Source organism: Benincasa hispida, chromosome 7, assembly GCF_027475165.1.
Source record: "Benincasa hispida cultivar pf3 chromosome 7, pf3_genome.v1.1, whole genome shotgun sequence".
Lineage (NCBI taxonomy): Eukaryota > Viridiplantae > Streptophyta > Magnoliopsida > Cucurbitales > Cucurbitaceae > Benincasa > Benincasa hispida.
In genome coordinates this window covers 55463600-55535688 of record NC_143484.1, presented here as the reverse complement: position 1 = coordinate 55535688, position 72089 = coordinate 55463600, and the positions used below count along the sequence as shown (strand labels likewise).

At 31.9% G+C, this 72089-nt stretch overlaps 1 protein-coding gene and 1 long non-coding RNA gene across 2 annotated transcripts; one reads left to right on the top strand and one right to left on the bottom strand.

Moving 5' to 3' along the window:
- The first annotated feature begins 34351 nt into the window (after nucleotides 1-34351).
- Nucleotides 34352-35717, top strand: LOC120082039 (uncharacterized). Its single transcript, XM_039037254.2, has 4 exons — nucleotides 34352-34669; nucleotides 35216-35263; nucleotides 35360-35422; nucleotides 35519-35717. Exons 1-4 carry the CDS (start codon nucleotides 34388-34390, stop codon nucleotides 35588-35590), a joined length of 465 nt encoding a protein of 154 aa, XP_038893182.1. The 5' UTR covers nucleotides 34352-34387; the 3' UTR covers nucleotides 35591-35717.
- Nucleotides 35718-55406: 19689 nt separating this feature from the next.
- Nucleotides 55407-67718, bottom strand: LOC120082175 (uncharacterized). The gene is made up of 6 exons (XR_016530456.1): nucleotides 67301-67718; nucleotides 61350-61427; nucleotides 60999-61078; nucleotides 55968-56282; nucleotides 55831-55878; nucleotides 55407-55733 (listed from the first exon to the last, which is right to left on the bottom strand). It is a non-coding gene; the product is annotated as an uncharacterized LOC120082175 (long non-coding RNA).
- Nucleotides 67719-72089: the final 4371 nt, after the last annotated feature.

Sequence of the window (72089 nt, the reverse complement as noted above, 5' to 3'; positions counted from 1 at the left end):
TCACTCACATGCTTTCTGAACTTCTTTTTTAATAAGGGTTAATGATATGAACTAGATGTCATCATATTACCTCGAGGAGGAATCACACGTTCAAGGGCCAATAAATTACCGTGTTAGTTTCAAATTCTCACATACAAATAAAGATTAATTGGTTAAGGTGATTCAAGAAACACAACTTATCAGAAGCTTTATATTGGTTTCATATGATGCTACGGGATGAAATTGGTTGATTTTTATTAAAGTTCATTGTTGTAATTTTATTTGCGATCATACTTTATTTTGGTATTTTCGTTTTGTACTCATATACGACTTATTTGAGTTTTTTAGTTTTATTATGTTTTTAACTTTTTGAGTTAGGGGTAAAATGAACTTTTAGTTTCTTTAAGCAGGATAATCCTTAAAACACTGTGTGATCTCTTTTTGAGTTTTTGGTTTTTTTGAAAGAAATTATCTAGTAGATGGCAAAAGCTTCTTCACCATGCATTTTGTAATTCTTGAGCCAGATTTTCAAGTTTTAAGATCGTTAAAGTTTCATATCAATTCACCTCGTAGATATTGGTAGTTACGATAAACTCTTTTAAATTTTTTATTACTAAACTTTCTTTTTTTAGTAAAATTTGAAATTGAGAGATTCAAATCACAAAACTCGTGATTACTAACAGACTCATATATGTCATTGAGTTATGTCTGTTTTAACATTAAAACTATGTTTTCATAGTTTCAAGATTCCCTCTCGTTCAAATACAGTGTCCTTTATATACCCATCCTAAATTATAGTATAACTGTTGACTAATATTTATTACAAAGAAGCAAAAATCATCCTAAATTCTACCATAACTATTGACTAATATTTATTACAAAGATCCAAAAATAATATATTTAGAAATATTTTTCTAAAACACTATTATATATATATATATATATTAGTGGCTACTGTATGTCTTTGTCTTTTTAATCATTAATGTATATGAATAATCATCAAATAATGAAAATGAAATAACATATTTATTATTATTTGTATTTGTATTTGTATTTGTGTTTGTTTGCTTCCGTTTTACGCGGTAACCGACCGACCTTGAGCGGTCGAGGTATGGTTGAAGTTGATATTTCATTATTATTTATTTATAATATCATTTCCAGTGTTTTCCGGATCCAATAAAAATCCTGCCTTCGTTTTACTCAACCTCCCACGAGTTGGGTTTTTTTTTTTTCTTTCTTTCTTTTTCTTTTTTCCCTACTTTCTAATTCGAAAAGAAAAATATTATTCTCTAAAAGAAAATATAAAAAACCATTATGATATAATTTTATAAGAGACCAACCCAAGCCTAAAAATAGGGTTTGCCATACTTTTTAAAATCTTTGAGGGGTTTTCAGATAAAAGGAATGGATTATTATAGTTGGATTATAATATTTTGTGTAGGTATAGATTATTTTAATTTAGATTATAATAATATGTGTTTGAAGTATAAACTATTTTAGTTTGAGAAGAAAATAATAAATATATAGTAAAGAATAAAACAATGATGAATATAAAATAGTAAAAAATTGTAGTAAATAGTAAATATGTTAACGAATAAAGGTTTTGAAATAATGTTGATTGTAACCAATTGAGATTGAAAGATAATGTTAACTATAGCAAGAGGTGATTATTATAATTTTATGATAGTTGTTCCTCCAAACACCCTTAAGAATTTTGTTATCGGCTAACATTATCCGATTCTGCCAAATTTAGTAAATTAACCTTATTTTTTTTTCTCTTCCTTCATCTACTGTTTTTTTCCTTCTTATTCCTTCCTCTTTCTTGTCGGTCTTCTCTCCCTTGTCTCCTCCACGAGTTTTTTCTTCGTGATTTTTTACCTTCTTTCTTGTGGTGATCTCGACGGTATTTATTATAGAACAAGATCAACAAAAGAGACCGATTTGCATGAAAGAAGAAAGAGAGAATGAGAGGTCCAATCTACATGTCAAAATTTTTATTTTGATAATTTCATTCGAATAGAATGTTAGTAAGTGAAAAAAATCTCAATTTCAAGAATAAAGTAAATTTCATTTTTATTTCTCAACTTTTGGTCATCCATCGGATCCCTTCTTATCTCCATATATATCAATTGAATTATCATTTTAATCAGATATTTTGTGGCTCATCTCTCCTCATAATTCAATTGTTATATTTCCACTTCCATCCCTTCAATGACTTTCCATAAATGGAAAAAATATTGGCTTTTCATTGAGGGGATTTTCTAAAATAGAAAAATAAGATAAATTATTTACACAAAATAGAAAATTTTAATTTTCTTTTATAGAGGTTGATAGAAGTTTATCAGTATCTATCAATGATAAAAACTGAAAGAAATCTATCATTGATACTATTAGTGATAGAAACTGATACAAGTCTATCACTAATAGACGTTGATAGAAATCTATCAGTGGTAGAAACTGAAGTCTATCATTATAGAGGCTAATAAAGGTCTATTACTGTGTATCAGTGATAGAAATTGATAGAATTCTATAATTGATACAATAGTGATAAAAATTGATACAAATCTATCATAGATAGATATAGATAGAAGTCTATTAGTGTTTCTTTTTTAATTTCTGTAAATAATTTGATATTTTTTTTATTTTTGAAAATTTCTCTTTCATGAATGCGATTCTTCTTTTTTCGAGTCATTACTTTTTCAGTCTCAAAATTTTGATATAATTCTTCAAATTATATTTGAAGTAAAAATTGTAGATTTTATATCATCCACTAAAATTCCTTTTCATTTAACTAGTTTGTTTCACACGTTTTCTCGTAAGATTTCAGATAAATATTAATGTCCATGTTATTATCCATAACTTTAAAACTCGATATGAATTTTTTTAATATCATACGTAATTGTAGACTTTTTATATCTTGGTGATGAATGTAAAAATATAGCCTAATCAATCAATAAATTTATATAAGTTATTCATTACTATTAATTTTAATTAATTATTAAATATAAATATATTATTTAGACTTAATAAATTTCAATCTCTTCACAATTTTGTTCTCTTTAACTATTTAATATATATTACTATTATGAATTATCAATTATTTAATTACATTTAATAATTGATTTAAATAATTTAATTATGTTTAATATAAAAATTCACTTGCATTTATTTCAATTGATTAAATAATTAATATATATAAATTAATTAAATAATATTAAGTTTAAGTAATGACTAGTCTCTTGCATTTAATTAAGTGATGTACAAAATTAGTAAATTGAACTCAAATATTTGATTTTTAGATGTTAATTATCTTGCATATCCAAACACATGCATCAATTATCCTAAATATTTAAATTCCAAATATTCAATATTTTACACCATAAAATAATATTTGCGATTCAAATGGACTCTTAGAAGTAATTTTAGGAGTTCATGAGTAGTGTGTTAGGAAAATTTTCCATTATCATTGTAAGAATAGATATAAAAAACAATTTAAGAAACTTGAACATACAAAAATTTACCAAAATAATAATAATAAAGAAACAGAGAAAAACTACAACTCACACCATAAAGAAATTAAAATCAACTATTTGAAAAATTACCTACAATTACAAATAATTCTCTCTGCCCCAATCAAGCATACTCTTTCAAAACTTTTAAACCACTCACATTATTTTCTCCATTCTAAAAAAAAGAACATACCCAAAGCTAAAAGTGTTAAATATGATTATTTGAAAGGAGAGTCTTCCGGTATTTTTATTATGTTTGTAGTCCATCACTTTCTTGAACATTTTCGATGAGTGACAACTACGATTTTTCTAATATAAAAAACCTATATAATGTATTTAGTTATTCTTTTATTCATATAATAATTTAGGAACTTATTAAACCTCGTGAATACGATGTTGAAAACTCAAAAACTTATTTACTTGATAATGGTATGAGTGTTTTTTCCTTTAAGTTCAACAAAAATAGATGCGGTTTATTTATTTATTTATCTTGAGTTCAACAATGTTTGAGGTGAGAGATTCGAATATCTAATATTTTATTTAATGATATATGTTTCAGTCAATTAAATTACCAAAAGTATGTAAGTAGGTGTGGGCTGTTGGGGCTAGATTTATAAATCTAATTTTTGTGAAGACCAGCGCATTAATTGGTGAATTGCCCCTTTAGAGGTACCAAATAAAAAGTTAGAAGATTGACAATGAGGTGCGAAGGAAAATTAATGGGCCAAATTGCTCATTTAGAGAAACAAATAATAAACAAATCAGCTGATATTTTTTAAAATAAAAAAAATTATTAACAAGACATCTCCATTAATGTTTTTCTTATTCAGCCAATGTCACTCCAAAGATTAGTTGGGCTTTGTGTACCTAATTCAGTAAATTTCTGCACCATGGGCAAGAATCACTAGCTAGAAGATTATCTGTCATCTATTTTCTAATTTTATCACTTTTTTTTCACAAATTTTTAATTAATTTAATACCACATATACCTAATATGGTCAAATGATGGTATCTCTTCCACATTTCCATTAAGAACAATGATCCCACCAGAAGATTACTTATGGATTATATATTATGTATAAAATCCATCGTGAGAGAATCCAAAATTCTTTAAAGTTATTGTGAATTATATATATTAAAAAATGTGCTAGAATATTTTTCAAAGAAGGATATAGTTCATGAATTATTAGGAAAAAAAAAGTGTGCTATTTGTACAGGTGCTTACTTTTTGTCTTTTAAAAATAAGGAGATTTTATCTAAATTTGGGATTGATTTTGATTTTGAAATAGTTAAATCATCTTTGTCGTATTCAAACTATTGTGCAAACATGTATAATCAATTTCAATGTTATTTTGAGTGGAGGTCGCCTTAAATTGTGATATACAGTTAGTATTCTAATGCAATAAGTAACCATTTAAAAGGATAGTTTTGATTTATTTAAGATTATTGTTCTTTTAGATGGAATTATTATAAATGAGGAAGCAAAAATTTTATCTTTCATGGATTGAAATAAATTTGATGATTCTCCGAAACTTATTTAAGGTTAATAATATTTCAACAATGAAGTCTAAACTTTTATTGATGACATTTGAACTTTTTCATCGATGACACATTGTTTTAGACTTCTTTTTTTCTCCATAAAACTGTATTTTGCTCATATTTCATCATGTAATACACGATAAATAAAGATTTGATAGAGTATCTAATTTGAAGACCATCCTCCATAAATCAATGATGGTACGAGGGGTGACATACATGACTTTAAATTAAGTATATGCACCACTTAACTTTAGCTTAAAGACAACCATGCTTTAGCCCTCCCTCACATCCCATTTCCAATTATTTAACATATGTAAACAACAAAACTAGAAAAATGTAACACAAACAAAAGTATTTATTAATTTATAATGATGTAATCATGATTTAATTGCTTACCAAATTTTATGTGTAAGATTTCCAAATTAAAAAAAAAAAAAAATGAATGGTTAAATTTACAATTTCAATTTCTAAAATATGAGTTTTGTCAACTTAATTCATAAATTTTCAAAATAAAAACTTTAGCCACCGTTTAGTAATTATTTCGTTTCCACTTTTTGGTTTTTGATTTTTGAAGATTAAGTCTATTTCCTTCCCCTTTCTTATAATAATTTATATCTTTCTTAAGTATTTGAATTCTTAACTAAATTCCAAAAACAAAAATAAGATTTTAAAAGTTACTTTTTTTAGTTTTCAAATTTCGGCTTGATTTTTTAAAGTATTTGTGAAAAGAAGATAATAAAGAAAAAAATTTGAAGTTGGAAGTAGTGTCAGACTTAATTTTTAAAAACAAAAAATAAAAAACCAAATGATTATTAAACATGGATTTAGTTATTGAGGTTTGTTTTTTGTTTTTAAAAAATTATGAATTTACTAGACATTGAAAATTTAGGTTTTGTTGGTCATAAAATTTAAGTTAATATCTAATAAATCAATTACCTTTATAATAATTTTAAATTTGTCAAGTATTATTAGATACAAAATTGAAAGGTAAGAGATTTGCTAGACAATTTTAATAGCTTAAGGAAAAAATAGATATAAATTTCAAATAAAAGATAGTAAACTTATATGATTTAAAAAAAAAATACTTCCAATTTTGTGTGGCTAAAAGACATCTAGCTGCCAAATAATTATAAATAATATAGTTATAACATGCCCACGTAAGTATTAAGCGGATAAATTTAACAATGAAGACACGATAGGCACGGTCAAGAGCTTGATGACTTATTAATAACTTTTTTAAGTATATTGACTAGCTAAATATCATCTAGAAAGTATAAGTGTTGTCACTTGTAATTTTATTAAATAATAATTATTTTTTATAATATAATATTAGAATGAGATGTTTTTAAATATAGGAAAATGAATCAAAATATTTATCAATATAACAAAATTTCAATGTCTATCTACGATAAACTGCAATAGACTATCTGTATTTATCTGTATCATGATGATATAGATAATAGTCTATCATAGTCTACTGCAAATAGATTGTAATATTTTACTATTATTTGTAAATATTTTTAATAATATCTTGTGAGGTAAAGATTTAAACTTATTTTTTTTTATATAATAAAAGAAGATTTGAACCCTCAAAATCAGGTGAAAAAATATATGCTAATTACTGTTCAACATAGTTGACCACCTAATTTTTTTTGTTTACCTTAATTATTTTACTCATGTTAGCAACCATTTAATAATTTCTTTTTAGAAGAAGAAAAAAACTTCATTTAGCCTCTTGGGCATAGGAATAGACAATGTCTTTATTTACAAGGGACATTACCCAATCGGAAAAAATATTATACCAAATACCAGAAATTCTATAGCATCTAACTCTCCTAATAGCTTCATGAGCAACTAAATTCAAGTTTTTGCTTACTTGTAGAAGAGAAATTGAATTAAAATTCTTAGCCAAAAATAAAATTTCTTCAATCAAATATTGAACTTAATTTAGGGATTTTGATCTACCAATAATCAAATTAATAACCTCAAGGCAATTTGATTCCAGAATTAATTTTGAAAACCTTAAACTGTCTTACAATTTTTAAGCCTTCAATAATAGCCATTAATTCTATCATTGGAGGATCTAAACAAAAATTCAAACAATTAAGAGCTAAAGCTCTTAAGCTACCATTTGAATCTCCGAAGATCATACTTAGACCTAAAATAGAAATTTTCTCCTTAGAGAATGGTAGGAGGTGTGGGTTCTGTCTTAGGATTTTGGAAGAGGGAAGGAGAAGAGATGGAGAAGAAGAGATGGAGAGGAAGAGATGGAAGAAAAGAACTTTTCTTCTCATTTTGTTTCTCTCATTACGTATTTGGTTGAGAGAAATTAGGAGAGGGAATTGTAACTACCTCCCTTTAATTAATTAATATTAATTTAATAATAATTATACATATAATAACATCCTTATGATATATATATATATATATATATATATATATATATATATAAATATAAACTATATGTTATTAGTTACATATTGTATCAAATACAATATAACCTATAGATGAATTTTCTCTTAACCATACATGACATTTAATATAAACCACATTTATAGTAAACTCACTTATATGAATCTCATTCATATAATTGATATTTGGATCATAATCCAAATATTTGATTCATCTCATATTACCTTATATTATAATATATCAAATACATTATATTAATTATAACACATATATAATTAATTTAATTAATTATATCATATATAATTAATTCTCTCCATTAATTTGAACATATTAAATTAATCCAAAAATAATTCTCAATTAAATTTTTGTTGAGCTATAGAGAGGACCGTATGACCTGCAGATTGAAACTCCAATGGTACTTGGATAATAAATTAAACTCTTTAATTAAATTACCCAACATTCATTAACTGTCGGTCATTCCACTAAAGACGAACGACTATACTCTTTGCACTACAGATAAATTTTTGTGTTCATTGGATATAACCAATCAACAGTGCGATGACACTTCACAAATTATTTGTAAATACAATTAGACCAAAATTACCGTTTTGCCATGTAGTTACATTTAACTCTTTAAATACCACTGATCCCTCTAATGAACAATAAGTCATAGTTCAACTATGACCAAGTCCTTCTCAGGCCAGGAAAGGGTGTAGTCACTATGTTCAAGCCCCGGAATCTGCCCTTAAGAGAGAAATTTATCTACTTGCCCCTGCATTGGGGAAGTAGTGAATTCCGTCTCGTGTAGCTGTGTTCCCAACTCCCCAGTCAGACGAATTCCAAAATGGTAGGCTTATTGAATTGACAATCTGGCCACTCTCATCCATACAAATCAAAGAACTGCCTTCATGAGTAGGATTTCACAACTCACTCAGGATTTAGATCATGTCACCTATGGTCATCCTAGTGAAATGTAAGTCTCTATTATTAATAGTGTTATATAAAGAGACTAATAATTTTGTGGTCCAGTCTTATACAAACTCTTTGTATAGGATACTCGCTCACATGTCTCTACCTGAATGATTAGAATCAGATCATTTGTAGCACTTTACAACACTTGTAACACCTACAAAGCGGGTCATATCCGTAGTGTCACCAAGATAAGGTACCCAACCTTATCCATCTATTACAGACTATTTAGGTTATTATTTAAACAAAATCCACTTGTATGTCTCTACATACTTATTTAGATTACATAAAATAACCTAGGATCTTAGTTCATTGAATTGAGTATATGCTTATAAAATAACACTTATTTTATTAACAACAATATATTTATACAAAATTTACAAACTACGAGATTACAAGGAGATTTTGGCCACCAATCCCAATACGAGTAACCTTGACGGAACCCTCTAGAAGGTATAATTTGACCCCTTGCTTCTCCATTGATTACCACAAAAAAAATTAGTATAGAAACACAATCAATAATTAAGGAACGCCATCTAGAATCAAATCATAATTTAATCATGTGAAGCTTAATGACTATCAAACCATTCTTACCATTTTTACATATTTTAAGAAAATGAAGGTACTCATGACCAATGATAAAATTGTCAAAGATAGCTCGACCAGGAATAAAAGCTACCTGAGATGAAGAAATTAATTGATCCAAAAGTACTCTAAGCCTATTGGTAATTGATTTAGTAATTATTTTGTAAGTTACATTACATAAAGGGGGTTTTCAAAAATAGAAAAATAAAAGAACTATTTACGTAAGATAGAAAAAATTAATCTTCTTTGATAGAGGCTGATAAAGACTGATAGAAGTCTATCAATATCTATCAGTGTCTATCAGTATTTATTTTTACTATTTCTGTAAGTACTTTAACATTTTTCTATCTGTATAAACTAATGAGTTTGTAATCACCAACAAAGAGAGGATTAGAAATCTTAGGGATAAGAATAATATGAGTAGAATTAATGGATTTAATTCCTTTTCTATCATTCAAAACATCAAGACATTTTTTAATAATACATTTACCAATAATACTCTAATATTTTTTTTAAAAAAATATAACTGAAAATCCATCCAGACTAGGCGCTTTAGTGGGGAACATCTGTTGTGTTGTGGAGTATGCATTAGTTTATTGTATTGTATTTGATACTGTACATCTCATTTTTGGTATTTGATACTTTATACTCCACTTATTCATTGTATTGTATTTGATACGGTACATCTGACTCGTTTTAGGACAAGTGGGAGAACGTTGGAGTTAATGTCCTAAATCAAGTGTACTTGTAGTTTCTAAAGACAAATTATATATCTAATAAAATAAGTAGTATTTTATTAATGTTTAGACAACATTAATTCAATCCAATAAACTAAGATCAAATGTTATTTTATGAAACATAAACATGTATGTAGAGACATACAGGTGGATTATATTTAAATAATAACCTAAATGGTCTGTAGTAGATGGATAAGGTTGGGTACCTTATCCTGGTGATACTACGAATACGACCTATTTTGTAAATGTTATAATTGTTGTAAATTGCTGCAAATGATCTGTTTCTGATCACTCATGTGAAGACATGCGAGCGGGGGTATTCTATATAAAAAATTTATATAAGATTGGACCGCAAAATGAATAGTCTCACTATATAACACCATTACTAGTTGAGACTTATATTTCACTAGGATGACCATAGGCGACTTGGCCTTAATCCTGAGTAAGTTGTGAACTCCTGTCTATGAGGAAAGTTCTTTGATTTGTATGGGTAAGAGTGACCTTGTTAACTGACTTAACAAACTTACAATTTTGGAGACTTTTCCAAGTAGGGAGCTAGGAACATAATTACACAAGATGGAATTCACTCGCTTCCCAACCTTAGGGAAAGTAGATAAATTGCTCCCTTAATAGCTGATTCTGAATCTTGAACATTGAGGCCTCAACCTCTCACTGGCCCGAGAGGTGTTAGTTTATAGTTGGACTATAAACTATTTGTTCATCAGAGGGATCCGCGGTATTTAAGGAGTTAGATGTAACTATAGGGGGTAAAACGGTATTTTGACCCAATTATAGTTATGGTTAATCTGTGAAGGGTCAACTCACTGTTCATTGGTTGTATCCATGAACACAGAAATAAATCTACAGTGCAAAGAGTGCAGCTATCGGTCTTGAATGGAGTGACCGGCGTAGTTAATGAAAATTGACTAATTTAATATAATATGGTTAAAAATAGATGTGATCTTCATTAAGAGAGAAAAAATATTTGAATAAGATTCAAATATTAAAAAGATGTATACATGTAAATACGTGATAATTATGTTGATTAATTCTATATTAAATATGATTTAATATGGTCGTTAATTGATTAATTAATAGTTAATTAATTATTTTTTGAGAAGTAGAGATAAATAAACATGTGATGTTTATTTATTAATTATATATATATATATATATATATATTAAATTGATTTAATATATATCATTATTTAATTATTAATTATTAAATAAAGGTTATCTAGTTAAATTAAAAAGTAGGAATAGAAAAGACTAGGAGAAGGGGGTCACCCCTCCTCCCTATAAATAGGTCTTCATGGCTCATGTTTGTGATACAGTTGAATTGGAAATTCTAATTCCTAATCTCCTACTACTTTTCTCAAAATCTTTTTTCTTTTTTCTACTACTTCTTCTTCCTCTTCCAAGTCTTAGGGACCACACGTCCAATTCTTGGGATCCTAGAGAATAACAAGGTTTCACTTACGGTGGTATCCCTTGATCATTGAAGAGACGTTCCAGAGAAGAAGCAGAGGGAATTGTGAAGAATTTAGGAGTCTACAAAGGTAAGTTTTAGCTTTTCCCTCTTTTCTTCTCTTAATGCATGCTAATCTTGATTGTTTATCCATTACGTTATTATTTTTATACCGTATTTTGTTTATGTAAAATCGAAAACAAAATTACAAGGTGATCACATGCTTCTGCTTGGGATTCGATCCCTTCATGTTGAACAACATCTTCAGTTTCTTTTGAAGTAAAAGGAGTTAAAAGAGCATCATTCATCTCTTAGGTTACTCTAGAATAAGGACAACATCAATATTTGCTTGGGAAGGCCTTGTTGATGTAAAATTATCTTCAAAATAAGAAAAAAATAGGTCTTTTCAATAACATTTGGATTTTCATTCTAATTGTCATCACTGTCTTTAATGCTAGAAATTTCATTTTTCTTCTTTCTCATCGAAGCTTTCCTATGGAACCACTTTAAATTCTGGTCTCCCTACAAAATCCATTCTTCCCTAGACCTTTACTTCCAATATATATTGTCTTTTTCAAGTAAGTGGTCAACCAAATAGTGAATCTTATCAAAATCTATGTCAGGGCATTTATCATATTCATCTTTCAACTCTTCTTTGCACTTTGTGATTCTGCTTCTTCTAAGATGTAATAAATTCCTACCCTATATGGATAAGGTCTTGAGCATTTTTGCAGATAAAGTTCTAAAGAGTCATTGAGAGGCTTTTTGTCATTCCAGTTACAAAGATGATCTCCTTGCGTTCGTCATGTGAAGTTCAATTTTCACTAACGCCTAAAACCACCATTGGGAGACCGATCGTCGGGAAATAGCGTCTCTCCTGACAATGTAAGAGAAGTGTCGAGAGTTTGAACTAACTCTCGATGCCATATATTAGTCGTCGGTAGATTAGGACAATCTCCCGATGGTAGGCCATAAAACTCCCGACAGGCTATTTACTCAGATCTCCTTCTTCTTCTTCAAACCCTAATAGCCCACTGATAACAGATCCCTTCTTCTTTGGTCATCCATTCACCGATCTTTTTCCCTGTGCTCGCCTCACACCTCATGCCTGTGCGTGTGCCTCACGCCTTACGCCTCATGCCAATCATTGGCCACAATAGATCTGCCCACTCGTCGCTGCTATTGAGCTCGTCGTCGACCAGCTCCGTTGCCCGTTCGACCTGCTCTATAGTCGCCGGTAAATACTTAATTCGCCGTTTTGTTTATTAAATATACGTATTGTGATTGAAAGTTTGCTTTAATTGTTTTTGTGGCATAATCAAAATCAAAATCCAATATTTGTTTTGTTATTATCTTGAATATACATATTAATTTTGTTATTGTTATTATTATTGAAGATACATATTAATTTTGTTATTGTTATTGTTATTGAATGTACATATTATGATTGAAAGTTTTCTTTGATTGTTTTGGGAGTTTGAATATGGTGGGAGGTTGTTGGTAGAGGCAGTGCCAGTGGTTGGAGGGAAAATTATGGTGCATTGTTGAACTTTAAAATTGATATGAAAATGTTATGATGCGTTTTGATCACAATAAGTTTAACTTAGAGTATAGGGTCGTAGGGAATGTGGGCGTATATATCTTTCATGAGAAAGAGGACATGGGTGGAGTGTTTGGAGATTTGAAAAGTCTAAAGAGTAGGAATAATTAATGAATTTAGGGCATATGAAGTGTTTTATTAGACATCACAATGTCATTATTTTGTTGGAAACTTGTGTTGAGATGGTTGAATTGATGCTTAGTTAATTTTGCCTAGAGTATGAGATTTATTATTTGATCCGAATGTTGTGAGGTAGTTGACAAGTAGTATACCTATGAGAAAATGGGTTGCGTTTGATATAAATTATATTCCACGGATGTTATATATACACAAGTCAAATAACCGATTAGAGATTATTTAAAATTTTAAATTCTTCAAAAAAACTTGGAATCGTTTATTAAATTGATCAAAATTCATGCTTAATAAAAGCTTTGTATTTTGTTCTATAATACAGGTTATAGTTTTGGATTAAAGTTGGTCAGAAAAGATTTATTTTTAAGGATGAATAAAGAATGAATGAAAATAAGGAATAAGTTATTAGTGGAGTATAGAGAAAGAGTATCCCAGTTTTTAGATGTGGCGAAGTTTCATGTTAATGATTCCGGACGAAGAAGATGTCCATGCAAGAATTGTATGAATTTAATTTGGGAAAATTAGATATCGTGGAGCGACATCTATCAACATATGGAATATCTCCCTCATACTGTGAATGGGTATATCATGGAGAGCCAGTAAATTTATCTAGAAATTTTGAAAGTCGTACAACATATTCAATACACAATAATGTTGAAGTAAATAGTATAGAGGGTAACGTTGTCGAAGAAAATGAGATATTGAATCTTATAAACAATTTTTAATTTCCAATTGAAAACGAAGATGCAAATGAAGATGGGATTGAGAATGAAATGTTTTCTAATGGTCAAGAAAGAGATACCACGAACTTATTCGAGGATTTAATGACCGAAGCACGTAATGAACTATACCCTGGTTGTTCACAATTTTCATCCTTGAACTTTTTAGTGAAGTGGATGCATATCAAAGTTCTCAATGGCTGAAGTAACAAATCATTTGAGATGTTGTTGGAATTGTTAAAAGCAGCGTTTCCAACTGACACCGCTATACCTACTTCCTTTTATGAAGCTAAGCGAAAATTGCATAATTTAGGCCTAGGTTATGAGTCTATTCATGCATGCAAATATGATTGTATATTGTATCGAAAAGAATTTGCAGATTTGCAACAATGCCCCATTTGTGGTGAGTCTCGGTACAAAGTTAATGATGGTAAGGGTAAAAAAATTACTACATACGGTATTGCGTCATTTTCCATTGATATCGAGATTAAAATGATTGTTTGCAATCAAAAGAATGTGCTTCTGACATGAGATGACATAAAGATAAGCGAGTTGAAATGGAGGATGTATTGTGACATCCAACTGATACAGAGGGGTGGAAACATTTTGATCATGAATTTCTTCATTCGCTTCAGATCCCTAAAATGTTCGTTTGGGATTAGCTTCAAATGGGTTCAATCCATTGAAAATATGAGTACTTTTTATAGTATGTGGCCTGTGGTGATAATCCCTTATAATTTTCCCCCTTGGAAATGCATGAAAGAAACAAATTTCTTCATGTCTTTGCTCATACTTAGTCTAAAATCTCTTGGAAAGAAAATTGATGTTTACTTACAATCATTGATATAAGAGTTGAAAGAGTTGTGGACAATTGGTGTGCGAACTTATGATTCTGTTACTGGTGAGTTTTTTCAACTATATGCCACTTTATTATGGACTATTAATGACTTCCTTGTGTACGGTGACCTATCTGGGTGGAGTACAAAAGGTTATCATGCATGTCCCATATGCAAAGAAGATAATTCATCCTTCGGAATAAGAGGAAAAATATCATTTATGGGACATCAATGTTATCTTCCAGAGAATCATAGTTGGCGCCGAAGTAGGCAACATGATGGAAAAGTTGAACGTAGACCTCCTCTAGTCGTAATAAGTGGAGAACAAATCTTACAACAAATAAATATGTGGAACTTTTCTGTTCTTAACAAACATTCATCGAAGTAAGATTTAGAAAAAAAAAATGTATTCTAAACTGGACTAAGAAACATTTTTTTTTCAATTTCCATATTGGTCCAGACTATTGTTATGACATAAATTGGATGCAATGCATATTGAAAAAAACCTATGTGACAATTTGGTAGGCACATTGTTAAATATTGAAGGAAAGACAAAGGATACAATGAACGCTCGATTAGACTTACAAGATTTGAAGATAAGAAATGACCTATACTTGATACAGGTTGATAACAGATTTGTAAAACCATATGCAGTGTACACATTACCTAATAGTGAACGAATTTTCTTTTGTAAGTATTTGAAATTAGGAAATTTCCTGATGGATTCGTGTCTAACATATCGTGATGTGTGAATGACAAAAATGAAAAAATATCGAGGCTGAAAACACACGATTGTCATGTGGTGCTTCATAGACTACTCACCATTAGTATTTGAGCATACCTACCGAAGAACATATACACTGCTATTGTTGAATTGTATACATTCTTTCACAACTTATGTGCAAAAATAATATGTATAAGTGATTTGAACAGACTACAAGCAGACATCATAATCATACTTTGTAAGTTGGAGAAAATATTCCCGCCTGCCTTCTTCGTTGTAATGGTACACCTTGCTATTGATCTACCATATGAAGCCAAAGTGGTGGATCCGTTTAGTTACAGTTGGATGTATCCTATTGAAAGAATTTTACGAACATTGAAACAATTTGTATGGAATAAAGCACGTCCTGAGGGTTCTATAGTCGAAGCACATGTAATGAACGAATCATGAAACTTTTGCTCGCGATATCTAAGTAGGATTGAAACGAGATTCAATAGAGATGAACGGAATGATGATAACATTCCTAATCATGAGATATTTGGTGAATTTGAATTATTTAGCAGAGGGTACGATCATTAGAGGCGTCAACTTTATAAACACTATTAGCGGAGGAAAAGCGTATCGCACATTGATACATTCTCAACAATTGTAAAGAAATAATAGATTATTGCAAGTACGTTTCAAACTTTATAAATTTCTAAGTTCTAGGATAAATTCTTTGATATAACTTTCAAATGATTAAATTTCTAGGCAACACTCGAGGTTAATTCGTCGTGAAGCTCAAAGTGTCTCTGACTTATATATAAGACATCAACATAAATTTCTCGACTTGTTCAAATCTCAGGTATACATAGTATTGGAAGTTGAGAGATGATTAATTGTTTTGTAGTCATTTTTAATGTAATTAATTATCATGTTCTACAACGACACGAGAGAGAAGATATCTCCGATGATTTCTTTTCACGGGCAATTGGACCTTCGAAGGTGCGTTCTTACAATGGATATATTGTTAATAGGATATGATTTCACATTGTAGAGCATGACAATCGTCGAGCTACACAAAATAATGGAGTCCTAGTGGCAGGAGAGATCAGTGGGAACGAAAGTGTGGATAACAATTTCTATGATGTTGTAGAAAAAGTATTATATTTTCAATATGCGAACAGAAGACGTGCTTTTTTTGTTGTAGACAAAGTATTATATTTTCAATATGCGAACAGAAGACATGCTTTTTTTGTTCAAGTGTAGATAGTTTGACACGGATAACAACAAAAGTAATAGAACACATGTGGACTTAGGGTACAAATCGATCAATACATCGCGCTTTTGGTATGTCGATGAGCCTTTCATCTTTGCTATCCAAGCACACCAAGTCTCTTACATTGATGACATAAAATATGGTAGCAATTGGAAAGTTGTTCAAGTAGTCCAAAATAATCGAACATGGGATGTACCTGAAGTGGATGATGTTTAAAATGAACAACTAGATTTATTAGAAATTGTTAGTGGAGTCTGAGTGGACGAAACCATTGAGAATGTTACTTTATGTAGAGTTGATCCTATAGTTGTGGAAAGACTAATTATTCGACATGGTGATGATGATTTCATAAACGATGATGAAGAACAATTATCTCCCAATAACGGTTCAAGTGTTGATGAATAATTTTATATAGATGACGATGATGGGTAATCATATATCTACTCAATTCTTTTTATCTGTTTACACGTATTTCATATTAATTTTATATTGTTTCTGTCTTTTTTGTGTTTGTATAGATACGATGTCAATCCCTAATAGGCAACAGGAGGCTGATGAAAAATTCCATGAGCAAGAGATATATCTAAGCAACACGGGATCTTCTGTGGGTGACACTTCAGTTAGTATATTTTGAAATATATTCAGTTAACTGAAATACATCCTAAACTATTTTAAATTTTTTATTCCTCAGATACTAGCTCAACATCCACTCGAAGGAAACGCGAGCATTCGCGAAACATTGAGTTGGAAAAATACGTCCAAAAACATGGGAGAATTCCAATCGTGATAAATGAGGGGGAGACGAAGCTGATTTCTCAACATTCGATATGATTTAGTAATCCGATTTTTAGTACGATGTCGTACTTTCACCAAGGTTCCAAACGAGTTTATAGAATTAGCTAAGAGTCAGTTGTTGGTAAGTTATAAGTTTATTCTTTTAGAGTCAATTGTAGACTAATAGTCATGAACATCATATCTACTAATTCTTCATTTATTCTTTTGTAGCCTCATTTTGTGCTTGATTTATCGAGTTAACCACTTAATCATTTTATAGAACATCAAATGCAATCATTCAAAGAATTCATACCAAATTTTCATAGACATTATAAGAAATGTGGCAATCCTAAGCAAGCACGTGCCAACTTGCATAGCTGGCTTAAGAATAGATCAGAAGATTGGTATTTTTTGTGTGACCACTTCGAGAGTGAAGCGTTTTAGTTAGAATAATTTAGGGTGTGTATCATTTACTTCATTTACTATTATAGAATATTGTTTTATTTTTTTTATTTTTGTTCGTATGTAGGAAACGTCGAAGACGAACAGAGAGAATAGAGAGAAATTACCGTTTGACCACGTAGGCAGATCGAAGTCGTTCCTGCAAATTCAATCAGAGCTATAAGCAAAGGAAGGTCGAGAAATAGGACGTGTTGACCTATTTAGGAAAACACACTCTAAAGGTGGCAAGTTCGTGAATCAGGCAGCTGAAAATGCACATGTAACTAATTTTGTTTTACTTTCGTCTTGTTTTTCATTTCTAACTTCAGCCGCTCGTACTTACACATTTAATTAATTTTTCCAGAATCAAATGTTAGAATTACAATCCAATCTCACTCTAGAAGGTTCCTAGCCACTAACAAGGGATGAAATTTGTGAGGTCGTTTTTGGTAGACGACCCGGATATTCAAAAGTCCTAGGTTGGGGCCCTAAACCTAAGTCAAGAAGGAGTAGCAACTCATCGAGTTTGTAATCTACTCAAGGAACGAATAGGGAGGTGAGGGAATTAAAAGCCAATTTCGAATAGTCTCAGTCGAGGATTAAAGAACTTGAAGACATTAAAAAACAAATGAGAGAGGATCATGCAAAACAAATGGAAGAAATGAAAAAAATGATTGAAGACATGATTCGATCACAGAGGGGAGGGCCATCGAATTAGGTATGATTACTTCATTATTTAGTTGTCTAATATGTTGTTTACAGTTATGGTAGCGAAGACATTTAAAAACAAATGAGAGAGGATCATGCAAGACAAATGGAAGAAATGAAAAAAATGATTGAAGACATGATTCGATCACAGAGGAGAGGGCCATCGAATTAGGTATGATTACTTCATTATTTAGTTGTCTAATATGTTGTTTACAGTTATGGTAACGAAGTAGTTATGTCTTACTAGTAACTTTATGATAAAGAATTGTTGGCTATCATACAGTTATGGTAGCCAAACAATTGGATTTTGATGTATTTTTTGTCGTTATTGTGTGTTTGTCTATTAGTGTTGGAAATGTCGTGAGGGGTGGGTAAAGTTAGGTTATACTCGTTTTGTCATTGAACTTGGATTTTTTTGTGTGTTTATAGATGTTTATGGATGTTTATGAATGTTTGAATAGGTTGTGGAGGGTGGGTCGAGTTTGGTTTTGATTGTTTGGAGGGAAAGTATGAGTTTGAGTTCTTTGTGTGTTCGTTCTTGTTTATGAAGTTTGAATGATGTGGGGGTGGGTAGGGAGTTAAACTTGTAGGGTTTCATGTGTTTTTTTTATGTTTATGAGCATCAAGAATATCGTGGAGGTGGGTAGGGTTAGGTTATACTTGTTTTGTCATTGAACTTGAAGCTTTTATGTGTTTATGGATGTTTATGAATGTTTAGACATGGTGTGGGGTGGGTCAAGTTTGGTTTAGATTGTTTTGAGGGGAAAGTTTGTGTTTTTTGTGTGTTTGTTGGTGTTTATTAGTTTGAATATTGTTAGGGTGGGGAGAGTTCGGTTATAATCGTTTTGGAGTTGAACTTGTAGGAATTTGTATGTTTTTTTCTTAATTTTTGTGAGCATTGGGAATATCGTGGGGGTGGGTAGAGTTAGGTTATACTTATTTTGTCAATGAACATGGAGCTTTTGTGTGTTTATAGATGTTTATAAATGTTTGAACATGTTGTGAGGGGTGGGTCGAGTTTGGTTTAGATTGTTTTGGGGGGAAAGTTTGAGTTCTTTGTGTGTTCGTTATTGTTTATAAAGTTTGAATGTTGTGGGGATGGGTAGAGAGTTGAACTTGTAGGTTTTTATGTGTTTTTATTTTATGTTTATGAGTGTCTAGAGTGTCATGGGGGTGGGTAGGGTTAGTTTTGTCATTGAAGTTGGAGTTTTTGTGTGTTTATGGATGTTTATGAATGTTTGAACATGTTGTGGGGGGTGGGTCAAGTTTGGTTTAGATTGTTTTGAGGGAAAAGTTTGAGTTTTTTGTGTGTTCGTTGGTGTTTATGAAGTTTGAATGTTGTGGGGGTGGGTAGAGTTCAGTTATAATCGTTCTGTAGTTGAACTTGTAGGTATTTGTGTGTTTTTTTTTTATGTTTATGAGCGTCGGGAATATCATTGGAGGGTGGGTAGAGTTTGGTTATACTCGTTTTGTCATTGAACTTGGAGTTTTGTGTATTTATAGATGTTTATGGATGTTTATGAATATTTGAACATGTTGTGGGGGGTGGGTTGAGTTTCGTGATATTCGTTTTGAAGTTGAACTTAGAGTTTTTTGTTTCTTTCTAGAAGTTTATGACATTTGAATATTTTTGTTTTGTTGTAGGATACTGTTCAGAGATGAGGTTAGACGATTGTTGAAGATGTTGTGTTCCAGACGTTGTTTTCTTTTCTGTATGTCTGAAGACATATTTCTTGACGTTGTTTTCATATTATTTCTTTCATGTATTTCTGAAGACAAATTTCTTTTATAAACTATCTTGTAACTTTTCTTTTATTTATTATAGTATGGACTTCCTTTTGTTTTATTTATTTATTATGTGAATCTGTTTGAGTTTGTTAACGATGCTTTTGTAGGTTATTCAGATCAAATTTTTTTAAAAAAATCATAAATTACAAATTAAAAAATTTTAAAAGACAATATTCAGCCAGTGAAGGAACTCCCCACGCATAATTGGGTCGTCGGGAGTTCCCCTAACTCTCGACAAATGGTACAGCCTATCAAGTGTTCTGGAATTCCTGACGCACTAGTGGTCCGTCGGGAGTTCCTAGAACTCCCGATGCATAGAAGAGCCCGTCGGGAGTTCCAGACGTATCCTAATCGTCGGGGGTTCGTGTAACTCCCAACGACCTACATTATGCATCGAGAGTTCGTGAACAACTCCCAATGGTCCATTTCTTATGTCAAGAGTTCCACTCCCGATGGATTTTTCCCAACCAAACTCTCGATGATCTCTCCCGACGCATTTTCTACCATTTCTTGACTATTTTGAGCGTCGAGAGAAGTGCAATTTCTTGTAGTGTTTCTTCAAATCTAAAAAATCTTTTTGATTCTTTTGCATCTATTATTTTGAGATATGTTCATATTGCAAATGATTGGTTTATGATTTGATCCATCCCAATCAAGATAAGAAACTTTCAAATTAGGAAACAATCATTGAAAGCATCATTGCACAAAAATCTATCAAGTCTTTCCCAAACTCTAATACCATGTCTTGTACCTGATCACTTAAACTCCCCTAAAAAAAACCCAAGTCTTTAAGAAAAACAATCATCAACATTATTCCTAAAACACTCAAGATAAGTGTGTGCTCTTAATGGACCACCTAACTTCTCATGATCCCAAAGAAATTTGTAGGTCACCAAATAATCCATGGTGAATCATCATTATTGTGCAATCTCCTAATACAGTCCCAGGTAAGATATTTCTTATTTGTTTTTGAGAAACCATATCAACTTGAAAATGTCCAAAGGTTACCATTGCAACTAATTCCAAGCATTAATGTGATTAGAAGAGTAAGAACGAATGTTGACATTAACTTCCCTTTTTCACATGAGAAATAGTCCACCTTTTAGCGCCTTTACTACTAATAGTTAGATAGTAATCAAATTCATTACTAAATTTAATGTGATTTGATATTCTGATTCCATATGTCATTTCAAATAAAAAAGTAGCTGAAGATTATTTGAGCGAATGAGCTCTCGCAATCTCTGAAAGGCTCTAAAATTATCCAAATCCTTAGCATTCCAACATAAGATATTCAAGGGGCATTTGGCTTACCAACATGAGTTGAGTTGAGTTGGTATAATATATCAACTCATTGTTTGGGCTACCAATTTTAAATGTTGGTGGAGTTAAGTTGATATATTTTACCAACTCATCCTAACTCACCCCAACTCTCATTTCTTCCCATGTTTTCAATGGCTCTACCCATCGGCCACTGTCACACTCTGAGAATTAACTCTAGAGTTCCGACAACCATCTTCGATGACAACTTTAGCGACCAACTCCAGGCTTCAACAACTACTTCTGACGACAATTCAGGCGACGAAATCCGGGCTCTGACAACCACCTCCTATGACAGCTCCGACGACTAACTCCGAACCCTGACAGCCTTCGTTCAACCAACTCTGAAAACCAATTCTAGCCTCACAACAACCACCTCCGGTGATCCAACTCCGACGACCACCTTCGTGCTACCAACTCCGACGACCAATTTGCTTCGACAACAAACTTCGATGACCAATTCCGACTACAAACTCTGATGAAAATCACCTTCGATGATCACCTTTGAGCGAGCAACTCTGACGGCCAACTTGGGGTTTTGACAACCACCTTTGACGACAAACTCCAACAATCAACTCTAATACCACCTTCATGCGATTAACTTTGGGCTCCGACAGTCACCTCCAACTATAATCTCTAGCGAAAATCATCTTCGATGATCAACTTTGACGACCACTTTCGCCTGACCAACTTCGGGATTCGAAAACCACCTTCAGGCTCCGACAACCACCTTCGACTACAAAATTCAGCAAAAATCATATTTGATAATCAACTTCGACAACCACTTTCGACTACTATAAAATTGATGAAAATATGTTGTAGGGTTGTTGATTATATAAAAAATATTGTTTTGTCTACATTAAGTGCAATATTTATATGTAAAAATTTGTAAAAAAATATTTTTATTTAATTGAATTCAAATATCAATTGAGTGTTAAGAATAGTTAGAAGAAAAGTATGTATGTAGTTGAAAAGTATGTAACATATAACAAAAAAAAAAACCATAAAATGAAAAAAAATTCCTAGAACATTTTCCAGTAAAAATTAGTGAAAGATAGAGATTTATTTTTTGATGATCCTCCAAATTTAGAGAAAATGAAAGTGATATTGTTGAAAAAATATGGTGACATTCCATTGGCCGTTACGATGATGGAGGATATTTAATTAAAAAAATTCATGACATAGTAAAAATATAGAGCAACAATAGGAAGAAGTAGAAAAATAAGAAGATTTAATGAAATTCATAGAGAAAAATGAGCTAGAATCAAAGTTTTGATTTGGTTTCTCATTTTATATAAACATATTTCTACAAGAAATGTAATTGGTTAATTGCCCAAGAAAGAAAGAAAAGAAAAATTTTAAAAACTAAAAGAAAAAGTTGAAATCCATATTTTATTCAAACAAAGATGAATAGAATTATTGAATAAAAAAATTTTAAAACAAAAATAGTAATCATAAATGCATATTATTGAATAATTTTTTTTAAAAAAAAGTATATAAAATACCCAGATATATGAATTCTATACTCCAATCAGAGACATATAAACTCAGACCAAATAACTCTACATCTTAAATATAAACATAAACTTGACTGATATATGAATTCTACAGATATATGAACTCAATGCATTTTACCTCGACTCTGCGCTCCAAATAGCTCTAATAGTTTTAGGCAAGACAGCCTCTACCCAAGTAAAATTGAGATCTTGGAAATCTGAAAGGCTGCTCTCCCCTAACCTTGAGCAACCATTAAATTATTAATAACGGGTTTTATTTTATTATTTTTCAAAAGAGAGAGATATGAAAAGGAAAAAGTTTTCTATAAAGAGGATGTGACTGTATTACATTGAGTCCACGTGTTCGGATGGTTCCAATAATGATCCTTAAAAGCCATAAAGGTTGCAAATCCTATTTTAGTGAATTTACTTTTCTGACCATTTTGCTTTTTATAATTTTTAAATACCTATTTCAGCTTTTATATATTTTTATTTTTCACCTAATCTCTATATTTTAAAATAGATGGTTCTCAAATATAAAAAAAAATAAGCCAATTTACTTATCTAGATAGACATAGTTACCGTCTAAAATAAATCAACTCATTTACATCGATAGACAATTATTAGTCTCTATCGCTGTCAATGACTAATAAACAACGACATTTTGTTATATTTGAAAATGTTTCAAATAATTTTATCATTTACAATAATTACCTTTTTAAAACGGTATATTTTAATATCTATATATATTTAAAAAATATATTTTATTTGTCTTTAGATTTTGAGTATACTTTCTAATTAGTTCTTAGAATTCAAAATGTTACACTTCTAAGTCTTGAGTTTTGAATTTGGTTTCAATATAGTTTATAAATTTCAACGTGTTGTAATTTTACACTTGAGATTTGAGTTATATTTCAATTAAGTCTCTAGGTTTCAAGATTTACACTTGTGACCTTGATTTTTCATTAAATGCTACTTTTCGTCTTTAATGGTAATGTATACTAATTAATTTAAAATAATTAAAATTAATTGACTCTTAATACTTTTCGTCATTATCAAAACTAAAGGCAAATGATAAAAGACCATTCTAAAATATGATGTGGTAATTACAACTATACTCTCAAACTTTCAGTGGTAGAAATTATAGCAATTGTAAAAGTTTGAGAGTTCAATTTTATCATTCGGAGGTTCAATTTCAACAACTATTATAAGTTCGAGGTTCTAGTTTTAACAATTGTATAAGCTTGACTGTATTTGTAAGTTGTAACTATCACCATACTTTGGGGGTGGTTATTGCACTTTGCTCTAAAATTAAATTTAAAATTTTACTTCATAATTATTTTAAAATACTTAATAGATATTTATGCCAAAGACTGAAAGTTATTATTTATTGAAAAATTAAGATTAAAAGTGTAAATTTTGAAATATAAGAACCAAATTGAAATAAAACTCAAATATCAAGGGTACAAATGCAATATTTTGAAACTTATGGACTAAATCGAAATCAAATTCACCACTTAAGACTAAAATATAACATTTTGAAATTTAGGAACAAATGGAAAGTAGACCAAAACTAATGGACCAAAAGTATATATATATATATATATATATATATATATTTGGTTAATTATGTTGCTATTTGCAAAGTCTTAGTGGGTATGAGATTAGAAGTATAGTTTCAAATTTGAAGAGTTGTATAGTCATGATACTTTAATATAAAAAATTAATAAGACATGAAGTTGGTATGTTTTTAGTCGTAACACCCATGAATTTTTTGGGAAAAAAGAAGTGAAATTACACCATCAACTTCAATTTCTTGGATCAAAAGAATTTCGATCTCAGGAAAACCTAGTTTATGTTAAAATTCCAAACAATTAGATGAGTGTAATATTATGATTGAAAAAGAAACAAAAATAAATTGAAAAAATGTTTTTTAAATATTGACTTGGAATTATAATGGTTAAAATGAATATTTTGAAAAATCTAAGATTTTTTTAGAATGAAAATTTTAAGATTAAGATGGAGAAACGATCAAATTACATACACTAAAATAATATATATTTTGCTAAAAGCGATAATTTTCTTTTGTTTGAAAGCTCATAGAGTAATAATTTGGTGCAGTTTAATCATTAAACTACATCTATTTGACTTATTTTTATGCATTATTTTCAATCATAAAGAAAAAAAAAATATAAAAATGTTTTTTTTAAAAAAAAATTGTCATGTAATAATTACAATTTTAAAGCTTATATGTCACTATCTGGAAGAAAGTAATTGAAGTGAGTGGGAGTTGAGAAATTGAAATGTTAAAAGAGTTTTTCAATGAAAGAATATCTACCTACGCCCAATAACGCCATAAACAGTGCCATATGGGTGTTGACTGTCACCAAGAAAAATTATAGTATCTGATAATTTTTCATACTACTTAAATTTAGTATTTTTATAATAGTAACATGTGAGAATAACATATTATCTACCACATTAATTATCATTTCATATAAAAAAATATTGTTTATATATTTTGTCGAGAAATTTTCCAAACTTCTTTGGTTAATACTATAAATTTTGTCTTTATAAATAGTAGTGAACTTCACATTTATATTAGTGGTACTATTGTAAATTTCAGATAGCACACAAAAAATGATGTATTAATTTTTTTTTCATATTTTAAACGTCTTAATATGAGAAAATTTGTGGTGCTACAATGGTGAAAAATTCATTACTTCCTATAAAAGTATATGTTAAAAAATTATATGAGGTCCACAAAATAAAATAATAATAAATTATAAGTATGTGTTAAATAATGAATTAGATTAGTGGATAGTAAAGTACTTCCATAATTATCAATAAGAGTGTAGCTCAAATGGTATAATATTTACATTATCAAACTCGTGATTTGAGGTTCAATTCTTCAACCTCATACTTTAGTTACAATACCTCTTAAAAAAAATATTACCATAATTTTTTCTCTTGTCACTCTTAAAGCATTCCACGTGTCTTTCATACATTTGATTTTCACACCACCGCCCCATTATTGTTCCCAAAAGATTCCGAATCCTACGTGTCAGAGATTTCCATACATTTCAATCATAATTATCACTTCCTCCCTTTATTACTTTTATAAAAATAAAGGCGATGTATACTACTCCATACTCAAATTATTACAATTATAATAGATTATTAATTAGTCATTTGAGAAGGTATTTGAATGGACTCATTTTTCATATTCATTGCAATTATAATAGATTATTAACTAGTCATTTGGAATCATTTTTCATATTACGATTGATTGATTATGTTTGCTGAAAAGTAAACATGGCCAAATATCAATTAATCGACCTCACAAGTTATCAAATACAAACGTAATTTGTCTTCACTTTTTCCATTACCAACCGTGTTTTTTTTTTTCTTTTTCCTTTTATAGTTAAATGTTGAAGGACGAGAGTAGGTGAAAGAAGAGAAAAGAAAGAATGGCAGCCGATGATGGCGGCATGGCGACTATGAGAGAGAGAAGGCATCGGATGAGAGAGAGAGAAAGAAGGAGTTGGAAGCGTGCGATGGACACTCACAAATAAATAATCAACAAACGATTATTTGAGAGGAAACAAAAATACTTTTAATTGAAAGACTTTCTAAACTTGGTTCACACTTTTGATTGAACTCTCTTTGTGTGTTCTTCTCTACACTTGGATACATCAACAATGTCAATGTCAATCATATTTATAAGATTATCATGGGTAAATTTAAATACATAACTCACACCTTAATTAAATATACATGGAACAATTAAAATCCTACACTTAATTTATGTGAAACTCTACTAAATTAACTCTTACGTTACTTAATTAACTCCCATCTTTTAATTTTTCCAACTCTCATAAATTAATTCATTTATAACCTCTCCTAAATTAATATGCTTAATTAACCCACATCCTTAAATTCATCTGTAACTTATCTAGTTAAATAAAACATGTTTAACTTTCAACATCCTCCTTAAACATGTTTTCTAAAAGCTCCAAGCAAAGTTATTAACTTGTTAAACACATCAACTTTGAGTCGCTTCGTGAAAATATCTGCAATTTGATCTTCAGTCTTTACATATTCAACTTTACAAAAATTATAACATTTATAAGATTAACTAAAGTAATGTCATGCATCATGCAATTCTCATTTCATTACTAACATATACATAACACTTATATATAAAAGTAATGAAATAAATAACATATAACATGTGCATACATTCAAACTATATATTATAACTTTTATAATATAAATGATGCATGGCTATGTTATTTATGTATGCATATATATAGTATAACACTTATATTATATGATGTATGAGCATGCTATAAAATTAAAACATGCAACTATATATTATAACTTTTATAATATATATGATGCATGAATAATGCATAACCTATAGTGAGATTTTACTATATGACATATTGTATGACTTATATTAAAATAAATAAACCATACATTATATGCATAATTTAAATAAAGCAAATATGGATCGGGATTAGACTCCAAAAAAAATTAATTAAATAAATATAACGTTTATATTAATTTAATTAATCCAAAAAACGACCTATTACATTAATAAATAGTACAACCGATTCAAAACAAATGAATCAAGTCCTGAAACAACTCGAACCGGACTATCCAGCAATCAAACCACCCACGAACCGCTCGAACCAAGCGAACCGTGCCCAAACCAGCTCCAAACCGAACTGAGGCACGTGCGAACCGGAGATTTTTCTCTGCGTTGGAGCATTAGCATCGCGACATTACTGAGAAAAATTTTCGTTTGTTGCTCATAGCGTCACGACACTACTATATAGTTGCCTACTGTACAGCTTAAGTTTTCTTCGAATCGATGTCCAATTTGAGCCCCGTTTCGCCAGAAAAACATTGGGAACAACATAAACAACTGAAGATTTAAGAATTACAGACTCTATAACAATTTATCCCAAAAAACAACGGGCCTTTACACAACGAATTGTAAAAAAAAGCTGTAAATCTAAACGATCTAATCCCGAAAACATCCATATTGCAAACCATTCATTCAATCACATTCATCAATATGAAAATAGAATGATATCCACCAAATTCTATAATTAAAATTCTAGAAATTAACAAAATTTGGGATTGAAAACCGACCTCTCTGATACCAATTGAAGGAAAAATCATCGAAGGTTTTCGTAGCAGAAAATAGGGATTGATCCCAATTTTGTATTTCACAGAATTTACAAAGTTACAGAATTAAGAAGAAGAAATTATGCATTAAAATTAAATTTACAACAAGCTATACAAAAGGAAAAAAGGGAGAAGAAAGACTTACCCTTTGAAGAACAAATTCTTCACAAACTCCTTCGAACGGATCACGATTTCTTCTTCCAAAAGGGATATCACCAAAAGAGGAGCCTCTATTCTCCTAGGGTTTGAGAATAAGCAGGAGGTGTGGATTCTGCCTAAGAGTTTTGAAAGAGGAAGGAGATGAAGAGGGGGAGAGGGAATTTTTCAGAGAATTTTTTTCTCTATGTAATCCCCTTCAGAGAGAACTTTTCTCCAGGGTTTCAAGGAGGAAGATGAATGAGCATCAGACATCTCACATCCTCTTACCGCATCACGTACTTAGTTGAGATAAATTAACTCCCTCCCTTTTAATTAATTAATATTAATTTAATGTAATAATTATAAATATAATAACAACCTTATTATAGGTATATAAACAATATATTATGTCATATATAACACATAATCTATAGTTACATATTGTATCAGATAGAATATAACCTATAGATTTATTTTCTCTCAACCATACATGACGTTTAATATAAATCACATTTAAATTAAATTCACTTATATGAATCTCATCCAAATAATTTGAATCATATTCAAATTCCTCTCACATTACCTTATGTCATAATGTATCAAATAAATTCTATTAATTATATCACATATATAATTAATTTAATTAATTATATCATATATAATTAATTTCTTCAATTAATTTAAACACTTCAAATTAATCCAAAATTAATTCTCTATTAAGTTCCTATTAAGCTACAGAAGGGATCTTATGTACCTATAGATTGAAGCTCCAATGGTACCTGGATAATTAATTAAACTCTTTAATTAAATTATCCAACTTCTATTAACTGTCGGTCATTCCACTAAAAATCGAGAGCTGCACTTTTCGCACTACAAATATATTTCTGTGTCTATTAGATATAACCAATCAACAGTGCGATAACTCTTCACAAATTACTCATAAGCACAGCTGGGCCAAAATTACCATTTTATAGTTATATCTAACTCTTTAAGTACCACTGATTCCTCTAATGAACAATAAGTCATAGTCAAACTATGACCAAGTCCCTCTCGGGCTAGGAGAGGGTGTGGCCACTATGATCAAGCTCCAGAATCAGCCCTTAAGAAAGTAATTATCTACTTAACCCGACATCGGGGAAGGAGTGAACTCCGTTTTCTGTGGCTGTATTCCCAGCTCCTTAGTTAGACGAATCCCCAAAATGGTAGGCTTATTGAGTTGACAATTTGGCCTCTCTCAACCATACAAGTCAAAGGACCGCCTTCATGAGCAGGAATTCACAATTCACTCAGGATTCAGGTCATGTCACCTATGGTCATCCTAGTGAAATGTAAGTCTCTATTATTAACGACGTTATATAATGAGACTAATAATTTCATGGTCCGATCTTATACAAACTCTTTGTATAGGATACATCCGCTCACAAGTCTCCACATGAATGATCAGGATCAGATCATTTGTAGTACTTTACAATACTTGTAACATCTACAAAGCGGGCTGTATCCGTAGTGTCATCAGAATAAGGTACTCAGCCTTATCTATTTACTACAAACGGTTTAAGATATTATTTAAACAAGATCCATCTGTATGTCTCTACATACTTGTTTAAATTACATAAAATATCCTAGGATCTTTAGTTTATTGTTTTAAGTGTATGCTTATAAAATAACAATTATTTTTTTAATAACTTGTTTATATAATGTTTATAAACTACGAGAATACAAGAGATTTAGGACACCAATTCCAATAGTTACCACGTCCTCAACCTCGATTGCCTTTTTCTTGGCCATCTTCTTTATCTCTCAACTGCAACTTTGACTGAAAAAGTTACTCAGTTGTTTGTTTGTTCTTCTTGGGAAGCTTCTCTTTATGGGCTTGTAAGGAATTCATAAGTTGATCAATGGACATTGTACTTAAATCCTTTAATTCTTCAATAGCTACAATGATGAAATTGAATTTTTGATCCAATGAGCGAAATATCTTTTCTACCACTTGCTCATCCTCTATTGTCTCACTATATCTTTTCATTTCATTTACTAGCTAGCAATCTTGAAGTATAATATGAAATCGATTCAGATTCCTTCATATGTAGTGATTCATAATCACCTCTTAATTTTTGGAGGCAAACCTTCTTGATTCGATCTACTCCTTTGTATGTATTCTCCAAAATTTTCCATGTCTGATGTACAGTAGTTGCTCTAGAAATCTTCTCAAAATTTGGATCATCGATGACTTGATGAATGATGGTGAGAGCCTTTTGGTCTTTCTTTCTTGTATTTTGCAAAGTTTCTCGTTGAGCTTAATTTTAAGTTGCATCACTTTCTGGTTCTTCATAACCATTATTGACAATGTCCTATACATCTTGTGAACAAAGTAGAGCTTTCATACGAATACACCAACTGCTATAATTTTCTTTTATAAGTTGATGCACTTGGAAGGAAACCAAATTATTATTTGTCATTTGCAAAACAATTATTGTTTTTCAAACTTAAGCTCTGATACCACTTTGTTAGAAGCGTGTGATGGACACTCACAAATAAAAAACCAACAAACGATTATTTGAGAGGAAACAAAAACACTTTTAATTGAAAGACTCTCCAAACTTGGTTCACACTTTTGATTGAACTCTCTTTGTGTGTTCTTCTCTACACACTTGGATACATCAACAATGTCAATGTCAATCCTATTTATAGGATTATCATGGGTAAATTTAAATACCTAACTCACACCCTAATTAAATATACATGGAACAATTAAAATCCTACACTTAATTTATGTGAAACTCTACTAAATTAACTCTTACGTTAACATACTTAATTAACTCTAATCTTTTATTTTTTTTCAATTCTCATACATTAATTCATCTATAACCTCTCATAAGTTAATATGCTTAATTAATCCACATCCTTAAATTCATCTGTAACTTATCTAGTTAAATAAAATATGTTTAACTTTCAACTGAAGAAATACAACCTGAAGCAAACCTAATTAAATATTTTTTCTCACTCTTCTTCCTTTGTCGCCCATTACTCACCATTTTTCTTTGTTTCTTTATCAATTTCTATTAGTGATGGTAGAAAGTATACCTACTATTTGTTCATTCATTCCCATTTTACTTATTTATTTTATATACCTTATATGAATACACTTTTGTATTTTTTGGCGATTAGAATAGAAAAAGAGAAATTGTATCCAAAAAGTATTTAGTGTTTAAAGGATTATTTTCACAGATAGAAAAAATATTAAACTATTTACAGAATTAACAAAAAATATTGATAGGCATTAATAGACTTCTATCAGCATCTATCAATGATAGACTTCAGTCAGTTTCTATCACTGACAGACATTGATAGACTTCTATCAGCCTCTATTAGCCTCTACCAAAAAGATTAAAATTTTACTATTTTGTATAAATAGTGTTGGATATATATAGTGAAAAAAAGTGAAAGTTTAAAGAAGATTTGAAATATAAAATGAATTTAATTGTATAGATTAAATTCATTGTTTAGAAACTTTCAAATTGAATTGAAACTTCAAATTAAAATGATGTTTCATATACAAATTTAATATTTATGAAAGTTAAATTTATAGTTTATTCAATTTGAATGAGTTATGTTCTATTTTTCTCAAGTAATAACTCAATTGAATTAAATTTGACAAATGTTTCAATTTTTGTATTTATAAATTTTATTTTGTAATTTAGAGAGTTACCTAGTTGCTAGCTTAAAAATATCAACTTGGTTCTTCATTTGTAGCATCCAATTCCAAATTGAAGAGTTTTCTCATTTCCTTTTTTATTTTTTTTGTTCATGAGATGAGTTGAGAGCAAGTATCCAAGAGTTTTGCTAGATCCAAATAGTTCGAGGCTGCAGTTCGACCAGAGTTAATCATTGCATCCTGCTGAAACGATCGTTGTAATATGCTTACAGTCTGTGTAGATTGAAAAATTTTCTTCAGGATAACGCTTACCAGAAGCATGCCTCGACTATGTTTTGAGTCTCCAAAGTTTGCTAGTGTATTCAGTTCTATATATTCCATTCCCCCCCAACAATTTGAAAATAATTAGTATATTTGAACTGATGGCTGCAAACTCCACCAATGTCGCTAATTCTACAATCATTCGATCGCCCATTGTCAAGCATCATGCTGAAAAACTAGAGAAATTCAAGGGAGATAATTTCAAGAGATTGCAACAGAAAATGATCTTCTATCTCACCATACTGAGTCTTGCTCATATTTTGAAGAAAGATTGTTAATTATCCCATCAGAAGCTATAACTCCTTAAATAGAAGCTGCAAAGCAAGCATAGATGCATTCGAACTTCTTGTGTCGTAATTATATACTTAGTAGTCTTGAGGACACTTTGTATACTGTCTATTGCAATGCCTACAATATATCAAAACTATTGTGTGAGGCATAAGACAAGAAGTACAAGCTAGAAGATGCTGGTATTAAGAAATTCTTTGTGGGAAAATTCATAGATTATAAGATGATCGATACCAAATTGGTAGTCAATTAGATGGAAGAATGAAAAATTATTATAACTGATTTGCAAAGTGAATGATTGAACATCAGTGAGCCATTCCAAGTTGTTGATGTGATTGAGAAGTTGCCTCTTTCCTAGAAGGACTTCAAATGCTATCTCGAACACAAGTGAAAGGAGTTATCCATGGAAAACCTCGCGGTAAAACTCCGTATAGAAGAGGATAACAAAAAAAGAGATAAAACTCCACTAGAAGTTGAAGTTAAGGTTCACATTGCTGAAGCTTCAAAACATAAACCCAAGAAGCAGAATTTCAAGAAGAAAAATGTGAATCACGAGTCAAGGAATGATGCTAGCAAGCGCATTCAAGGCAATTGCTGGATTTATGGTAAGAATGACCATACTGCTACAATGTGCAAGTACAAGAAGGGACAAAGTTCCAACAATCAAACCATTGTCGTGGAAAATGATGATTTAGTTGCCGTCATTTTTTTTTATGTAAATATGGCTTCAGACACCAAAGATTGGTGGATTGATACTGGCGCTACTAGACATATTTATAAGAACAAGTCATTGTTCATTACATATGAGAAGCTAGATGGCAGCGATAAGTTGTACATGGGAAATGCTTCGAAAGGCAAGGCAAAGGTCCTACTAAAATGGACTTCTGGATAGATACTTACCTTTAATGGCGTATGACATGTGCCAGAGATTCAAAAGAATCTAGTATTCGGAACCCTACTTAAAAAAAAAGGGTTGAAGCTTGTATCTGAGTCAGATAAATTTATTATGACAAAAGAGGTTTGAATGTGGGAAAAACCTATCTAAGTGATGACATGTTCAAACTGAATGTACTGGCACAAATGCCAAAGAATAATAATAATATCAACTCTTCTGCTTATTGCTGAGTTGTGTGACTTTGACACTCTAGATTAGAGCATGTCAATTATCGTTCTTTAAATAGAATGGTAAACTTAGGACTATTGTCGAATTTTAACATTGATAATAGACACAAATGTGAAGTTTGTGTTGAATCAAAGTTTACTAGAAACTCATTTTCATCTGTGGAAAGAAGTAATGAGTTACTTGATTTAATCCACAGTGATGTATATGACATGAAAAGTACTCCCACACGAGGTGGTAAGAGATACTTTGTCACATTCATTGATGATTATAGTTAATATTGCTATGTGTATTTATTACATAGTAAAGATGAAACCTTTAATATTTTTAAAACATATAAAACAGAAGTTGAAAATCAACTTGAGAAGAAAGTAAAGGTGCTCAGATCACTATTACAAAATCTACATTATTCGACACTTGTAATTTTTAATTACTTAACGTTTCTTTGTAAAAAAGTTAAGTAATGACTTTTTAGAAAAGAAAATGTCAAGTAAAAGGGTTAAAAAAGCGAACTATTACTTGACATGTTTTTCATGTCAAGTAATATAAGGTCTTACTTGACACGTTTTTCATATCAAGTAAAATATAACAAATAATTGACTTGTTATTTTAAAGAAGTAAAATGTTAAATGTCCTAGATTTAGTCGATCGACCTTCAACCTCTTGCACGCAACCATGGCGTCCGTTCGACCTTCAATCATTTTCTATCTGTTCGACCTTCAAGTAGTATTCCATCAGCCACCTCTTGCCGGCATGGAATTCCCGTCTTTAGCCAGCCCTCTGGTCCCTCCTTGCCCTTTCCGCCGTTGTTTGTGTACCTTTCTACAAACACTGGTCCTCCGAGTTTCGTTTCACTATTCCATTTCTCTCCTCCATGCTCTTTGTGCTCGCGGCTCTGCTCTTCGAAGCCCTCTCCATTCGATTCGTCACTGCCGTCCTCGGTCTGGACTGACACAGGTAAAGTTAGGATTTGGATTTGTCTCTTTTGTGATTCCTGTGTTGGTTGCTTAAAAATTGAAGTGGATTGCTTGAATATTTAGTTTGATTTGGACTTGGAGAGAGAGGATTGGTTTCTGATTTTTAAGTTGATTTCTAATTATTTTAGATGGTTAAGTTTAGGTACGATTCTGTGAATCTGCTTTAATTAACTCACCGGTTTTGAAAATTCTTTCATTTTCTTTTTGTGTGAATCGGGAGATTAATGATGGATCTGATATTTTTGGCATGTGGTTAAGCTTGAGTTTTCATATTTGAACTTCACGAAGGCCTTGACTGAAAAAATTATTTGTTTTAGAAGTTTAAAGAACGAAAAGGCATTTATATCCATCATCATTGTTTGTCTCATTATGAGACATTAATGTTATACTCGTTCTTTGTAAATGATTTATCAGTTTAGATCCGTTATACTCGTTCGACATTCTATTTGTTCGTCATCCATTTTGTCGTTCGTTCGTTCGACATTAGTCTCTATCACTATTTTATACGGTTATATTTATATCATAGGAGAAGAAAGTTGTTAGTGCATCAACCACAGATGGGGAAGAGAAGAAGGTGAAATATAACTTGGTTGTTCAATATTATTTATATGAAGCATAACTTGGTTGTTCAATATTGTTTATATGAAGTATAACTTGGTTGTTTTAGTAGAGAGTTTCAATGAAGATGGTAAAGGAGAAGGAAGCTATTAGTGCACAACCACTATCGCATAAGGCAAATAAGAATTGCACTATTCCCATTGTTTTGCATCTTATTCGTGAGTTAACCTTACTATTAATTACTTATAAAATTATAACTTGGTGGTTTTAGGGGAAACTTTCAGAGAATGCCGGAAAGGAGAAGGAAGTGATCGCTATTAGTGTACCACCGATCTTAGAATGAAATGATTGTTATGTGCTGTGAGAAGTTGTGATCGAATTTTGTAGCACGCAAAAAGTGAAGACTTCATCAATGGTGGCTTTGTATAAGTAAATGTTATTTATTTATGATATATTATAAGTTTATTTCATTTTGGCCGAAAGAGTTAAGTTTGCAGGAAGATATCAAATACATAACAAATATGTGGATATTATGTCATGAGATATATGCAAGAAATCTTGACTAAAGAGAAAATATTATCACAGATGCAGTATATCTTTAAACTACTTATATATATTGTAACATTATAAATAGTGTAAATAGTGTAAATAATGTATATTTGACTTTTTATATTTTATAGATTGATACGAGGAGCTTGTACTCGCAACTTGAATTGGATGAAGTATGCATGGAATGGGTTGAATATTTAGGTCGCTATATCTGATGGGCTTCCTATAAATTTTGTGTATATGGCTATATTGTTACAGAAAGACTCGAAATCAAGAAAGAACAATGCAGCTGGCAGTTGAACAGTTGTCGACTTCTTTCTATTAAATGTTATAACCATCGGAACTCATTATTGTTGAACGAATCGCTACACATATATAAATGAAATCAATCGAAAGTTAAGGTAAGAGTGAATTATAATCAAGAGAGCAAGGCATTTTCGTTATGTAATAATTTGAAGAATAATAAAAAAGAACGTTCCATTTTGCACAGTGGACGTAGGCCTTTGGCCGAACCACTTAAACTCCTGTGTCTTTTCTTCTTCCTCTACGATCGTTTGGATTTTGCTAAATTATCGTTTACACGATCGTGTAGTTCTTATCGCATCGTGTACATGATCGTTTAACTCAGCGCTCAATCGTTTATACGATTATTTAGCTCCTCGGCTGTCGTCTATACAATCGTCTAACTTCGGTCAACTGTCATCTACACGATCGTTTAACGCTTCCTCCTATTGTTTAGTTAATTGGTCTATCGTTTAGTTATTGGTGCATCATCTACACGATTATGCAGACTTTTGGTAAACAACAGAAGGTTTTTCGAGCATCTATATTCTATCTTTCCTGACTTTTGAATTGTTATCAACCATTATAACTGTGTGTATTGTGATTATTAACGTGAAGATCTAGTCATCTAGGACAATAAGTGGTATCAGAGCTCAGTGAACAGTTCAAGAAAGCTCCAAGATTTGAATTTTTTATTCAGAGTAATCATTATTGAAGACCAAGAATGGCAACTACCAGATATGAGATTGAGAAATTCGACGGCAAGATAGATTTGAATTGTGAGAAGCAAAGATTAAAGGAGTCTTGGGGTAGCAGAAGACATTTTTGGCCATTATGGACCTGCGAAGTACCTTGAAACATTTTCTGAGGCAAACAAAGAGACTATTGAATCAAATGCATATGGAACCATCGTTCTCAATGTCACAGACAGTGTTTTGAGACAAATTATGGATCAGCTGCCTATGCCCTTTGGAATAAGTTGAATGAGATTTATCTCAACAAAGATCTACCCAACAAAGCTTTCTTGAGGGAAAGATTCTTCATGTATAAGATGGATCCAGCAAAGTCCCTCACAGACAATCTTAATGAGTTCAAGAGGCTGTCTTTTGAGTTCAGATTGATTGGAGATAATATTGGAGAAGAGAATGAAGCATTCATATTATTGAATTCTATACTAGAAACTTTCAAAGATGTGAAGACTGCATTGAAGTATGGTAGAGAAAGAATCACCACAGATGCTATTATATCAGCTGTTAGAGTCAGAGAGCTTGAATTGCAAATGACCAAGAAGGATCAACCAGGAGGTGAAGGCTTGTTCTCTAAAGAAAAGAATAAGAACAATTGGAAGGGAAAATAGAACAATGGAGATAAGTAAAAAATAAAGTGTCATTTTGTCACAAGATGAGGCACATGAAAAAGAACTATTATGCCTTGAAGAGAAAATTGAATCAGTAGAACAAGGGGGGTAAACAGACCGAGACTGCTGTAGGTGAAAATTCCCTAGTCTATTCAGATGTTTTAGCTACTACTAAAAAAGATGGAGACCGGAATACTATGGAGACTCAAGATTGGGTGTTAGATTCTAGTTACTCAGTCCACATGACACCATCCAAGGGATGGTTTTGTGCTTATAAGAAACGGGATGGTGGGTTGATCTATATGGGAAACAATAATACATGCAGAGCTGTGGGAATGGGGTCAAGATGCATGATGGTTCAGTCAAATTGATAAGGAACGTGAGGCATGTTTCAAATTTAAAGAGGAATCTCCTTTCATTGGGGATGTTTGATGCCATAGGATGCAAATATAGAGGTATGGGAGGCACATTTGAAATTATTAAGTATTCCAAAGTGGTCTTGGTGGTAGCCAAGGTAAATGGTCTATATGTCATCAAGGATGTACAAATGGCACACTCGACTTTGTTAGCAACGGATAAGAAACCTACCGAAGATGAGTTGTGGCACAAAAGGCTCTTTCATATCAGTGTGAGGGTCTGCAAATTCTATCTAACCAGGGTATACTACCAAGGGGTGTTGGAGATAATCTTAAATTTTGTGAACATTGTATATTGGGCAAGGCAACTAGACAGCAATTCCCCAAAGGGCAACACACTTCAACGGAAATCCTTGAAAATGTGCACTACGGCTTGTGGGGGCCAGCTTACTCTCCATCTCTTAGTGGAGCAAGGTACTTTCTTTCATTTGTAGATGACTATTCAAAAAAGAGATTGGTTTAATTATTAAAATCCAAAGATGAATTATGGAAGACCTTGATTGAAAAGCATACCTCTAAACAAATTAAACATTTGAGAACTAATAATAGTTTAGAGTTTTATGGAGAGGAGTTTAATTTGTATTGTAGGGAGCAAGGCATCGTAGGCATAGAACTGTAAGGTACACACCTCAACAAAATGGAGTGGCTGAAAGATTAAACAGAACAGTACTGGAAAGAGTAAGATGTCAGCTGTCCAATGCCTTGTTACTTGGAAAATATTGGGCTGAAGTTGTCTTCTACACTATATACACACTTAATAGATGCCCTCATCTATCTATAGAGCTGAAGAGTCATGAAGAGAGGTGGACAGGGCAACCACATAAGCTAGAACACCTAAAAGTATTTGGTTGTGTTGGCTGTGCACCAAAGCCAAGGGAAATTGAAACCAAGGGCTGTAAAGTGCATGAAACCAAGGGCTGTAAAGTGCATGTTCTTAAGCTTTACACTGGGAGTAAAAGGCTTGAGACTATGGCATCTAGTTGAAAAGAGGTATGTGAATAGCGGAGATGTGATATTTAGAGAAAATGAAATGTTCATGATGTCAGAACAACCATCTTCAACAGAAACCAAGACTAGTAGCACTAGATTTGAGGTGGAGCATCAAAATGATAATGGAGTTTCTACTTCCTCTCAAAATCAAGAGTTAGAAGGTGATGAGGCAGCTGAATCCAGTGATCATGTGTCAAGTGATCAAGTTGAGACACATAAGGACTTGCACAATTACTCATTGGTAAGAGACAGACCGAGAAGAACTATAGTACCACTAACAAAGTACCAAGAGTCTGACTTTGCAAGTGTAGCATTGAGTGCTGCCATTTCTTTGAGTAATAATGAACCTTCCAGCTTTGAAGAAGCAACAAATAGTCGGATGCTAGGCAATGGATTGAGGCTATGAATGATGAGATGAAGCCCCTCAATCAAAATGACACTTGGAGATTAGTACCTTTAAGGTTACAAACCTATCTCATGCAAATGGATCTACAAATTTAAAGAAGAGATTCTAGGTGTGCAAAAGTCTAGGTTCAAGGCTAGGCTTGTTGCTAAGGGCTTCACTCAAAAGAAAGGCATTGACTATAATGAGGTGTCCTCTCTAGTTGTGAAGCATACTTCCATCCGGCTACTTCTTTCCCTTGTTGTACAGAAAGATTTGAAATTAGACCAGCTAGATGTAAAAATAGCCTTCTTACATGAGAAGTTGAATGAGACAATATTCATGAGACAACCTCAAGGTTATGTTAAAAGTGGAGAAGAAGGACCTTGTGTGTTTGTTGAACAAGTCCATCTATGGCCTAAAACAGTTACTGAGATACTGGTATGAAAGGTTTGATGAACTAAAAAGAGCTCATTTGATTGGTGTGTATACAAAAATACTAGTTGTTTCGAGGAATCGATCTGTTTTACTTCTCTATGTAGATGACATACTGCTGGCCGAGAGATCCAAAGATGAACTGAAGCAAGTAAAAATGCTTCTTAAGAGAGAATTTATCATGAAAGACCTAGGGGAGTCAAGGAGGATCCTATGCATTGAAATAGAAAGAGACAGAAAACAGGGTAGATTTCTTGTTAGCCAATCTGAATATTGTTAAAAGATTTTATAGAGGTTCAAGATAGAGAAAGCTAAGCCAATAGGTACTCCTCTTGCCCCCCACTTCAAGCTTTCAGTTGCTAATAGTCCAAGAGCACTGATGAAGAACATTTGAACCATATGAAAGTTGTCCTTTAATCGTAAGCAATGGGATCTCTTATGTATCTTATGACTTCTACACGACCAAACCTGTCCTATGCAACGAGTATGGTCAGTAGGTATAGGGTAAATTCTGGTAGAAGACATTGGGAGGCAGTCAAGTGGATACTAAGGTATTTATGCTCATCTAAGGAGGCAAAAGTCTTACAGAATGAGCCATCCAATGATGAGGTTTATGGCTATGCAGATGCAAACTATGCAGAAGACTTGGACAAAAGACGTTCTTTATCAGGTTATGTTTTCCAATGGGGGAATAATTTGATCAGTTGGAAAGCTACATTGCAGCTTGTTGTGGCCCTTTCCACAATAGAGGCTGAGTTCATTGCTTTGTCTGAAGTTGTGAAGGAAGGTTTGTGGCTGAAAGGTATACTAAACGATTTCGACATAACACAATCTAAAGTCAGAATTTATTGTGATAACCAGAGCACAATATACCTATTTAAGAATCAACAGTTTCACAGCAGAACTAAGCATATTTATATCAAATATCATTTCATCAGACAAGAAATTGAGAAAGCGGAAGTCGAAGTAGTGAAGAATCATGCCTCGGATAATGCAGCTGATATGCTAACCAAAACTGTTCCACTGAATAAGCTTGGCAGATGCTTGGACCTTCTGGGGTTCGAGTTACCTAAAAAAGGTTGGCTCAAGTCAGCTCAGTGAAGCAAAGAGGGAAGGAAATCTAGATGCTTACAAAGGTGGAAATTGTTACAGAAAGACTTGAAATCAAGAAAGAACAATGCAGCTAGCAGTTGAATGGTTGTCGACTTCTTTCTGTTAAATGTTGTAACCACCAGAGCTCCTCATCATTGACCGAATTACATGCACATATATAAACGAAATCAATCGAGAGATTAAGGTAAGAGTGAGTATTAATCGAGAGAGCTAGACATTTTCGTTCTGTAACACTTTGAAGAGTAATAAAAGAGAACCTCCCAATTTTCACAGTGGATGTAGGCCTTTGGCCGAACCACTTAAACTCCTGTGTCTTTTTTTCTTCCTTTACGATTATTTAGATTTTGCTAAAGTATCGTTTACATGATCGTGTAGTTCCTATCACATCGTGTACACAATCGTTTAGCTCCACGCTCAATCGTCTATACGATCGCTTAGCTCTTCAGCTGTTGTCTATATGATTATCTAGCTTCAGTCAATTGTTGTCTATACGATTGTTTAACGCTTCATCCTATCATTTACTTAATTGGCCTATCGTTTAGTTATTGGTGCATCGTCTACGCGATCATGCAAACTTTTGGTAAACGACAGAAGGTTTTTCGAGCATCTACATTCTATCTCCATCGACTCTTGAATTGTTATCAACCGTTATAACTGAGTGTATTGTGATTATTAACGTCAAGATCTAGTCATCTGGGACAACATACATGGGAATGCCCAAAACCTTTTTCGTGTAAATGTTTTGTTCATAGCCATTATAGATTATATACTTCAAAGAAATGTGTGGTGGGGGATATAATTTTAGTCTTATGATTTCTAGAATATATAGCACATATGAATTGATCTTGTAATTTTGGAATTATCACATATTAAGGTGGGTTGATAGAGTATATACTAATGTGGATTGATCTTGTAAATTTCAGAATTGTTCATGTACATGAAAGGTAGTAGAAGAATGAAATTGTTAAGTTACGTTGGATATATTGGGCTGATATGTAACTTGAAATATGTGTAGTTGTTTTTTTTAGTTGATGAAATTCTCTTATTGGAACACATGTAATGCATGAAATGAGAAATGAAAATTAAATTCGAATGTTTAATTTGAAAAAAAAAACATAGATTACATTGGAAATGTGAGAAGAATTAGATTACTTATCCATTATTTTGTATCAAGATAAAGATTTATACTTGACATGTCATCACACTACAAGAATTTTGGGCGTTAATGTCAGTTGAAAAAAGTGAAACCGAATGTATAATGTCGGTTTTGTTTTTCTTTTCTTTTCTTTTTTTTTTTTTTTTGCGAATCTTTAATGTCTGTTTTAAATCGACATTGTAGGTATACCTTTAATGTCGGTTTAAAACGAACATTAAAGATTCGCTTTTTTTTTTTTTTTTAAAAAAAACCCATTCACCCCCCAAATTTTCTTTTTCCTTTCATTCCCATACTTTCACTCACCCACAACCCACGCGAAACCCTTCCAAAACGTGACTTCTTACTTCCTTCCACGCGAAACCCACAACCCGGCCAAGCATTCGGCCAACAACCTGGTAGATCTGGCCTCTGTTCGTCAATCTGCCTCTATTTGTCGTGCAGATCCGCCTCTGTTCATCAAGATCTACCTCTATTTTTCTCCCCCTCTTTCTTTTCTTCTTGTGATTTTATTTCCACGTTTTCCATGATTTGTTCCAAATGAGTCGTTTAGGGTTCAAATCAGCGGTGTTTCACGGCGACGTCTGTTTTGGGGAGATGTCCTCCTCTTTCAAGTTCTTCAGAAAATTTCTTCATTTTCTCTTAGGTGTAAGCTACAATCTTCCTTTCTGTTGAACAATCGCACTTGATCCAGCTTCACTACTCCTGTTTCCACGAATTGAAGGTTTATTCATTTTCTTTATTCTTTTTGCTTCCTCTGAAACTTTTTTATTTTGTTTTCTGAGAGGAAATGTATGTGTGTTTGTGCATGTTTGGTATGGATACTGATGGATACTGATGGATACTGATTTTCAGCTCTGTTAATTCTTTTAATCATGAAAAAATTTACTGTCAATTTGGAGTGGAGTAGACATATGAAAGCGAGACGTATTAAACGAAGTTAGATTGTAATTTCGATTCTGATGTTCTTTTCGGAACTTATAGACCGCAATTGTGTTTTTTGGGGATGAAGAAATTCACCTGTTTTCCATGTCGAGCAAGTAGAAGAACTTTCCATGCTTTTGGTGTTTTGCAGTGCCGTGTAGCTTATATCTGTCATCTCTTAGTTATTCAGACAATTTCTTCATTTTCTCTTAGGTGTAAGATACAATCTTCCTTGCTTGTTTAACAGTCGCACTTGATCTAGCTTCACTATTTTTGTTTCCACGAATGGTAGGTTTTACTCATTTTCTGGTTTCTTTTTTTTTCTTCTGAAATGTTTTTGTTTTGTTTTTTAAAAGGAAATGTATGTGTGTTTGTGCATGTTTGGTATGGATACTAACTTTTAGCTCTGTTAATTCTTTTAATGATGAAATATTCACTGTGAATTTGGAGTGGAGTCGACTTATAAAAGTGAATAAACTCAAACTTAAGTAACTCACTAGCTAATAATTTGGACTATGGAGTTTGGGCAATTTCAATCTCAAACTTGGTATATACGTTGGGGATTCATAAGATTTCTATGCCTAATATATATATGCGTGGATGTGTGTATATATCTATGAGTGTGCTTTAATTTTTCGAGTTTCAAATTAATATTGTTTTGTTACTATGTATTAAAAAAGTTGAGCAGTGATTATTAACGTTTATTATTCTCTCTTTAGAGACAAATCTTTAGCTTGTTAGAGGACATTGATTGTTGAGTTTGAATAGTAATATACATATGCATAAAGTTTTGACTGAACACTTTATATTGGCAGCTTTATTGTGTCATTTTCGAATAATTTCTTTTTGCTTTATGTTGGAGAATCAAACATTTTGATGTGATGCAATTTTTAGGCTAATTAAAGGAGAGAGAACTTGTTTCTAGCACATTTCCTAATTCGACTTAAACATTAATTTGATGGGTTGTAAAGAAGTTTTTAGATGAATAAATATATAAGAACTCCTTTTTTTTTTTTTTTTTTATGATAGTGTGACAAAATATAGTAGAGCTCCTAAAAAGCAATTGTTTTACATATATGAGAAGTTGCATTTTAATGGTGTATCTAATAGGCCTATAAATTTTTCTACTATATACTTTTAATGGTATTTTTTGTGTGTTTTTTAGGTATTTGGAAGCGGTGGGGAGGAGATGGATTTCTTGCAACAACAAGAGATTCATGTAAAAATTATTCTGGGTAAGTGCATTTTTGAATGCTTGTAGTCTTAAGCACAGTTTCCAAGTATTTTCAAGTTACTCTAATGATATGGAAATTCCTGTTTGAGAAGTTATATTGTGCTTATTTCTCTTTGGACCATATTGGATTAGAATGTAGCACCTATTTATGACTTATGGGTACTATTTATTTGTAGTTTAGATTTGATTCAAGGTGCTTGAGTTTGTGGGTTGCACTATGATAGTTTGTGGGTTATTCATGCACTATGGTAGTTTTTGTGACAACTTTTAACATTTGAAGTACATTGTGAGCTAAATGTTCTTATTGATATATGTATTTTTAAATATTCATTTTTTGGGAATTCTGATAGTTCTCTTGAGAACACGTGGTTGTGAAATATTTTTGGGAGTGTGTTTCTTTGAGCAGGTTGAAGATAAATTTTTGGTTTGTTTTGGTAGCATCGTTATGCTGCCAAAAATTTTTCATCGTCTTCATATCTCATATATAGGTAACTAAGCTTCTCTTCTTCAAGATCTTGAAAAAGAAGATTCTCTCATCTATTGATATCAACTCTTGAGATATATCCGTTTTTCTTAGAAGAATATGTTTAAATTGGCTATTTCCTATTTTTTTTCTTCTTGTGTATGAACTGAGAAAGAAAGATTACTAAAATAATGCCATCTTTTGTTGTTTCTTCTTCAATATTTAAGACACCTTTGGAAGAGACATAGAAGGCATTGTCGTTGTTCGTGTGTCTCCACCGCACATGCCGCCAGGTTCGTTCTACCCTATACTTTTACTGATGTTGTTTGCGTGTTTTTTAGGTGTTTAGAAGGGGTGGGGAGGAGATAGATTTCTTGCAACAACAAGGGATTCACGTAAAAATTGTTCCTGGTAAGTGCATTTTTGAATGCTTGCAGTTTGAAGTACAATTTCAAGTGTTTTCAAATGACTCGAATGATATGAAATTTTCTGTTTGAGAAGTTATAGTGTGCTTATTTCTCTTTGGCCCATATTGGATTAGAATGTAACATCCGTTTATGACTCATGGGTACTATTTATTTGTTGTTTAGATTTGATTCAATGTGCTTGAGTTTGTGGGTTGCACTATGGTAATTTGTAGGTTATTCATGTACTATGGTAGTTTTTGTGACAACTTTTGAGATTTGAAGTACATTCTGAGCTAAATTTGCTTATTTATGTATGTGTTCGTGAATATTTATTTTTTGAGAATTCTGATAGTTCTGTTGAGAACACGTGGTTGTGAAATATTTTTGGGAGTGTGTTTCTTTGAACAGGTTCATGGTAAATTTTTTGTTTTGTTGTGGTAGCATTGTTATGCTGTCGAAAATTTTTCATCGTCTTTGTATCTCATATCTAGGTAACCAAGCTTCTCTTCTTTAAGATCTTGGAAAAGAAGATTTTCTCATTTATTCAACATTGAATTTTCTTGTTTTGCAGGTGCAACAAAGGAGTAAATATTTGGTATCGCAACTTCTTTATGCTTTTTCTTAGGGAACTCTAGATCCAACACATTCACTACAAGAATTTTGCCTTGAATGTACTATTTATGCACATTCCCAATAAACACGGTTAGTTGAATATGAATTCTGATCACATTTTCATTTTCAATCCTTTGTCTTAAATCTTTATTGTTTGTGATCCCAAGAAGAATTATGAAGGCCTGAATTATTTGTATTTTTTGTATTACTTGTAAAATCATAATGTTTGTATTACTTGTAATTCATGTTTTCAAGGCCTAAATTATTGTACGGCTTTTTAAATTATAATTCTATAGTAGAATTTGCAGATTAAATGTAATAGATTTATAATCCATACATGAATAATGTCATAGCCACAACGTTCAATGATGATGCGTCATGTTATATTTTTCTATCAAAAAAATGGATTTGGAAACGGAATTTAAAAAAAGGGACAATAATTGATAAAACGGATAGATTTTGGGCTTCAATGTCGGTTTAAAGGACTTCATTTGATTCTTGGGCTTCAGTTGAAACCGACATTAAAGGGCTTTAATGTCGGTTGCAAATTTCATTAAAGGGCTTTAATGTTAGTTGCAACCGACATTAAAGACAGTGTTATTAAAGCCCTTTAATGTCGGTTTAAAACCGACATTAAATACAACCGAGGCTTTAATAACACTATCGTTAATGTCGGTTGTCAACCGACATTGAAGCCCTTTAATGTCGGTTTAAAACCGACATTAAATCTCGAAATTCTTCTAGTGTCAGTGTCAAGTGTATTATCTTTCTTGACATGAAAATTATATGAAGAAATATTTGCCTTAACGTTTTTTTCAGAATCAACTTATCACATTATATATGACAGTCGAATACTCAATGCTTTTATAAGCGTAAAGTATACCCTTTACTTGACATTGGAAAAACATTAAGTAATCTAATTTTTGTAGTAGCGGATCAGATAGAGGTGGTAAATGTGAATCATCATCACTTTATGTATTATGTGATGTTAATAGTATAGTCCATCAAACTACAACATCTTATACACCACAACAAATTGGTGTAGTTAAAAGAAAGAACCAAACTTTAAAGGACATGGTTAATTGCATGTTAAATAGTTCAGGCTTACCTCACAATTTGTGGAGGGAAGTTTTGCTAACAGCAAAATTTATACTAAATAGAATTCCACATAAGAAGACTAATAAGTCGCCTTAGGAAGTGTGAAATGGAAAGTTACCCTCATATAAAATGCTAAAAGTGTGGGGGTGTTTGGCAAAGGTACAAGTTCCTTTACCAAAAAAGATCAAACTTGGGTTTAAGGCAAATGATTGTGTCTTTATAGGCTATGCAATGCATAGTGTTGCTTATAGATTTCTGGTGAATAAATCAGAAATATCTGATATCATTAATAATACCATAATGGAATCTATGAAAGCTAAATTCTTTGAGGATATTTTTCTTTAGGGAAGGACATAAAATTATTCGTACCAAAAGAATTAATGAGGCTAGCACTTTGAAGGTCAAGATTATTATAATACTGAGTCTGAACCTAGAAGAGGTAAAAGAGCTAAGAAAGCTACTTCTTTTGGACCCGACTTCATAATTTATATGATAGAAAGTGAGCCTCAGACTTTTCAAGAAGTTGAATCATCTCGTGATGCACCTTATTGGAAGGAAACTATCAATAGTGAGCTAGAATCCATTTTACAGAACAATACATTGATATTCGTTGATTTACCTCTTGGAAGTAAACTAATTGGGGGTAGATAGATTTTTAAGAGAAAGCTAAAGGCTGACGACACTATTGATAAGTACAAAGCCCGATTGGTAGCTAAAGGCGAAAAAGAAAGGCTATATTTCTTCGATACCCATTTTCTAGTGACGAGGATGACATCTATAAGGATGTCCTCAAGGATGTTAATTACAATAGTAGCTTGACAAAATTTGGAAATACACCAAATGGATGCAAAAACTGCATTTTTAAATGGAGATTTAGACGAAGAAATTTATATGGAACAACTTGAAGGATTTTTGTTAAAGGACTTGAAGACAAAGTTTGTAAACTTGTTAAGTCTCTTTATGGATTGAAATAAATACCTAAATAATGGCATGAAAAGTTTGATCACACTATATTTTCAAATGGATTTAAGATAAATGAGTGTGATAAATGTGTCTATATTAAAATCATAGATCAAGAGTATGTCATCATTTGCTTGTATGTGGATGATATGTTAATAATGGGCATAAAAATAGGAACGTTATTGATTCCACTAAAAGAATATTGAAAATAACTTTGATATGAAAGACCTTGGTCTTGCTAATGTTATCCTTGGAATTCAAATAACAAGAAATCCAAGTTGATACATACTTTCTCAATCTCATTATATAGAAAAGATGAGAAAATTTGATCATTTTGAGAGTACGCCGACTATTACTCTATTTGATCCAAATTGTAATTTGAAGAAAAATAATGATGAAGGTGAGTCTTCTCTATAATATTCTAGAGTTATTGGTAGCTTAATGCACATAATGAATTGCACAAGACCTGATATTGCCTATTCAGTAAGAAGGTTAACAAGATACTCCAACAACCCTAGGCATGATCATTGGAATGCGTTAGTCAGAGTTTTAAAGTACTTGAAGTATACTCTAGACTATGGATTGCATTATCTAGTATCCATATGTACTGAAAGGATTTAGTGATGTTAATTGTATTTCTAATAGCATGCCGATTAAATCAACTAATGAGTATATTTTTACCTTATGTGAAGCAGCTGTATCATGGAAATCTTCAACACAGACATGTATAAAACGTTATACTATGAAATCAAAGTTCATAGATCTTGATAAAACAGGAGAAGAAGTTGAATGACTCCGAAACTTTCTTGAAGATATTCCATTGTGACCAAAACTTGTAATTGCAATATGTATTTATTGTGACAATTTAGCGGCTTCTATGAGAGCCAAGAATTAATGTCTATAATGGCAAGTCACGTCATATTAGATGCAGATATAATTCGAGAAAACAATTGCTCTCTAATGGAATAATTTCTATTGATTATGTGAAGTCGAAAGAGAACATTACAGATCATTTGACGAAAGGATTGTCATGAAGGCAAGTCGTATATGCATTGAGGAAAATGAGGCTAAAGCCTATGAAATGAGTAATCTGGTGGTAACCTAACCTAGTTAACTAGAGATCCCAAGTTCTAGATGTTGGGAATGTCCTAGAACTCGCAGTTCGTATTAAGTATTATATTTATCAATAATAATGACTTGTTGATTTTGCATCTTATTATGAAAATTCAATAAACACATCCTTGGCTATAGTCTGAATGCTGTAACTTCATGTAGTGACATAAACATGATCAAATATGACAGTATATAGCCTAAATGGTCTAATAAGTATATGGATGAAATTGGGTATCTCATCCTGGTAACATTATTGGATGCAACCCACTCTGTAAAGTGCTACAAACGATGTGATTCACAAATCGTTCATATTGAGACATGTGAGTGAAGGCATCCTATGCAATGAGTTTGCATATAGACTGGACTACGAAAGTAGTCACTTTTCTTTATAACGACTGTTTACTGTTAAAACTAACTATTTCATTTATTATATAACCTAGGTGAACTCGATCTTAATCTTAAGCTAGCTATGAACTCCTGTTTTTTCAGGATTATCCTTTGATCTGCAAACGGTGAGAGTAATCCAACAGCAATCCTCAATAAACTTACCATTTTGGGGATAAGATCGGATGAATAGTTGAGGACATAGCCTTGCAAGATGGAATTCACCTTAACCTATTAGGGTTAGCAGATAGGTTGTTCTCTTAAGTACTGATTCCAGGTCTTGGACAATCGGGGCCCCGCCTTCTCATGATTGAGAAATGATTTGGTTCATAGAGATTATGAATCAAAATTGTTCATTAGAAGATCAATAGGAACTTAAGAACAAGATGTATTCACAGGGGTAAAACGGTATTTTTGACCTAGCTGTGATTACAAACAATCTGTGAAGGATCGACTTACTTCTTTTGGTTATTAAGTGGACATAATATATCTATAGTGAGGGGAGTTTAACTATGGGCTATATTGAAGTGTCCTATTAGTTAATGACTGGGGGTCAGATTGGATTAATTAGTTTAGTCGATTAATCTCGAATCGTTGGAGCCAATGATCTGTAGGTCCGCGAGGCCCCCCTACTAGCTTGTAAATGGATAAGCTTTAGAGTAGCTTGAGAAATTAATTTTAAACGGAATAGGAGAATATATATTTAAATATGATTTAAATATATGAAGATGATTATTGTGCAAAAATTAATTTAATATTTGATATTAAATTAATATTTTAAATTAATTTATGAAATTAATTTAAGAAAATCATTTTTCTGTTTTAGTAATCAAAATGGTTTTGGAATCAAAATTTTATTTTAAAAGGAAATTGAAAATTGGTTTTGCATGGTACAAAATGGAAAATATTGTTTTTCCATTATCATCTTCATCATACTCACACAAAGCCCATCTCCTTCTCTTCATTAATACTCCAAGCATGAGCTACAAGCCATACAATTCACTTCTTTGCATGTTCATCTACAATAAATAAAGAAGTTGGAGTGATCCGGGGAGAGCTAATACAGAAATTTTGAGAGAAAACCTCTGTGAGAAGAAAGAGTTCTTCCAATTGGGCTACTGTGAGTTCTTCACTGTTCTTCATCGATTCAAGTTGTTCTTAAGTCCCACAACTCTGTCTAAAGCTCCAAGAGGATAGTGGGGAAGACCTTGAGGTGGTTCACAGTGATGCTGTACAATCAAGTTCTTGGAGAGTTCTTCAAAGGTATGATCTTAAAACCCTATTTTTAGAAAAGCATGCTTTAGTTTCTGCCAAATTAGTGAATTTGAATACTTATGGATCCTTGATACTTCCGCTGCATGTTATTTAACTCTTTCACTAGGTTCAATAGGCAAACTAGTTGGATAATTCATAGTTGACATGCATACTAAGAAACTTATAGTTTCTTCTTGTTTCTATGATGTTCTAGAATGCGTGATTTGTTGATGTTAAGATTATATTGTTCTCTTATTTTATAAGAGGAGTAGTGATAGGATGCTCTTAATCAATATTACCTATATGAGAGTAGAAGTAGTGTTGCTTCTATGAGAACTTTTTAAATGGCTTATGTTCTCTAAAGCTCTCATAAATTCAAGATTTTTTTCCAGGACCAAAGTGGACACAAACGTATAGAACTCAAAAATACAAGATGAGTTGTGTATGATATCTATTGTCTCAATTCACCAATGAGAAGGATAGTTCCAGAGTTTAATCTCATCATTTCTTCAGTAAATTCGATGAATATTCATTAAAGAAGGTTCAAGTTCAAAAGACACCTCTCCTGATGTATAACTTATCAGTTTGCTCTCAATCGGTTTGTTTGATTTTTCTTACTTTCTTTCATGTGGGGGATTGTTGGATATATATAGTGAAAGAAAGTGAAAGTTTGGTGAATATTTGAAACCTAAAATGAATTTAATTGTGTAGACTAAATTCATTGTTTAGAAACTTCAAATTGAATTGAAACTTCAAATTAAAATGATGTTTCATGTATAAATTTAATATGTATGCACTGAAATTTGTAGTTTTTTCAATTTGAATGAGCTACGTTTGATTTTTGTCATGTAACAACTCAATTGAGTTAAATTTGACAAATGTTCAATTTTTGTATTTATTTGATTTTATTTTGTAATTTGGAGAGTTACAAAGTTGTTAGCCTATAAGAAACTTGATTATTCATTGGTAGCATCCCATTCTAAATTAAAGAGTTCTCCCATTTCTTTCTTTCTTTCTTTTGTTCTTGAGTTGGGTTGAGAGCAAGTATCCAAGAGTTCTACTAAATTCGAGTAGTTCGAGGTGGTAATTCTACTGGAGTTTATCGTTGTATCCTGCTGAGACGATCGCTGTAGTTTGCTTGCTTCCCGTGTAAAGCGAATAATTGTCTTCAAGACAGCAATTACCAAAAGCATGCCTCGACTACGTTTTGAATCTTCAAAGTTTGTTAGTATATTCAGTTTTATATGTACCATTTCCTCCAACAAATAGTTCCTTTATTTTTCTATTTTTGAAATTCTTCCTAGTCTAAAACTCATTGGAATTTCTATTTTTATTGGTTGAAAAAAATGATTTTGACATTAATTATAGGAAAGAAAAAAGAAATAACTAAAGTAGAGGAAATCAATTAGCCTCGTTCGATAACTATTTGTTCTTTTTAGTTTTTAGTTTTTGAAAATTAGGCATGTCTAATAGTGATTCTAGAATGGTTAAAATAACCTTTACCATTGTTAAAATTATTTTGAAATATATTTTTATGATTCAAAACCAATTTTGATTAATTGAAAATTGCACTCAGAAGTAAAAACTAAACATTAAATAGATTTTGTATGACTATAAGTGAGTTTCAAAACAATTTAGAACATCGTAAAAATGATTTTAACCATTTCAAGATCACTCCCAAACATACATTTAAGTTTTCTTCTCCATTTCTTACAATGGTTTGATCTTTCTTATGTAAAAATTGTTGAATTCTTAGACAAATTTCGAAAAACAAAAATAAGTTTTTAAGAATTACTTTGTTTAGTTTTCAATTTTTGGGTTAATTTTTAAAACATTGGTAGAAAGATAACAGCGCAAGATTTTAGAAGTGGAAGAGGTGTTTATATGCTTATTTTTAAAAAACTAAAAACAAAAAACCAAATTGTTATCAAATGGAAACTTAGGCCTCATTTTGTAATCATTTTGTTTTTAGTTTTAGTTTTTGAAAATTAAGTCTATGGACACTACTTCCACCTCCAAATTTCTTCCTTTGTTATCTACTTATCACCAATGATTTAAAAATTAAGCCAGCCAAATTTTGAGAACTAAAAAACTAGCTTTCAAAAAACTGTTTTTGTTTTTAGAATTGGGCTAAAAATTCAATCATTATACTTAAGAAATATGTAAATTATCGTAAGAAATGTGGATGAAATAAACTTAACTTTCGAAAACAAAAACTAAAAATAAAATGATAACCAAACGAGACCTTGGTTGTTCATTAATTTTTCATTTATTCAACGATTAGAAAATTACACGATTAATTATATTAACTAGAGAAAAAATGTTTTTCAAAACAATTATTTTTATTTAGTTAAAAATTATATAAACTAAATTTCGAAAATATATCAAAAATTATTTTGAATTCTTATCAAACATTTCAATTTATTTCAAAATGACTTATTTTCAAAATTAAACTAAATACACTCTAAATAAATTTTGCTGTTACAAATATGACAGTTTGCTGTTTACGTATGTTAAATTATTGCTAATGGGATGTGGAGGCTAAAGTATTGTTGTCTCGAAGCCAATGTCATGTGGGGTTTGACACGTTTAGACATTAGAGTCGTGTACGTTACTTATTTGGTTTTGGGAAAATTATTTTGAGATTTCCTTGATTACATCCATGGTCTTAATTTGTCTTTTTGTTTTTGTTTTGTTTTTTGTTTTTTTTTTTTTTGGAAAATAAACCCAATTCATCTGTTATTTGTGTTCATACACAGCTATAAAGAGAACTGTCATATGTGATCTAATAAAGAAGAAGAAAAGGAAGAGAAAAAAATACAAAAAATTTACATGAGAAACCTCTAAATAAATTAGGTTTACAGGTAAAGATGAAAACCTTCACTATATAAAATAGAAGTTACAAACTTGCTTTCTTATAGAAAAATAGTAAGTCTCTTTAATAAAAAGAAGCTCTCTATTTTTTCCTCACATTTTGCTCATATGTTGAAGATTTTTGGATGGTTTGACAACCACGGATCTTCATCTATTTATAGCTCCAAAAAAAACTAATCATCAAACAGGCTCTAAATTCACCTTGATCATTGGGAAGATTTAAGAATCACAAATTGGCTTTGGACAATGTGGAAGATCTAATGACGATAAATTGATTTTGGACAAAGTGTAAGAACCAATGATCCAAAATTGTTTTTCAAGAAACTTCTTGAATAATAAGAAATCCTCTTAAAGAATCTTGAAGATTATTTAACACATATTGGATTTTATTGAACTTTAGTTCGTGGATTGAACTTAATTAAGTTTATGTTGATTTCTATATATTTGGTACGATCTCTAATACTAGATGTTTGGATTTTCTTTATTAGAAGTGGACTTCACTAAAATATAGCACGTATGTGTTCTTAAAGTTGAAATTGTAGAAAATATATATTTTTTAAAAAATCTTTAAAAGACTATGGTTATCAATTTATGTTACCCGCTAAATGAATGAAAGCTAGTTCATATATTTTATAGAGCCCTCGTGGATAGTGGCCTTAGACTTAGTTGACTTTAGGTCTCATTTATTGAATTGAGTTTTATTGATCTTGGTCGAAACCCCTTTGAGCTTAGGCTTCAAGTCAATTTGTCACTATATGAGTTCTTTTGACTTATTTAAATTAGGGCTAGAATATACCATATGACCCAATTTGGCAAAATCCAATTAACATGACCACATTGAAGATGTTAAAGTAGAAGACAATATTAACTATTCTAGAAGGTTCTTGAAGTATCTACCATATGACATAAATATGTAAATTAGATTTCTCTAGAATTACATTGAAGTATGTAAATAAATATCTCAAAGAAAAGTATAAATATCCTAGGCTTTCTTTAGGTTAAAGAATTTTAGAGAATTCTTCTAGATAAGAATAAACCAAGAAATATCTAGATATTTAGAATCAAAAAATAATCTAGAGAGATCCTTTTATTTGACCTCCAAGGATCTCATGTCTATAAATAATAGTTGTGCTCTCATTTGTAAAGCAAGTAAGCAAAAGGGGAAGAAAGAAAAGCAAGAGAGTTAGAGAGAATCCTATATTGAAAAGTGAGTAAGTGTGTCTTGAGAGAGTGAAAAAGTATTCTCTCAAAAGTGTCCAACCTTGTACATTCATAATAAAGGTTTCTTTCTTCCAAGATTGTATCTCTTCTTTTTGTACCAATTTCTTCAACAAATGGTATTAGAGCCAAGCTAGCATAGCCTGCTGTGGTGGAGCTTTTGAAGATCGAGTACAGTCTGGGATTGTGAAGCTTATTGTCTGGGACACAACTACTCGTGGAGCGCATTCATCACTATAAGATGATGGGAGACCTTCAAGTTGTTGGAGGAATCAAGAAGCTCAACACTCAAAACTACAAAACATGATCCACATGCATGAAGTCGTATCTCCAAGGCCAAGACTTATAGGATGTTGTGGGAGACACTGAAGTCAGTTCATTTGAGAATGTTACTGCTTTGAAGAAATGGAATATCAAGGTAGGTAACGCCATGTTTGCAATTAAAACTATATTTGATGAAGAAATGTTAGGACACATCAATACAATGGAGACACCAAAGGTAGCATGAGACGTTTGCCTCAATTTTCTCAAAGAAAAATGATGCGAGATTGCAACTTCTAGAGAACGAGCTCTTGTCAGGTTCTCAAAGGGAGATGACTATCAAACAATACTCCACCAAGATAAAAATTCTATGTCGTAAAATATCTGAATTATATCCACTATTTCAAAATCAAGGATGAGAAGAATTATTATTATGGACTTAAACCTGAATATAGAAGCTTTATTGTTGCTATTCAAGGTTGGTGTAGTCCAACATTCTCTAGTGGACCTAGAAAATATGCTTGCTAGTCAAGAATCATTCGCTAAGAAAATATTGAAGGTCACGATAAAGAGCAACAACAAAAAAGCGCTCTTTGGTGGCCAAAGAAAAAGGTCAATTAAAATATCAAAAGAAAGTAAGATCAAAAGAAGATGAAGAAACTGCAAAACACTGTCAAGTAGGGGGAGCTAGTAATACTAATTAAAATAATGAGCATAAACAAAAGGGTGAATGTTATAACTGTGGAAAGATAGGCCACTATGACAAAGATTGTCGTCGAAAGAAAAAGGCAACAGAAAACAATACAGTCACTTCCCACGCTGAGAGCATTAGTGAAGAAGAATAGGATGCAGAGGTATGCTTTGAAACAATAGATCCCAACCACCAGTCCACATCCAATGTGGTGGAGAAGCAATTGTTGGCTCTCAACGTAGAAGAGGTAAATTATGAAAATGTTTGGATTGTCAATCCAAGTTGCTTTAACCACACGACAGGAGATAAGAGGAAGCTACAAAACACATATGAGTACAAAGGAAGCTGAGTTATTGTAACTGCAAACAACTCAAAGTTTCCAACAACCCATGTTGGCAAAACTCTGATAATACCTTGTTCTAATTCCATTCAAGTGGACTTAGAGAACGTGTTTTATGTGCCTGAAATGAAGAAGAATTTGGTGTCAGTATCTCAATTGACATCAGTAGGCAACTTTGTCATATTTGGGCCTGATAATGTTAAGGTGTACCATAATCTCAAAGTCAATGATACGCCATTGATGGAAGGATGAAGAATGGACTCAGTCTACATCATGTCAACAGAGATCACCTACGTGAATAAAACACGAAAGAATGAAACAACAGATTTTTGGCATGCAAGACTTGGTCATATTAGCAACAGCAAATTGAAGGCAATGATAAACAAGTCTATGCTTAAGAGGCTTCCTCGACTTGATATAAAAAAGAGACATGGTTTGAGTTGGTTGTCAATCAACTGCCATTCAAGAAGTCCAAATTCAGAGTAAAGCAACCATTGGAGTTGATGCAGCCAGACGTATTTGGTCCTGTCAAGCAATCTTTAATCAGTGATATGTGCTACATAGTGACTTTTTTTTATGACTTCTCCAGGTATGTTTGGGTTTTCTTTATGAAGGATAAGTTTGAAACAATTATAAAGTTTAAAGAATTCAAAGAACAAGTTGAAGGTGAATTAGGAAAGAGAATTCAATGCCCACAAACAGATAATGATGGAGAATATACATCTAATAAATTCTCTCAATTCTTGCAAAAGTATAAGATACATCATCAGTTGACGTGTCCAAACACTTCAAAACAAAATATAGTGGTAGAAAAAAAAATAGACATCTTGTAGAAGTCTTTTGCAGCATGTTACATGCAAATAATAGGCCAGAAAGTTTTTGGGCTGAATGCATGAGAACAGCAGCCCATGAGGTTAACAGACTTCCCCAACAAAGGCTTGGGTTCAAGTTACCTTATGAAAGGTTGTTGAATATCAAGCCAACAGTTGGTCACTTTCGAGTCTTTAGTTGTGTGTGTTATGTGTTTGTACCAAATCATTTGAGAAAGAAGTTTTATAAGAAAGCATAAGAAGCATTTTTGTTGGATATGACAACAAAAAAAAAATGGTGGAGATGCGTTGATCCTAGCAGTGGATGATGCTATACATCAAGGAATGTGATATTTAGTGAAGCATCATCATGGTGGGAGCTCGAATAAGAAAAGACACCTAAAGATGAGAAATATTTCAAAGAAAAATCAATAGAAGAGATAAGTGAAGTGCAATAGGCTCCAATAAGAGGAGAAGAAGAAAATGACGAAGACGAAGAAGAGCAATTAAGGACACAAAATTCTTGGCAAAATAGTGTATATAATCAAGAGCCACAATTACCTAGATCAACAAGACTAAAAAAATCGAATTCTAAGTACGTGAATGCGGTGTTAGCAATATTTCAGGAACCAATAACATATGAAGATGCGTCACAGAATATCCAATGGAGAAAGGCCATAGAAGAAGAAGTGGACACATTTAGCAGACATCAACATTGGGACATAGTGTCAGAAGGCTAAGAGCATCTAAGCATGCAAAATTCCAACAATAATTCGAGATGTTGGAAAGAGCTAGAATGGTTAGCGTTGAAGGGAGTGTTGAAGTAGAAGATAGCACTACTATTCTAGAAGATTCTTGAAGTATCTACCATATGACATAAATATGGAAATTAGATTTCTCTAGAATTATGTAGAAGTATGTAAATAAATATCTCAAAGAAAAGTCTACAAATATACTAGGCTTTCTTTAGGTTAAAGAATTATGGAGCTCCTCTAGATAAGAATAAATAAAAAAAAATCTAGATATTTAGAATCCAAGAATAATCTAGAGAGATCATTTTTCTTGGGCTCCAAGGATCTCTGCCTATAAGAGTGAAAAGTGAGTAAGTGTGTCTTGAGAGAGTGAAAAAGTATTCTCTCAAAAGTGTCTACGTTCATAATAAAAGTTTCTTTCTTCCAAGGTTGTCTCTCTTCGAAAAATTGTCCGAAATAATATTCTTGAGTTTTCACCTTATAAAACTAGCTCTCTTTTTGAAAACTCGTTCAAATAACTTTTCTTGATCCTTAGATCGACCACCGAAATTTAGTTTAAAAAATTAGTTTTTTCTAACCTATCGATTGTTTTGGCCCTTTTAGGCCTTTCTTGGTACATCTCAGATTACATCGAGATTCTAGTAATTTTTCCAAAATATGATTGATCTTCCTAAATCTTATACCAAATCTTATATAATTTCAATTTTTCTCCAAATTCGATTATATTTACCAAATATTATATCAAAATCTTACGTAATTTTTAAATATATAGCCAAATTTCTAATTTCCATATCAATTTACCAGTTATCCAAATGAATTTTTTTAGATGGGTCTATTTTGATTTTTAAATTTTTGGAAAAAATAAATTTTCAAAAAAAGGTAAAATATGGAAAATATATAAAATATCGATATGAATCTCAAAAAAATTAACACCGAGATTTTATATATTTTCCATATCTTACCTTTTTTTCCACAAAATGTAATTTATCCCAAAATTTAAAAATCAAAATGCAATCATAAAATCTAATGGGTAAATTCATTTGAAAATTTAGAAATTCATATAATCATGTAAACAGAAATTGACCTAAAATTACATAAGAATTGAATATAATATTCGGTAAAGATAACCGAATTTGAAAAATTTGAGAATATATAAGATTTGGTATAGGATTTGGATAGATTATCTAATATTTGGAAAAATTACCAAAACACCAAATATTCGAGATGTAGATAAGTTAGAAAAAGTAAATTTTTATAACTGAATCTGGTGGTCAATCTCGTTCGAGATCCCTGAGAAAAATTAATTTACCGACTTTTCAAGAAATGTGCTAGTTTTGAAAGATGAAAAGTTGAGGGTACTATTTTTGACAAAAGACACGTGATATTCCTCTCCCTTCCTTTTGTGCCAACTTCTTCGGCAAAAGACACGTAATATTATTTGAGATTGACCATATTTTCAACTTTAATTTTAATTTCAGATATTTATAATTACGTCATAAATTTTAAAAACAACTTGATATTAGCCAGAAGTTTATGGATGTCAAGCATTTGGATGAAAGGTTATCCAATTTCATGGCAGTTGAGGAAAATTGCTTGAGGATGAAAACAAGAAAAAAGTAGAGCAAATATTTTATATTATCCTTTTTAAAAGGAAAATCATGAATGAAATTCTTGTTTACTTTTGTAATATAGATTTGTGTATATTTCATTTTCCTGCTTTTTTTCCCCTTAGAATAAAGTTATTTACATATGAATACAAATTAATTTCGCGGAAAATTTCCATTAAAGATGTACATGAATTAGATTGAGGATATTTTTTTGGATCAACCTGAAAATTCAGGTTGATTGGGATGATAATCCAAAGAATCCTAATAAAGTTTTCAATCCAACCAAACCCAATAATTCGGGATTGAGTTGTCGGGTTATAACTTTTTTTTAATTAAAAATATGTAAATTTATATACAACGCAAGACGAATAATTAAAATCTTATAAAATTCAAATGTTAAATACCAAGTATCTATAATATTTATTACAAACTCTAAACAAAGATAAATAACATAACAATTTTAAAAAACTATATTTAAAATTCACAAATTAATCAATACAAAGTAATCAAACTTTAAACAAAGAAATATATATATATTTACATATATTTCATTAACATACATAAAATTTGGGTTGGGTTGGGTCAACCCAAATTTTTTTAACCAATCTACCACCCAACCCATCAACAATAGAAAAAATTTAACCCAATCTAACCCAAGAACAAAACTACCTCAATCCAATTTTTACATTTTGGGTTGGATAGTTCAAGTTATTCGGATTATTTGAATACTCTAACTCCCATCTGTATGATGTTTAGAATTTTATCTTGATGTATATGGTTGACAAAAGCAAACAAAAGAAAAGGAATACATATATAAGGTGTAAGACATGTATAAGTTAGATTTCATACAGGTAGAAAGAAAAGTCCTGGAATAAATTGGAGTTTATGGCCAAAAAGTGATTATATTTACATTTTTTTAACGAAAAAAAAATCATATTTAAATACTAGTTTTAGTTGGTGAACTTTGCATAAGGCTATTTCATCAATATTTGACATCAATTTTATATGAATGCATGTGATAGATGTTAGTAGAAGTCAAATAATAATATTGTTTGGTTTAAAAAAATGTTACGTAAAAAATCTTGAAAAGTACATTTAATTTGATTCGTTTATTAGTTTTGCAATTGAGATTCAAATACATATTTATTTAACGACCACTATGCCTAAAAAAACACTCATCATATGTTCTTAAATATTCAATTCTACATATAATGTGTCATTGTCTTTGTTGGATCAACCTTTTTTTGGTTTGAATGTCTGTTTTGTCTTTATCGTTTCTGATACAAAATTAGATTAATATCAAATTTTATCTCAAAACTAATAAACAACTAGAGAAATAACTCATGTGTTTTATGAAGATTGTAATATCTCTCCATCTTTTCGATTATCAACAAAAATATATTATTAGGAAAGAAGTGGAGATTCAATTTATCCTTTTTTCTAGAAAAATGGTGAGAGGGTAGGGGCATAGATGCCAAACAAACCTGACCCCTATCTAATGGAAGATGATTGAATAAAATCTGGAAAGAAAAAGACCCCAAAAAATGGGTGTGTAAAATGCAAGTCGGCTAATTTTGAATTTGTGTGTAGTAGAGGAGCCAGAAATCTTATATAGAGGTACTATATGAAGAAAGAAAGAAATCTATAAATGAATGTAAAAAAGAAATTACAATTACCCTCTACGAGTTATCAGATTTTGAAATCAATCAATGATAACTTCAGTATCTAACTTATCAAATAAATCATTTTCAATATAAGCTATAAGACAATCATTCATCTATCAATCTCCCAATCGCTTCGCAATCGAGTCTTTACAATATGCATAGCAGAAAATGTTCTCTCTACAATAGATGTTGTAACGACTTGACTCCCTAGGACTTATACTAGACCTTTACCATAGACATGCATGCATACAATTCAAATTAAAATCTTTTTATGACTTAGTAAAATCAGATAAATAGCATAAAATAATTAACTTTAAATCTAAATAACGGAAATTCATTTACCAGGGTACACGTAAAACCATAAAAGAAAACTAGAAAGATATTTTAAAAGGTCTAAAAGCACAAATACCAGAGTGGAAACATATGATTGGTTCCAGTGGCTCGATCACGAATTCCACTTGTCATTCGTTGGCATATTCTTGCCCTTACCTGAAAAATAAACATGAGAAAGAATGAATATAAAATACTCCGTAAGTAACCTCACTATTGGAGTCAGGCTAAGCATCTATGTTCTCTAGATACCACCCTCTAATGGGACATAAAGGAACTCTAAATACAGAGGACCTTTGAGCAAAAGCAGATCGTCCAAACTCCATTGTTAAAGAACTCATACATTTACAGTCAAACAGAACAGATTATGCGCATAACTTAAATTACAACATGCTTCTTGAAATAAAAACAAAAGATCAAGAAACTATACCTTTGAAGAACCTTTCTTCAAGTATATCTTTCGATTAAACACGAACGCAACGAGCAGTAACTCGATCCTCGAACAAATCTGGACACTACCATTAGATTACCTTGGTATTCTCGATGTGAGAATTTAGAAGTGGTGGACTTTGGCTTATTTTAGTTTGAGAAAAGATTTAGAGTGGATAAGGAGACGATCGAGTAAACGATAACACGATAGTGTAGAAGATGAAGGTCTATCGCATAGACTAATACTCAATCATGTAGATAAGAAAGCTATCGTATAGTCTTTCGATGTTATCGTGTAGTAGCTCGATTACTAATAATATGAGACGTGTGAGATTTTGAAATCAAATTTCATTTTATCCAAAAATTACCATAAAATCGTGCAACTGCCCATTAAGGGTGGATATTGTGAAAAAGATTTTTAATTATCAAATAATTAATAAATATAAATAAATATGATAACTCACTTATCATATTATATCTATATAATCTACAGTTTTAATATTGCATCATATACAATATATAAACTATAGTTCTTTTTCTTTATTTCATGGAATTTAATATAAATCATATTTATATTAAATTTAATGACTATGAATCTAATTTATAGAAATTATATATGAATCATATTCAAATAATAGTTCCTCTAAACATAACAATGTTGTATCAAATACATTATATCACTTATTCATATATAATTGAATTAATTTAATTATATCATATATAATCAAATTCCCTCTAACTAATTTGAAAATTTCAAATTAACCCAAAAACTAATTCTCAACTTGAATCCATTGAGTTACCAATGAGATCTTATGAACCTGTAGCTTGAAGCTCCAACGGTACGTGAATAACTAACTAAACTCTTTAATCACATTATCCACCATCCGTTAACTGTCGAGCACTCTATTAAAGACTGACAGCTGCACTCTTCACACTACAGATATATTTATGTATCCATTAGATATAACCAATCAACAGTACGATGACCCTTCACAAATCGCTCGTAAGTACAACTGGGCCAATTTACCTTTTCCCCCTGTAGTTACATCTAACTTCTCAAGTACCACTGATCCCTCTAATGAACAATAGATCATAGTCCCACTATGACCAAACCCCTCTCGGACCAAGAGAGGGTGTGGCAGGACCAAGAGAGGGTGTGACACCATATTGTTCAAGACTCGGAGTCAGCCCTTAAGGGAGCAATTTATCTACTTACCCCTGCTTTGGGGAAGGAGTGAATTCCATCTTGTGTAGCTGAGTTCCCAGTTCCCCAATCAAACAAATCCCCAAAATGGTAGGCTTGTTGAGTCGACGATCTGGCCACTCTCACCCATTCAAATTAAAGGACCGCCCTCATAGACAAGAGTTCACAACTTACTCAGGATTCAGGTCATGTTACCTATTGTTATCCTAGTGAAATGAAAGTCTCAATTATGAACGGTATTATATAACGAGACAAAACATTTCATGGACTGGTATTATACAAACTCCTTTGTATAGAATATCCCCGCTCACATGTCTAATACATGAATGACCAGGATCAAATCATTTGAAGCACTTTACAACATTTGTAACACCTACAAAGCGGGTCATACTCGTAGTATCACTAGGATAAGGTATCCAGCCTTATCCATATACTACAGACCATTTAGGTTATCACTTAAAATTGTTGAGATTGGTGTCCTAAATCTCCTGGTAGTCTCGTAGTTTGTAAACATTCTTTAAACATATTGTTATTAATAAAATAAGTGTTATTTTATAAGCATTTACTTAATTCAATGAACTAAGATCCGTGGTTATTTTATGTAACTTAAGCATGTATGTGGAGACCTTATCCTTGTGACACTATAGATACGACCTGCTTTGTAGATGTTACAAGTATTGTAAAGTGCTATAAATAGTATGATCTTGATCATTCATGTGGAGACATGCGAGCGGAGTATCCTATACAAAGAGTTTGTATAAGATCGAACCACGAAATGATTAGTCTCTTTAAATAGATTAAAGTGAATAAAATATCATCATATATTATAAATCATAAAATGTTTGTTCATACAAGTGTTTACAAACTACAGGACCCTACGAGATTTAGGGCATTAACCCCAATAGGATGTTCATAACCTCTACTTTCCATGGGATGACCATCTAGTGGATAGTTGAACCCACCCTTTCGTAAGTGAGATGTACTCACAAACCTCTAGTAAATCCCGAAGAAAACACAAATCCCTGGTGACGTCTCGAAGGAGATCACCATCTCTGGTGAATCCCGAAGGAAACACAAGCCTCCGGTAAATCCCGAAGGAGATCACCACCTCTAGTGAATCCCGAAGGAAACACAAACCTATAGTGAAATCCTTATGGAAATCACCACCTTTAGTGGGTATCTAATTACGGTAGAGTAACTATATGTTAAAGTGTAATAACATGCAGCGAAAGTAACAAGGGTCCATAAGCATTCGAATTCACTAATTTTGGCAGAAGCTAAAGCATGCTCACCTAAATAAGAGGGTTTTAGATCATATCTTTGTAGAACTCTTCAAGATCTCGATCAAACAGTAGCAATCTTCTTCAGAGATCACCGTGAACCACCTCAAGATCTTCCCCACTATCCCCTTAGAGCTTTAGACCGAGTTGTGGGACTCAAGAACAACTTGAAGCAACATAAAATAGAAGGAGAAGCTCATAGCACTCAGCTTCGAAAAACTCTTCTTCAGCCGAAATTTTCTCGCAAAATTTCTATAGAATGCAATTCCTCAAAAACACTTCATTCTTCTTTAATTATTGCATATGAACATGCAAAAGAAGAAATATGCATGGCTTGTAGCTCATGCTTGAAGTTAATGAAGAAGAGAAAGTGATTTTTGTGTGAGCATGATGAAGAAGATTATAATGGAAAACCATGAAAAACCATTTTGTGCATGTTTTTCAATTATCCAATTTTATCTTAAAACCAACATTTTGATTTTAAAACTGAAAAATTTGATTTTTTTAAATTAATTTCATAAATTAATTTAAAAAATATTAATTAATTTAATATCAAATATTAAATTAATTTTGCACAAAACCATCTTCATATATTTAAATCATATTTAAATGTATATATTCTCCTATTCTGTTTAATTTTAATTTGAACGTTTCAAATTAATTTTTCAAGCTACTCTAAAACTTAACCATTTTTCAAATTAATTATTCTTTGGATTAATTTGAAGTGCTCTTTGGAGTTAATCAAAGCTAAAATTACTTTGGGCAAGACCATGGTTCCAATACCTTTAAACTTAAAGTTGGTTTCCAAAGGAGGGTTAAAAATCACCTCCCTGTGGAAGCAGTCTATACTGGCATTATTAGCAGCTAGTCAATCCATGCCCAATATCACATCAAAATCACGCATGTTTAGAACTATTAAGGTCACATCTAAAGTGTGATTTGCTATTTCAATCTGACATGCCTTTATCTTTTCATTAACTAACATGATTTCACCTTATGGATTAGAAACTTATAGAATATACTGTAAGGTATCTAATTCTAACATGGCATGGGTTACAAATGTTGATGATATGAATGAGTGAGATGAACTAAAGTCAAACAAAGTCAATGTATAGCATCCTAAGATTGGGAGTGTATCTGTCAAAACAATGTTAGACTTCTCGGCCTTCTACCGAGTGGTGGAATATACTCTACCCTGCTACTGCTGACAGCTCAAACCACCTTGATTCGAGCTCGTAGGTTGGCCCCTATTATTAGATGCATTCCTCTAGAGGCACTTTTCCGACATGTGCCCTCTCTGGCCACACCAAAAACAAATTCCAGTACCAGCTAGACAACGTCCCCAATGACGTCTACCACAAGTTGAACAAACTATCTTATCCTCTTTAATAGCTACAGATGGGGACCTCTACTTCCCCCATTGCCATGGAGCTCTGTTTTTGTTCTGGTTCTTTTGTGGAGGCTTTGGAGGCCTCTAACCTGCCTTCCTCTTCTGACCTGAAGAGGATCCTACTCCTTGTGATCTCATGTTTCCCTTCTTAGAGTGGAATCTATTATGGCTGCTATACGTAACGCTGTTGCACAACTGGTGGGCTCATGATACCTACTGTAACGACCCGACTCCCTAGGACTTATACTAGGTCGTTTCCAAAAATATGCATGCATATAATTCAAATTGATATCTTTTCATGACTTAGTAAAATCAAATAAATAACATAAATTATTAACTTTATAAAATCTAAATAAAGGAAAATCATTTACTAAAGTACCCCTAAAATCATCAAACAAAACTAGAAAATTCTTTAAAAAAGTCTAAAAGCACAAATACCAAAACTCTGAGTTCAAACATCAAGACTAGAAATTTTAAAACATAAAATCCTAAAGAAAAACATAAGCAGAAGCATACGACTGTTCCTAGTGGCTCGATTATGGATTCCCCTTGTCATCTGCTGACGTGTTCTTACCCTTATCTAGAAAATAAATATGAGAAAGAATGAGTATAAAATACTCAATAAGTAACTCATTTTTGAGGTCAAGCTAAGCATTTATATCCTCTAAATGCCACTCTCTAGTGGGACGTTCATAACTTCTACTTTCGATGGGATGGCCATCTAGTGGATATTTGAATCCGCCCTACTATAAGTGAGATGTATCCACAAACCTCTGATGAATCCCGAAGAAAACACAAATCTCTGGTGAATCCCGAAGGATACACAAATCTCTGGTAAAATCTTGAAAGAAACACAGATCTCTAGTGGATCCCGAAGTAAACACAAACCTCTAGTGAAATCCAGAAAGAGATCACCACCTTTGGTGGTGTTCTAATTATGGGTAGGGTAACTATCACTATCATAAACCTAACATACATCATTAAACATAGTCCCACAAACGTGCAAAGTCATAATATCATGCTCAATGTTCGTCCAGCAAATCATATAAACTGTAATGACCTGACCCCTTAGGACTTAAGTTAGGTTGTTACTAAATACATGCATGCATGGAACTCAAAACGACACTCGTTCATGGCGAAATAAATTTTAATTAAATAAGGTAAGTTCGAAAGACTTTCATTAAATTCAAACACTAAAACAATAGTAAAGTACCCATAAATCATAAAGGTCAATAAATAAGTCTGAAAAACAATTCTTAAAAGTAAGTTTTAAACACCAAAACTAAAAGTTAAAGAGAAACATAAAAAGAACTTCAAATCTCATGATGCGAAAGCGTAAAAACTAGTCTCAGTGGCTCGATCATGAATTCCGCTTGTCCATCGCTGGTACATCTCTACCCTTACTTGAAACAACAACAAGAGAAAGAAAGAGTATAAAATACTCAGTAAGTAACCTCACTACTGGGGTCAGGCTGGACATCTATGTCCTCTAGATACCCACCTCTGGTACATATACACATGAAGCAAGGAGACTGAGTCCTATCCTACTGTAGTTAAGTATGCCCACTACCTCTGGTGAATCCCGAAAGAGACACAAACTGGTGAATCCCGAAGGAAACACAAAGTCTAATGACTATCTAACTAATCAGTAAGAACATTTGCACAGTCTCAACATCATAATCATCACTACGAATCTAGGACATACATATTATCCTCAATATCATGGCTCTACCACATACACATATACCTCAACATCATGGTTCTACCACATACATGTATACCTCAACATCATAATTCTACAACATACATGTATACCTCAACATCATAGTTCTACAACATACATGTATATTTCAACATCATCAGATTAAATACAACCATATGGAAGCATGTACCATCTCATACTAGCATTCAAGTGTCTATGTGCATAATTAAATAATTCAGATCTCGTACCAGAACATACTTTGATCATATCACACTATCAATCTATTATGCTAACATTCTGCCATAACATACGTTTATCATGCTAGCATACATCTAATGTCTGGCCTGTGGGCAGTTCTATTATTAAGATTCCTTACCTTAATTGAAAATCCACAATCAGATAACCAAACGAATACAACCATTGAAGTAACGGTCTACGGCGGCGGACCGGCGGCGTGAGGGTCTGTAAGGCTAGACGGATGAGTGGCGCGCGAGTCAAGGGATGAGTGGTGCGAACTGAAGAGCGGCGGCTCCTCTGGTTCGAGCTCGAAGAGGGCGGCGGCAACACTCAGACGGCTAGACAGAGGAGGGTATGTGGGAGCGTTACACGGCGAGGTCTGTGGTGGCAAGCGACGATTGAGGCTGGACAACGAGTAGCGAACGAGGCTGGGTGACTCACAACGGCATGACTGAAGCTTGGGCAGTGAAGGAGGCAGCGGCGGAAGGTTTTCAACGAGGGTGGAGGGGATGTCACGCTTTCCACGAAAGGGGAAGGGTTTTCTTTTGTTTAATAATAATAATAATAATAATAATAATAATAATAACTAAAAAAGAAAATAAGTATAATTATATTTAATCTCTTTCCTTATTTCATTTTATACTATTAAATTCCTTTCCGTTTAAAAAAAAATTAATTTCTGCCATTAATTTTCAAATTGAATTTTAAATTAAATAATTTCACGTCAACAATTAAATTCTCGCACTTATGCTTGAAGCCCAAAATTCAAAAAATGCCCTCCAACTAATAACAATTACTGAAATTCCAAATAATAAAGTTACTGAAATTACATTATTATAAAAAAAATGTGCGGGGTGTTACATAAATAAAATAACTTAATTCATGCCTTCACTCAAAACATGCTTCAAAATACAATTAAGATCAACTCATTTATCCTCATGCATCTCGATGCAAACAGTCTTAAAATCTTCATAATCATTCTTAAATTCATCGGCTGACACTAAGGTGGTTCAGCAATAATTTCCAGCTACAACCACCCATGCAAATAGCCCACACTTGTACTTTATCATTCTTCACTATTTTGACATTATACGAACCAGTCATAAATTTTTGATAACTTCCTTTAGCACCTCCTTACTACTAATTCTCATTCTTACTTGGAAAAAAACATCTTTCAAATCAGTTTCCGACCTAAATATAGGATAGCTATGCACTTTCCCATCATTCTTAGATAAATATAGAGATTTCAAATTAGAAGAAAACATAATGAATCTATATCTAGATTGTTTAAATCAGATGGAAAATTCAAATTCATATCAATATTTGAGTTATTTGACTAGTTTGATACTAGATCATCTTCATGCAAGTCACCAGAGTTTTCATAAGACATGTGAGGGGACGGATGGGGAGACCAATCTAACTGCTTGACTTCCTTATTTAGATTATGTTGAATATAGATATGAAAAGCCTTATTTCTAAGACTTTGGTTTACCATATTTAAAATATCATTATCATTGCATAGCAAACATAAACCGCAAGATAATTCAAAACCAGGTTTAAGATATCAGTAGTTGTGGACATTAAGTACACTTGCTTCTATCATAAAATTATTTAGCTCAATGATTGACAACATATCTTTATCAGACATATGTTGAACTAACTATCAATTTACATATTTGCAAGAACACATTATCATATTCAAGGCAATAAACGTGTAACGTCCATCACAAAATTTTAAATTTCTATATATATCCAACTGAACATTTAAAAACACATTGTTGTCTTTTTAGCCCTTAATTTCAAATTAATTAATTTTTATAACAACCCTTTTTACTAAAAAATTTATTATTTTGAATAGTGCATTGCGTAGAGCTCGAAACAACGATTTTAATGCCTCTTGAATCACCCAAATAAGAGTTCGGAGAAAAAGAGGCGTAACAGAAAAATACCCAAGATGGTGATGTGGCGAATTAATCATCAAATTGGACCAATTAGAGAGTGTCATTTGTAACTATAAGGGTAAATGATACATGGGACTTAAAATTTCGAGCTAAAATTATCTCAACTTTTCAAATTTTACAAGCCTCAAAATTAGTAAAAAAGGCCACGATTTTTACTCTCTCTACAAGATTCCAATTTTCTTCTTTTCAACTTATTCTTGAGAGAAATTTTTATTCTATTGTGAGGATTAAAGTGTGTGAGCTCAAACATGTATACCTACTCTTTTTAGAGAGTTTTATTGGATGATTTAAATCTTAGAAAAAATATTGTAATGGTTGGATCCTAACCCGTGGAAGGTATCTGGTTTGCTCTTGAACCTGTAAAAGGAGCAAGGTCACAATTCAACTTTCATCCGTGAAAAGAGTCAAAGAAGATTTTTTTAATCAAATTCTCAAGAGGCACTTAGGAAAGTAGATGTAGGTTGCATTTGACCTGTTGGATTTTATGTCCTAAAACTCTTACTTTGTAACGTTGTTTACTATTTAAGACTGACTATTTTACAACGATGACCTAGATAACTTAACCTTAATCCTGGCTAACTATGAACTCCTGTTTATTCAGGATTATTCTTAGATTTGCATAAGTGGGGGTTGGCTCAATAGTGCCAGCTCAATAAGCTTCCCATTCCAGGGTAAGATCGAGTAGATAGTTGGGGACCTAGGGTGCAAGATGGAATTCACTCCTACCTTTTTTTAGAGATATTAGAGAGGTTGTTCTCTTAATGCTGATTGCGGGTCTTGAACAAGGGGCCCTATCTCTCATTGGCCCAAGAGAGACTCGATTTGATGATCAGATCACAAACCAATTGTTCATTAGATGATTAGTGGGACTTAAGGAACAAGAGGCAATCTCGGGGCTAAAACAACCTTTTGATCCAACTATTATTACGAACAACCTGTGAAGGGTTAACTTACTAATCATGGTTATATCGAGTGGACACAATATATCTACAGTGAGAGGAGTGCAACTATTGGACTTTAGTGGAGTGACCCAGTAGTTAACGAATGAGGGTTAATTCGATATAAAGAGTTTAGCCAATTAATCTCAAATTGTTGAGACCCATGATATGTATGTCCATTAGGTCCTCTACTAGCTCACAAACTTATAAGCCTTATAATAGCGTGATAAGTTGATTTGAAACGTTCAAATTTGAATTAAGGAAATTAGTAATTATATGTACGTCTAATTTTGGAATTTAACAGAATTGGAGAATCGATTAATAGTTAAATATGATTTAAATATTAATTTTATGAATAGGGATTCTTGGTTGTGAAATTGGTGATTAATTAATTTAATATTTGATATTAAATTAATTAGAATTAATTAAATTATTTAATTAATTATTAATTATTAATTTTAATAGAAAAATTAATTTTGAATTAATTTTTGTTAAATTAATAAAATTTTCATTTTTAAATTAAAAAAACTAAAAATAATATTTTATTTTGAAAATGGATTCAAAATTAATAGAAAAATGAAAAATTGGAAAATGGAAAAACCCACCAAAAGTGGGATTTTTCCACTTTCTAGCCAAACACTTTATTCACTTCTCACTACCAAAAATTGGAGTTGAAGCTGGAAGAAGTTGATGCAATTGAATTGCATGATATTTCAGGATATATCACATAAGCTTCAGCTGAAATATTCCTATGCAATTGATTGAATTTGCTGAGAAATTCTAGATGTTGAAGAAGGTCTTTAACCTTGGTAAACCAGTGACCTCCTCTTCATTTTCCCCTAATCCAAGCTTGTTTTGAGTCCCACAACTCAATCTAAGGTTCCAAGAGAATAGTAGGGAAGACTTTGTGGTGGTTCACAACCAAAGGAAAAGGAGATTGCAGCTGAAGATCAAGATTTAAGAGGTTCTTTAAAGGTATGTGTTGAAACCCTTTTAATTCTCTATGAACATGCTTATTTTGATGTCAAAATTAATGAATTAGAATGCTTAATGATCCTGTTTTCTTCCTCTACATATATCTGTAAACCAACATGACCAAAACATTATAAAAATCACGGTTTTCTTGATAAATCGTATTGTTAAAGTATTATGGAAATGCTAGTAGTAAATAGAATTGTTGAAGGTCAATCTACTTCCAGACCTCCTTATTGATGGTTCAAATTATTCATATTGGAAAGTGGGAATGAAATTTTATTTGCAATCCATTGACTATAATTTGTGGTTAATTGCTAAAAGTTCATATATTCTCATAAAAAAGATTGATAATGTTGATAAGCCTAAATTAGAAGAAGAGTATGATGAAAATGAAATGAAAAAAATTTTCTTTTAATGCTAAGGCTATTAATTATTTGTATTGTGCTTTAAGCAATGATAAATTTAATAGAATATCTATATGTTCTTGATAACTTGTAGAAATACAAGTTATTATAGCCTTTTACTTAGAATAATGAGAGTAGATAAGAAGAATATGTGTTGATTCTACTAAGAATTTATGATAAATGTTAAACTTGCATTGAAGTACATTAAAAACACCCATTGATCGCATATCATGAATTATATTATGTCAAAGTGTCTATTTTACAATTGACCGCAAGATTTATCGCATGCATTGAGCAAATAGTTGACTGCATGCCTCGAGTTCTCAAGCCTATACTAGCGGATCTTCTATCAAGAATCTAGAATGTTGATCATGATTGTGGTGCTGATATCTTCACCTACTACGTCAGATGATGACGACTAATCAAAGCGGGAATCCCAACAATTGTCAACACACAGCTCTATAAATAAAGCCTTGACGCCCATAAAGAAAAGAGGGAGGGAGACTTTGAGATTTTAATAAGAGAACTTCCATCTTCCAAACTTTATCTCGATTCATCATTGGAGCATCGCCGGAGCAAAAGTTTGAGAGGGTGTTCTTCATTCACATAACCACTCTATCATCAGTAGCCTTGACATCCATTTGTTGGAA

What these genes read in the sequence shown, in the direction of transcription:
- LOC120082039 (XM_039037254.2), top strand. Translation starts at nt 34,388, where the DNA reads ATGGCGTCCGTTCGACCTTCAATCATTTTCTATCTGTTCGACCTTCAA. An exon ending in CAGATGGGGAAGAGAAGAAG is followed by an intron (nt 35,264 to 35,359) that starts GTGAAATATAAC and finishes TTGTTTTAGTAG; the next exon opens with AGAGTTTCAATGAAGATGGT. An exon ending in CACAACCACTATCGCATAAG is followed by an intron (nt 35,423 to 35,518) that starts GCAAATAAGAAT and finishes TGGTGGTTTTAG; the next exon opens with GGGAAACTTTCAGAGAATGC.